Raw genomic sequence first — 60,605 nt, forward strand, 5'->3', positions numbered from 1 at the left:
TCTTTTTGGGCTAATGAAAAAAATGGAAACAGCAGGGAAAATCTCTTTCCTTGTATTTTCAGAACCAAGGGCATAGCTTTCTCCCTCAAAAAAAGAAAATGTTGGGAGAACGGCTCTAGGCTAAGTGTGGATCCTTGGTGAGAGGAAGATACTCCTGTAGTCTCCATTTCTAGGGAGTCTCAAATATTGTCATGGGAATGTTTTTCTCACAGCATTCTTCAGGTTTTTATGATAAAAGCCAAGTATAACTTTTTCAAGATCTGTCAGATGGAGGGGGAAGTAATCCTTTCAATTCAGCTTTAAAAACACTTAGCTCCTCCCACAGCTTCAGAAAAGTATTTATCCTGCTTCTTCCTCCTTTATATTTCCTGTTTCTTCTATAATGGAGAAAGCCAAGACATGCCTTTGTCAGTCTTGACCTGGGACACAGACCACACAAACACTAGTATTTATATTTTATTGATTGGTTTTTGTCTGTGAGTGTTCATGTACACATGCATCAGTGGTTATGCTGGTGCTTTTAGGGTGTCTAGGAAGTGTTCGTCCTCAGGTTGTCTCTACCTGTTTCATAATATGAGGTGTCTCAGCAGCCTGGAACTCTTCAATTCAGTCCTGATAGTTGAGATCCATCATTCTTTGTTTCCCCAGTTCTGAGATTACAGACATATGCTACCTCATCCACCTTTAAAAAAGATGTCTTTACAAGATGGATCCAGGGCATAACAATAGTGAGTAACTGGAAGAGCTATGAGGTACCTACTCTATTAAAAGAACTTCTGGAGAATTCTAACATGTATAGGAAGCATAGGCAGAGCAATGATTTCTGAAGAGAATCTTTATGTTCAGAGCTTTGTTTTGTGGGACAATTGCTTCAATATACAATAAAGATGAGACACATTCAGACCACTTCCTGTCAAATGTCACTAGCACTGGTCACCTGTAAGCCACTACCTAAGAACAGTGTGAAAGCAGAGAGCACTCAAAGTTGGCTGTTTATGACACAGGGCTCAAGAAGTACAGGGAAAAATGGCTAGAATAGTTTCTGACTCACTCAACTCAAGCACTTTGACATAAAGGAAATTTTTATTTTTATTGATATTTTTATAATTTGTTGATGATCCCATCTGTATAGACCTTTCCTAGGCTATTTGTGAACCTTAATGTTGAAGAAAACAAACCAACATTTTACTGTTTTTTCTCTCGTAGGCTCTATTTAATGTCCCATTTTTATTTGTTTTTTTTTCTTTTCTCTTACTTGCTTTTCTCTTTCCTTATAATTTCAATTATCTTCTTTTTCTTTCTTCTCCTCTTAACTTTCATTCTGATACTCATTTAAAATTTTGTCATTGTGTTGAAAATGGGGTAAAAAGACCCAAGACTCTTTCCCTGTACATTTATGGCAAGTTGTTTTTCTATAAAAGTTTGTTCAAGGTAGATTGCATTTTGCTAAAAGTTATGCCTCAAAGAAAATATTTGAGGAAGAATGTTTAAATAACATAAGATTTCGTGTGTCCCAACATGAAGGGTATATTTGGACAGTCAGTGAGGGCAATGCCTTCATGCATTCACAACATCCACTTCCATAAGCACCGTCCACACTTGAACCACAGTGTACCAGTAGGCACATCATTAGACACCATTTCCTAGCAACAGTGATTTGAACTGGGATGTACTGAATCCCAGAAGTTCCTTCTATAACTACTCTGCATGACTTCCTGAAAAAACGGAGCACAATAACACAATAGCACAGAGTGTTGACTACATTTTTGTTGTTCTCTGAGTCTTCAGGTTATACTCCCCAGGGAATATTTTGATGGAAGAACATCAGGGATGAGATGAGGGATTTGGTGTGGGTGTGTAGGTAAAACTTGCTCTTTCTGAGTGAATCATCATACTTGCTCACTTGTCCATGTGAGCTTCTGAGTATTTTCAAGTTGTTAAAATTAGAACTGCCTTAACCCTTGAATTTGCAGACATAGATAAATAGCATTTCACAATTATAATCTCTTCACTTTTGATAACTTGTGGAGAGACAAAAGGTAAAGGGAATGGGGCAGGTTAATCTGTGAACTCAAAGATGAACAACTCAATCTCTGCTCTGGACTTAGACATCTCTCCTCATGCTGATCATGGTTGCATCACCAAGGGAAGGATACACAGGGAACCATGATAGAAGATGGAAGATCTCAAGTCAACACTGTATTTCCCAGGTCTGAATCATGCCCACGAGGTCAAACTCAATGTGGGAAGATGAGTTTAGTCAGAGGTGACTCTTCCCTGTCTTTCCTGTGACCGGAGAAAAAGGCACACAATAACTACAGTCTGTAACAACAGAGGGGTTCTTCTTCCCATGATAATAGGTCAACACATCAGAGCTGCTCCACTTCCATCCACTTCCATTGGGTAGCGTACCCTCTAGAGCAGAAAGCAGTGGGTGATAAAGATTCATTAGTACTCTTTTTTTCCATGGTACTTTCACTGAAACACTTGATTGCCTGCTTAGCCTTCCCAAACTTGGTATGATCATACCCAGCTGCAAAGAGTCTTCTGGTGGAATAGTCTATGATTCCTCAGTCCTATTTTCAAACCCCAGAAACTATGGAATAAAATTGGGATTATAGAAATTTTTCTGCCCTTGATAAGTATACTGGTGGTACATTTGAGATTTCTTCAGAAGTAAATGAGCAAAGTTCAATTCTATAAAGGGAAAATATTTAATGCTTTTTTTTCCCAGCATTTCCCAACAATCATATAGTCAGACTCCCTGAGACTGATGAAAACATCTTCCAAGGTCTCACATGAGAAGTTAGAATAAGTCAGTAGCAGACATACAAACTTCATGTGAAACCTGAGACTTCTACAAAGCTCAGTTCTTCAACTGATATTTCTCTTGCTTTAATGCCACTCAGTGTTGGAGACCTATGATTCATTTCTTTTTTTCTGGGAAGGCATAAGAAGTCTTCCACCGAGATAAAAGTCACTAGGTAGAAAAAGCAAGGCAAAGATAGGATCACACTTGTATGGGATCATGGAGTCCACTCCAGATCTGTTGGTAGGTAGTCAAAATATTCTTCACCATGGAAGACATGAAGGTAGTTTCACCTGTACTGAGAAAAAATGTCAGGTGTCCTGAGAAATGCATCTTGCAGACTAGCTGTTTGAAGTACAGAATAGAAAAGATATTAAAATCCCACTGGGAAATGGTAGAAAAGAGCTGAGGGATTGGGTTCACCTCACTCAACTAAACTGTGGAGGTTGAAATCCAACACTCCTCTTGACCCAGAAATACTTTCCTCTATTGATCCCAGCCCGGTTTGGCATCACTCAATTCTGCATTATTCTAGGTCTGTATTATGAAAATCAGTGAATATCAATAGGAGCCATAGGCCTAAGAGTCTTGGTGGACAGCCAATACATGGACCAGGTGGTTTCTTTGGGGATTCTTCACTCGGTTTAGAGGGAGATTTAGACAGTGATGGAGTGAGTAAAATACTGGTGCTTAGAGAAAGGAGGTCAGCATAGAAATTGTTTTTAAAACCTCTTATGAAAGTTTCACTGTAATCCTGACTTTCTTACTATTTCCCTAGTTCTCAGGCTGTAAATTCTCTCTCTCTCTCTCTCTCTCTCTCTCTCTCTCTCTCTCTCTCTCTCTCCGTGTGTGTGTGTGTGTGTGTGTGTGTGTGTGTGTGTGTGTGTGTATGTGTATTGGGGAATTGTTGATGCAGGAGTATACATGAGCATGTAGACAAATGCCAGAGGTCAGTCTCAAGTTTCATTCATAGACCCTATTTAGACTGTATTTTTTAGACAGGGTTTCTACCTAACTTGTAGCCATAGATTTTGCTAGAGTGACAATCCAGTGATTCCCCTTGGATATTTCTATATCCTTTCCCCCAGCATTTGGATTAAAATCATGCACCACCCTATCAGGTTCAATTTACATGGGCTCCAAGTATTCAAATTGTGTTCTCATGTTTGTTTAACAAGCACTTCATTGACTGAGCAAACATATTCCCAACTTTAGGGTCTTAATTTAAAGAGACATCTTCCTGAGGAAATGCATGACTTTATTTCACCCTTCCTGCATTTAACAGTCTTTTATTTTTTTCCCATAACTGAGATGACAGCCTGTGGGGTTCATCCTCTGTCCTCTGTCTCCGTCCTTAGAGTTCATTCTTGACATTTACACTTTCCTTTTTAAAATCTGTCAACATAAATTAGAGTCTTCTGACAACATGGTGAAACTTTCTTTATATAACAATGAAGCACCTTGTTATATCCCACCTCCTCAGATGGTCCAGAGGGAGGCAGGATGAGGAAGATTTCCTGTGAAGATACTCCTCCTACTTAACACATGAGACTCTAGAGAGCCTTTTTTTCTTCTTCTTGCCTCTGAATACTCATGTGGAACCCCATGCTAGATGTAGAACAAGATTTCCTTGAACCCTAAAAGTAACATCAGGTGGGAAAGCAGCATCCAGAACATGCTACGTAGGGTCTTGGGAGACATCATGGTATCTTTGAGGTAGAAGGAATAAGTCACTGAAGGGAGTGCGGTCAGAAAGAATGTGAAAAGTGACCGTGACCTTTTTCATTCTTGTTTGTCTAGGTTTGCAAGGAAGCACTCATTTGGGTTTGATCCATCCCCCATTCCGGTGCAAAATGGAGAGCCTATATCTCCCAGCTCTGCAGAGTTTCAGAACATTGCCTTCTGGGGTCAGAGAACTTTCTACACCTTCTCCCGCAGTGTGAGAGTCAATCTCTCTCATCTTTCAACTCCCGTTCACCATCTTGCAGAGATCTGGGATGGCTTGTTAGGACAGAGATGACCATGCTTTTATTACAAGATTTGTGGGAGGGGCACCAAAGTGAATGAGTGAGGGCTTATGAGGGTAAACGTGCTTGGTAGTGCTTGGCATGGATTTAAGGTGGTTTCCAGTAACAATGCAGAACTTTTCACGGCAAAGACTGGGAACTGACACATATGTGGCTCCTTTCCTGTTAGGCCAGCTCTGTCCTCAAACGCAGGTCAAGTTTAAAATCTTGCCAGATGTCAAGTTCTGCAAAACTTAATCAAACACAGGCAGCCTTGTGCTGCGGAATATGCAGCTTTATAAAAAGAATCACAATTTATAAAAATTAAATTTAGTTTTTTTAAGGAAATGTTATATTTGTATATAATCAGGAATACATTTTTCAATTGTACTGAAGAACTGATTTCTTATATTTTAGGGTATTTAGAAGAGATAACATCTTTTGTCTGCTGCACAACAGGACTGTTGCCTGTTGTAGTTGGCACAGGGTGATGATTTGGACTTACTTAACATTAAAGAATTGCATTTTAGCCATCCTTTCCTTGCCTGGAAACAGCTAATAACATTTAGCATACATCAAAAGGGCAATATTTGGTGTGTTAAAACTTAATTTGTAAGCCAGGCTGTGGTGCACATTCCTTTAATGCCAGCACTCAGGAAGCATAGATAGGTGGATCTCAGTGAATTCAGGGCCAGCCTGGTCTACAAGAGCTTGTTCCAGGCCAGGCCCCAAAGCTAAAAAGAAACCAGTCTTGAGAAACAAAACAAAGCCAAATAAGCCAACTTGAATAGTTGAGTGTTGGAGAGCGAATATTTAAGAAAAAGTAAAATTTCTGGCTCAAATGGCTGCTTCAACTTTCTAGCAGGACCTAAAGTTTAATGCAACCACTGAGTCTACATTGTCACCAGGATTCTTTCCACAGCTGAATAGATTTGATTCCTAGCTGTGTGTGAATACTGAGAGGGAGTTTGCTGGAGAGTATGGATTTTCACCTCAGGATTATACCTCAGGATAGTATACTAACATTTATCCTATACTCACCGGGTTTTAAAGACTCTTTCAAAACGATTCCAGTTTTGTTTTATTTGAAAGATTTATTTTTTTTTTAACTATGTGCATGCATCTGTCCATGTGAGTGTATGTGAGTGTGAGTACCTTTGTGTGAGTATAATCATGGGCATGCAGGTGCCCAAGCTGACCAGAAGAGGGCATTATATTATCTGGTTACAGATAGTTATGAACTATATGTGCTGCTAACTCCTCAGCCATCTCTCCAGCCTTCTACTTTCTATATTACATATGCCAAAAATTATTAGCTGTTTCCAACGTGCTGATATTTTTATTCATAGAGGCAAAGAAAGGATGGCTAAAATGTAATTCTTTAATGTTAAGTCCAAATCATCACCCTGTGCCAACTACAGCTACACATTTGCAACAGACGAAAGACATTATCTCTTCTAAATGCCCTCAAGTTTGATGAGCCCATGGACTAACTAACCGAGATAAAGATCTGCCATTAAGGGCATACTTCCTCAGTCTGTGTGATGGTGTCAGGAGCTTGATGTTGAAACTCAGTAGTAGTGTTGTCTAAGACAAACTGCTATGCAGTTGCTTTGAAAGTCATGATTTTCATGCATTTATTTAAATCAACACAGAAAGTTCAGTGATTCATATATGGGAAATTTATTCAGATGTTTCAAAGCAATAATTAGCAAATATTTTAAAACTTGCCATTTTACAGTCTATTGCTTTTCATCTATCTATAAAGAATAGTAATTTCTTTAATTCCAGAAGTTCTACACATACAAATTCAGTCGATGGTGGGTAAAATACTTTTAAATTTTCATCTTTTCTAAGCATACAGAATATTTGTTGTAGTTATCTGTGGTGATATTTTGTTTGTGCTATAACAAATAAGTTGTCTGAGTATCAGAGTGTGGAGCGAGCCACTATTTATCCATAGATGATAGGCAGTGGTGGCACACACCTTTAATCCCACCACTCAGGAGGCAGAGGCAGACAGATCTTTGTGAGTTCAAGGCCACTCTGGGCTGCGCTAGACTGACATAGCTTCAAACTGAAACACAGCCAGGCGGTGAGGCTCACACTTTCAATCCCAGTACTTGGAAGTCACAGGCCTTTAATCCTAACACGAGGGAGGAAGATACAGGAAGAGATATGGCTGGACAAAGGAATTTAAGGCAGGGGGAAACAGAAGCTCAAGGCATTCAGTCTGAGGATTCCTAGAGACAGGATTACCCATTCAATCTGAAGATTCATAGGGATAGGATAACTCATTCAACCTGAGGATTTCATAGAGGTAAGAATTAGTGGCTGACTGCTTTGTTTCTCTGATTTTTCAGTTTTCACATTCTAATATCTTACTCAGGGATTTTATTATTAGAAGCAATTAGAATTCATGCTACAATTACCTTTAAATATTATAGCATAACAACTATTTATGTAGTATTTACATTTTTAGGTGTTCTAAGTAATCTAGAGATTGTTTAAAGCATGCACAGGAATGCATAAAAGTTATATGAACATACTATGCAATTTTATGTAAAGTACTTAAACATCTTTGGATTTTGGTGACTATAGGGTTCCTGGAATTAATATCCCAAGTATCCTGATGGACAATTCTATTATGTGTTAGTCCTTTTGTTCTGATCTATCTGTCTGTCTGTCTGTCTATATATGTATCTTTGTATCTATGTATCTATCTATCTATCATCTATCTACCATTCTACCTATCTATTTATCTATCTCTCTATCTATCTATTTCACAGGCAGCAAGAGTTTTTTTTGTTTTTTTTTTAAATCATTTTTTTTAACTTTTTTTTTTACTTATTTATTTAACTTTATTATGTTTGTTGGTGTGAAGGTGTCAGATCTCATGGAACTGCATTTTCAGACAGTTGTGAGCTGCCATGTGGGTGCTGGGAATCGAACCCGGGTCCTCTGGAAGAGCAGTCAGTGCTCTTAACCGCTGAGCCATCTCTCCAGCCCCCTACAGCAAGAGTTTTTGAATCTCTCTTTTGCTTTGAGATATTGACAAGTAAATCAGAGCCTTGTACATGCCAGAAAATACTGGATGAATAATTTACATTCCGAGCCTTAAGGATTTAGAGTTTTGTCCTATCTGTGATATGGGGTCTTTTACCCAGGATCTTGGGCATACTGGACTAGCTTAGTATCACTGAGTAAAGACCCAAACATTTCCTCAAGACTATAAGAGTCTTGAGATCAGACAGTTTAAGAACCCTGATCAACAAAGATTACTTATTTCACAAATGCATGAAATAAAATAGATTGTTAAAACTTGTGGGTATAATCATCAAAGTATAAAAGTAAGACACCCTTTGAGAGAAGAGTCTTCCATTTCCCATCAAACAAAAATAATGATACATAGAATGACCACTCACATATAACATTTAAAAAGGCATGGGGAGCCATGAATGTCATCCTAGCCCTTGGGTGCCTTAGGTAAGAAGAACTCCAGGACAGTGGGGCTACACAGAGACACTCTGAAAAAATAAGAATGGTATGTTTTTAGTTCAGTCCTAATTTAAAGAAATCAGGAAAAACAATTCTGAGATAGTTCATTCTATGTTCTGCCATCTGTGTGATAGTGTCCTCTTTAATTCACTGATTTTCTTTTCAGTAAATATTATCTTTAGGTTTTATTAAGATATAAAACCCACAGTATTTGGTTCTTTTTCCATGTCTTCATCACTTATCTTTAAACAGATGTGGATTGTGAGACCTCTATCATTTTCTTGCATCCTAAAGATTCTTTACTATTTCTGCTGTGGCTGAGTTTTCCAAGACTGTGTTGGAGAAAGTCTACACTGATTCTGCACTTTGAAGAAAATATTACAGACTACAAACTTCTAGTTTAATCTTTTATTTCTCTGATGAAATATTTAATTGTTTATTATATTTGATGAAAAGTTTGTTACTTACAGTAATGATTGTCTGAGAGCCTCTAAAACTAATCTTGTCAAAGGTAACCAACAATAACATAAGTGAAAATCTAGAAGAAAGAAGGACTTAGTCATGTACAAAACTGACTTCTCAGCAGGAATTAGAGGGTTCATAAGTGCATTAGGTCCTGAAAAAAGTAATCATCACTCAAGATAAATATATGAATGAGGGTCATGCTTCATGTTTAAAAGAAAAAAGATATAACGAGAAAAAACACTAAAGAAATTTATGTCTACTAAACTATCACTGATGAATAGAGGTATGAGAATAATACTCGCAGAAGAGGAAGAAAAACAAGCACATTTGTGACAACATGGGAAAGTATATTAATAGGCAAACCAATGAGAAATATGAAGAAACCAACCAATTTCAATATAGCGAATGATCAAGTGGTTATAAGTGGAATCAATGGGCACAGAACACTAAAACCAGCCAGAACTATCAACAAAGTGACAGGAATAATCACATACTTATAACGCTGGATGTAAATGATAATAAGTAAAAGAGAATGTAAGTGAAATATTTTTGATTACTAACTATATTAAAAAAGCAAGATTCTGTAACATATTACCTGCCTACAGGTATACCTCATAAACCTCATACAGGTTGAGAAACACAGAGTGGAAGGGGAGGTGTGGGAAAGATATTCTAAGAAAATAGAATGCAGAAGTGGGTAGAAATAGCTATAGCCATATTGGAAAATAAAGACTTTAAGCTAATATGGTAGAACAGAAAAAGCAAGTCACTATATGTAGTGAATAATTTCTTCTTGGTTGTATACTGCATGTATATATGTAAGTATATATGTATGTATATATTGCAAAATTACATAACTCTCTGTAGCATGTAATTATGAGGATATAAGTTAGCTTCACTAAAGTTTTAGAGAAGACATTATCTGGTATAGGATACATGGCAGAATTTCAAACATCACCTGCACCTGATAACAGAGCAGGTTTGCTAACGAGAAATAGCCCATTGTGTAGTCGATCCTGGTGTTTGCCAGGAAGAGACCTGTGCTTCTGCTGGGAACTTCTGAATGCATGCCAAGCACTACCCACTACCCTGACCCGCATAATCACTCACTCACTGCTCTCCCTCAAAATCCTGTTATAAAAGCACAGTCATCTCTTCCCTGACAAACCATCCCAGATCTCTACAAGGCAGATAAGTGGGAGCTGAAAGATGATGAGAGCCTTGCAGGGTTCACAACTCAGGAGAAGATATGGTAGAATAGCAAGCCTCGCAGAGCATAGGATTCTGAGAATCAGCAAAGGCTTCCTGAGGAGTTTTCAGAGGAAGAGGGAAATATGAATTCCTCATTTCATTACAGGTGATAGAAAAATAGGAATGGGGTCCAGTGCATCCTTGTAGATCTAGACAAAGCAGAAAGAGAGGACTGACCCTCTTTGCACGTTTTCTTTGATCACACTCTCTTTAGAACCCTGATTGCTGCTACCTCACGGACAAGATGCTGCATCACCTAGCTCTCACTGGTGTATCCTGGATGTTCTCCTGCCTGATGTTTTTATCTCAGGTGCAAGGTAAGGTTTCTTTGCCTCTAGAATATGCTGGGAGTGTTTTGAACCAAAAAGCAAAGGAAGGATCTAATGAGTTTCCTGTGGGAATCGTAAGTAGTATTCACACAGTAAAATTGCCTGCAACTCATCCATCATCTTGCCTTCTTCTAGGTCATTGGTGGTGAGAAATAGCACAATCGTCCATCAATAGGGAAGTCAGAGGGTTTCCATTTTGTCAGGAAGCTCTAACTTATGTTAGTGTGTTGGAAAAGTGATGTATGAGGGTCCATAATGAAGCTTACAAATAGACAGTACTGGGGAATGTGTAGGAAAGATAAAATGAAGAAAGAAGCTCTTCTACATTGAGCAATGTTATAAAAGCAAGGAACCTTGCTGAGTGTGTGGGCACAAGTCTTTTATCTCAGCATTCAGGAGGTAAAGGCAGGAAGATTTCTGCAAATTTGAGGCCAACTTGATCTATATTCTGAGTTCCGAGACAGCCTGGGCAACACTGAGACCTTGTCTCAAAAACAAACAAACAAAAAACAAGACAGCAGAAAGAATTTACAGAGGCTATCACTGTCATGACTACAGTCACGACTCCAAAAAAAAAATAGGATTAATAAACATCCTCTTAAGTTGATATTGCAATCCAACTCCCACTCTCCATTTCATTCTACCCTCTCTTTATCTCTCTAACTCCTAGGTGAAGACTCCCAGAAGGAATTGCCCTCTCCATGTATTAGCTGCCCCATGGGCTCCAAGTCCTATCACTCCCACTGCTATGCCCTGGTTATGACACCCAAATCTTGGTATCAAGCAAATGTGAGTGCAGAAATGTTGAAGATAACAGCATAATGTATGACTTGACAGAAGAGGCCTCAAGTTTCCATGATCCCGTAGAGATCAGAATGACGGTTCTTTCCTTTATGTAATCTTTCTACCCATAATATATACCTCATATACTGCACCACTTATCAATGAAGTCTCAGTCTCTCTCATTCTGCCCCTATATAGCTGACCTGCCAGAAGACACCTTGGGTCCATTCTTAGTGGAGCCGAGGCTTCCTTTGTGTCCTCCCTGGTGAATGGCAGAGTGAATAACTGCAAAGAAATCTGGATTGGACTCCATGATCCCACAATGGTGAGGTTTTATCTTTTCCACTGTTTCATCTGCAAAAAGTGATGTCTCCAAAGCCCAGTTCTTAGTCTCTGGTCCATGTATATGGAGGACCTAGCCCTCAGATGTTGGGTGACATTAGTAAAGGAATTTTTGGAATTTCAGAGTGAAGGGCTATGGAGGGTTCCAGTCTTCAGCTTAATTTCTCTGCCTGTCGTTAGCTTTTGCATTTTCCTTTAAGAAAGTCAAATGGTAAGTTCTTTGGTTTTCAAGCAGTCTTCACAAAGAGTTCTGAAAGCATTGTGAATTGAGATAAGATTTATAATTATGCTTTAAAAATTAGGATTATTTATTTTATTTGTATGTTTTCCCTGAGTATATGTGTGTGTGCCATCTGCATGTCTGGTGCTTCTGGAGGTCAGAAAATGGCTTCAGATTCCTTAAAACTGGAGTTCTAGATGTTTGTAAGCTACCATATGGGTGCTAGAAGCCAATCTTGGGTCCTCTGTAAGAGCAGGCACTGCTCTTAACTGCTGAGTAATCTCCCTACCTCTCACTTTTGTTGTTTATAGGGAAGATACTGTGAGATTCAGAGGCACTTCTGAAATGTATTCTAATCATTGTGGGCCAGGCACCTTGTTAATCTAGTTCAACAGTTATTGTTATTATTGTCAAAGAGACGCCTGTGGAAGATAGAAGTTAAATCAGAATCTCCAAGTGAAAAAGTACCTGGACAGCACGGTGGAATGGGCCAAATACATGAAGCACTAATGTACTTTATCTTCACACTTCTACTGTGCAGGGTAAAGAATCCAATGGACGTGGATGGGAGTGGAGTAACTCTGATGTGCTGAGTTACTTTAACTGGGAAGGAAATCCTTCTTCTGTTGTAAACCGTGGTCACTGTGGGAGTCTGACAGCAACCTCAGGTAAAAAACAGAAATACCACCTTTACATAATCTTATCCAAGCCTCTCCTCTCCAACTGAGTCTGACCTTCTGGCTTTCCTCCTAAACTAGGGAATTCAGTATGGATTTATGTTCCTCAAACGTTAATGTTTCTTGCCACTGCACTGGGGAATGGGTGAAGCTGAAATAAAGGCTTCTGAGACTAGTACTGCTTCTGCGTTTCCCCCACCATGGTAGACATAAGAGCCAACATGTTTCCTCTCGCTAGGGTTTCTGAAGTGGGGAGACCATCACTGTGATGGGGAATTCCCTTTTGTTTGCAAGTTCAAGCAGTAAGAAGGCAGCTTCCTGAGTTTATGATGAAGCTCATCATGACAACAGATCAAATACAACCATTCACCCAGCAAGCCAGTGCTCTCTTCACTATTCTGCATCAGAGTTATTATTCTGGTTTTCTAGCTTTTTCATTCATCTCCTTGCCCTTATTTCAGGTTTTTCTGTACAGTTCATGGTTCGAAATCTTGCAGATATATAATAAAAACCCTTGGTTGTACTTTTGCATTTTACTTTCATGGGAAGACTCTGTGGAGGTCAGAGAGTAGGCGGGGAAGGAAGATGCATGTTCAATGCAGTTCAGTGCTTTCCATCTGGTGTGCTATGATGAGTGTGGATTCAACTTGATTATTGTCTTGTAGAAAGGTGAAGATACTGCCATCACACACACTCACTACTGGGCAGAAGGAGGATAAAATTACTTTCCATGTCTATCCAGGCCAGTAACTGTAGGGTAACTTAGTTAAATCCAGTACTGTGATTTCTATAGCTGGTATTCTAATCCTAACCCTCACCCTCAGGACCACTCCTTATCACATGTCCCCTTCTTTCTCCCATGTTCCAGGATGCCCCCACATGCTTTGGCTCTACGCCAAACTTTATGGTCATCAAGGATCTCTTCAAGATAGTAGGATATGCTTATTGTTAGCTAAATCTCATTCATTTAATTCAGACTTTGTCAAGCCTCATAGTCTCAATCTTGAGTCACCTACTATGCCTTTAGGCTAGACTCCGCAGTCTGAGACTCTAAGACACAGCTGTGTAACTAGCCACCAGACCAGTACTCACAGATACAAACTTTAGGAATGCTGAGTGTCTGATCAATCTTTCCTCTGTCAATAGCCTTTTCTTATTTTATACTAGCCCTGAGTAAGTCCCATTAAAGCAGACCTCAGGATTTGATAATCTCTCATGGCCCTGCTGCTAGGCTATCCCTCATGACTACAGGAACCATTCTAAATCAGTGATGCGCACACATCTAACTCCCACAAAGCTGTGATTTAAATCAATCCCTATAGAATTAGATTTCTTGTTTATTACAGTGGTTAGGCTGCCTAATAGCAAGCAGTTGAAAATTGTAAAAGTACAAAACAATGATTATTACTAAATGGCAGGTGCAAATTTATCAAGAACTAATTGAACAAAAATTATGTATACATATACATATCACATATCAATACTCATTTGATAGCCACATGAAAAAATATGAGCAGCTAAAAATTATCTAAAAGACCAGAGAGATGGCTCAGTGGGTAAATGTTCCTGCTGTCAAGCCTAGCATGGGAGTTCAATTCAGGACCCAAATGATATAGAAAGAGAACTCTGACTTCCACACCCATGTAGCACACATGTACCTTCCTCATCACATACATGTACACAGAATAAATGAAAATTAATAATTTTTTAAAGTAAGTTCAATGAAAATTAATGTAAAATAGATAAATTACTTGATCGCACTATCAAAATCATGAAAAAATTATCCAATATTTTTGGATGAAAGTTCAAAAGTACAGGCAAAAAGAACAAAAGAGACAAGTGAGTCTACCAAAAATAAAAAAAAAAAGTCTACCTGAAAATGTTAATATAAGTAACACAATACAGACTGAACAGGTTCTATTTAGAAATACATATATATGTACACACACATATACATGTGTATGTGTACATGTATATGAAAAAAGAGGCCGATAACATGAAAAAAATGGGTAGGGGTCTATTGAAGGGTTTGGAGGGGAAGAGGAAAGGGAATGGAAAAATATTTTTATTATATTATCATTTCAAATATAAATATATTAAAATGAAAACAAGTGGGAAAGTATCTGTAGCACAATGCAGCAGTTATCAGAATGGAAAGAGAATCTACAGAACAGGAGAAAATACTTAGAGATTGTATGTGAGACCAATGGCTCATACATAAAACATAGAAGGAGCCCAAACAATTTAATCATGTGTGAAGAATTAACCTAATTTAAAAGCAACTGAATAACACCACTCAAAAGGAGTTAGGAACGGCTACAGGAGTGTTTGAAAGACGGGTTTAACATTCTTAAATATCAGGCATATGCAAATTAAAATCATCATGTGTCCTCTCCTTGCACCTGTTATCATGACTATTAGCAGCAGATAAAGGATAAATGTTGGGGCAGGTGCAGAGAAAAGGGGATGTTTGTACATGTTTAAAAGGAAGGAAATTTTACAGCCATTATGTAAAATATGGGGCTTGTTCAAAAAGCTAGAAATAGAAGTGTCATGTGATTCAGCAATTCCCTGATAAACACCAAAAGGAAACAGCATCAATATGAAATGGAATTTATTTGGCCTATTTCTTTCTTTCAGCATTACTCATAATTGAAAAGAGGTACATGAACAGACTTTCCTCTAAAAATATTCATGTTATTTTAATTTTGTGTGTGTGGGGGGCAGGGGGAATGCATGTTTGAGTCATGCTCCAGTGGATTCCAGAAAAGGGAGTTGAAGATCCTGGAGCGGAAATGAAAGGCATGTGAGCCAGGCGACACGGGTGCTGGGAACAGAACTTGTGTCTTCTGCAACAGCATTTCTCCTGGTCTTGATTTTTCTTAGATGTTATGTTTATGATAGAATACTTTAGGTACAAGAAAATTCTGTCGTCTGTTAGCACATTAGTGAACCTACAGGATATTACAGTAGTTGAAAAGTTCAAGCATTGTTTTAGTGTCCTGGAGAAGTTCCACAAAAGATCACTATCCACATATTCAATCAACAAGAACGTTTATTATTCCAGTATGCTGGGCTGACTATCCTACACAAAGGCAAGATGTCAAAGACCTGGACATGTGTTCCTAGGCTCCTTTTGAACATAGCCAAGGGGAGGTCCTATGGTAATTAACTCATCTCAGATATGATTGGATTAAATAAGTATCAATCATACTAGTACATTCTAATTGGCTAGGGCTAGTTAGGAGCTGGTCAGGGCTACAGTTTTCCATTTTTGGACCGTCTTGGATAAGTCTCAGGCTTTGTTCTTATTTGGTTATCACCTTGAGATTACTGACTGTGGAGGCTGGCTCAGTCCTGGCCTGACTTAGTACTGCATGAACCAGGTCTCCTTCTTTCTGTTTGCGGTGTTGGACAATGGATTGTCTTTTGTTTGTGGCTCTTCCTCAGAAACTGCTTGATCAGATTCAGGAAACAGAAATGGAGGCCTGATTTCTGAGAGAAGACTGAGAAGCCTGTTATGGTGTCTGCCTGATTCTTTCACACAGAACTTCAAATACATGGGACAGTCACTTATACATGGGACAGTCACTACACAAAGGGACCTTAAAAATTCAAAAAGAAAACTTTGGGATACTATCTATCTGGTAAACCAAACAGTAAAGTTTTCTTTGTACTTTGTTTTTTCAGATCTCAAATGCTGTTTCTCTGGGTGGGAAGTTGCTTGAGCACTCCTTAATCTACACCTTTTCCCTGTTTCTTGCTTGCTTTTACAGCTTAAGATAATGGCCAGAAGCAACTAAAACTATCCATGCCCCACCTGGGCAATAAGAGAGAATTCATTCTCTTGGCTGGAATTACAAAAGAACTCTGAGCTTCTCTTTATAAGCTGACTTAAGACATCCCCATGGCCAGGGACATGTCATTGACCCACGTTTCTCAGCATTGTTGTTACAACAAAGAGAGCATTCTCTATATAGAAATTGGATAAAATATAAAAATTCTAAACTGTCTGGATAATTAGAGTATGGTAATTATCAACACAACTTCTAGTAGACACAGTCTTGAAGATGAGTGGAAGTGTTTTTTCAGAGGCATGCATGGGTGCTGTTTTAGGATGTGGTGAAGGGAGCAGTGAGGTCAGGGATGGAGTCAAGGATTATCACTGCACACACTCAAAAAAAAAAACAACAGGAAGATGGATGACAAGATGTGATGCTGTGATCAAACATGATGAAAGGGGACATGTAATGATTTAAGCCCCTTTCATTTGGAAACCTTCAGTTTATTTTTGCCACCCAAAGAGACAAGGTACAGACAGCAGATAAATCAAGGTACCTACACGCTCATCACTTGAGAAGCTGAGGCAGAATGACTTCTGTGAGTTCAAGGCTATCCTAGTCTATACAGTTGACTGTCATCCTAAACTACAATAAAATAATCTTTTGAAAAATAAATAGAGGCTGGAGATCTGGCTGTCAGTAAAATGTCTAGTGCAAAACCATTAAGACCAGAGCTAGATATCAACACCTACTCAAAAAACTCAAGAGTGGAGGTGCACATCTGCTCCAGGGTGGTGGTGGGGGGGTTGACAGAGTCAAGTAGATTCTTTATGCTTATTTGTTAGCCACACTTGCAAAATCAATGAGCTTCAGGTTGAGCAAGAGACTCTCAAATTAGATGAACAATGATTGAGGAAGGCTGTAAACCTACCTTTGACCTCCATAAACATGGGTATACATGTGTGCACTCATACTGTACTCATCCACACTAACAAAGAAATTCAGCGGTGGGGGGAGAGAGAACATCATACAAGATTTAAAATGAATAATTAAATAAGTGAAATGAACCAACCAAATAAGGTACAGATATGTTTATAGGACATATTCTATCTCAGACATCCCCATTTTCTTATTGTCACTTAACTACTGACACTTGGCAGCTATAAAATATATAAATATTTGACAAGTGTGGTGACACATATCTTTAATGTCCCTATAATCCCACAACTCAGAGTGATGGGGCAAGGAACAGTGAGTTCATGGCAAGTGTGGGGCTACACAGAGATAAACTATCTTAATTTCCTCCTTTTATTCTTTTTCGATTCTTTTTTCAATTTGTGTTGCCAACATTCCATTATAATTTCTTTTAGCTCTGTTGATGGGGGAGGGTCATCTGTCTTATCTGTTGTTTTTATTTGTTAATTAATAAAGAAACTGCTTGGCCTTTGATAGGCCAGCCCTTAGGTGGGTGGAGTAGACAGAACAGAATTCTGGGAGAAAAAAGCTGAGTTAGGCAGTCGCCATGATTCTCCCACCCAACACAGATGCAGGTAAAGATCTTCCCTGGTAAGCCACCTCGTGGTGCTACACACATTATTAAAAATGGGTTAAAGCAAGATGTGAGAGTTAGCCAGTAAGAGGCTAAAACTAATGGGCCAAGCAGTGTTTAAAAGAACACAGTTTCTGTGTAATTATTTCAGGTAAAGCTAGCCGGGTGGCGGGAAGCAGCCCACCGCTCCTTACAACACTCTGTTATTTCTTCAGCTGCATTTGGCTATACCTTAACTCCTGAAAGTAACTAAACTCAATGATACTGAAATTTAGGTAATATGAGTTTCACATATAAATCTGCTGATGTACATGTTAGGCAAGTAGGGAGGGAGGAAACCATCTGTTAAAATGAAATGAAAATTGTACCCACTTTTCAGGGAGACTGAATGGTGTAGGAAGATTTCTAATAGCACAGCTTAATAATATTTTTGAAGATTAATCTCTCTAAGTCAGTGTTAAATTGGACATTGCTTCTTTTTGAATGATGGGATCAATATTAACATACTTAATTTATAACTCCAGTGAGGCTCCACAGAATTCTCAGTCTACAGACCAAATGACTATAAGTCATTCCTTAAGAATGTAGAAACAAAACCCAAGCAAGTCTACATTCCAAGGCATTGTTTTAGAAACAAATATTTTTTATGTTAATATAACAAAAACCTCACCTACTGTTATAAGCACATACATTTAAAACAATGTAGAGAATGTAGTTTTGCATATTTATCTTGCCCCTCAAATATATGACTTTCAAACTATTTTTTAATACAGGTGTATGGACTAGTGAGATTGCTCTGGAGGTTAAGAGTGTATATTTCTCTGTAAGAGTAATCTACTTTTTCTAAGCACCCATCTTGGGAATCTCACAACTATCTGTAGTAACTCTATCTCTAGGGGATCTGACACCCCCTGGACAACACATGCTTTTACAATGACATAAAAGTCCTTCCCCCATGACACACAAACATAATTAGAAGTGAAATAAATCTTTAAAAAGTGAAAAAGAAAGGCATTCAGCAAGAGAGATGTATTTAAGAAATTAGAGCTGCTAGCTACCACCTATAATTTATAACCTTTTAGTTATCAGAGAATAAAGCAAAAAAAAAAACAATTGTGAGTCTGAGAACAATCTCTTCTGTATAGTGAGTTTCAAACTGGTCTTGGATACAGAGGTAGAGAGCCTACCTCAAGGGGAAAATGTGGTAAAAGTATTGAATTGAATAGATTTTCAGCATTCTTAGTAGCAATAAATTTTTTCTGGTTTGTTAAATTTTAAAAAGGTGGATGCCAGAGAGAAGCTACTCAGGAACTCTTTTTATAGTCTTACTCGTGGTTCAGCTCTTACCAGGGTACCTAAGGAAGATAAGCAGCATAGCACCAAAAGTAGAAATCAGTGTGTAGCCAATGAATCAAACACAAGAAGACCTTTCAAGGAGAGTCACAGAGCAGCCAAGGACACTGAGAGTCATGCAGAGCAGCCCACAACACGACCAAGAACATACATACAAGGAGGTAGGTCAGATGTTTCTGGCATGTTGAGATGTTCTTCCAGGCAGAGGCAAGATAGCCTAATCAAAACAAACTATTAGTCAAGTAATATATGAATTTAACTTCTTCAGGTGTGTACTCAGATGCCCTGTTCCCACAGCCCTGGACTCAGAAGGGTCAAGAAAAGATTTTCTCGAAAAGTGTGCAAAAGATGGTTGTAGTAGCCAAAAACACAAACATTCTCGGGGAATAATAAAGACAAATCAGAAGAGAACAGATGAAGAAAAGAGTAGTAGGGAACAGGGGCCAAATTTGTTTTTATTATTCTTTATTTTTTACCCTTATAAATGAAAAAGATGTATTTATACCTACATAGAATCTGATGACTACAGACTTCATTGTATTCTGGCTCCTACACTTTTCTCTGCCCCTTCTTCCATGATATTCCTTCAGCCATAAAAGCAGGAGTCATTATATAAATGAAATTATATATATATATATGCATTGTATCTATACATATATAATATTTACAGATGCATGTATATCTAGTCATATATATGTATGTACCAATAAAAATCAAGGCATAAGTGGCTATCAACTTAAGGGATGCTTGGAGCAGCAAAAGGAAGTGTAGTTTGTAGATTCTTGAGGAAGAAACAAAATCACAAATCATATTAAGCTATATTAGTCAAATCAAGGATGATAGTTGTCATGTATATCTTCATATCTTCACTTGTGAAACTAACACATTATACACACACACACATTTGCACAAAAGTACACATATGCATGTGTATATAAAAATGGAAAAAAGACAACCAGAAAAGAGAAATGAGATTAGCAAGAAAGGTAATGAAATGTGAACATTGTCAAATTATGTTATGCTGTGATACACTAAAACAAACATATCACAGGAAAATCTTTGGACAATAAATCAACAGTTCATCATTTAATGGAGAAATAAACACTGAAGTTGGAGAATTTCATTTAAAAATGTTGAACAAAGATGCTTTTTGCAGGATCTGCCTTCATTTTAGTCATATGAATAAATGCATAGTAAGGATGACAGAGGTATTCCAGTTATATGATTATTGCTGTGGACTTTACTTCTATTCCCATGTCTTAACCATTTTCAAATGTTCTCATCTCTTCACTGCAACATCTCATAGAAGCTCCTCTCTATAACATTACACTCCTCAGAATAATCTTATCTAAAAACCCAAGTATAAGTAGCATATTTACCTAGCAAATATTACACAAATATATAAAAATATTCTGGGAAAAGCTACATGTTTGTTTAAGATTATGATAAAATATTTATAAATAATGGACACTCAGATGTAATCTCAAATAAAATATCTTCTTTGTTTTATCGAGATAGAAAAGGATGCTCTGAGAAGTTGGAACCACTTCTCCACATGCCTCTTATTATCTTTTACTTCTTTCAATCAATGTGGTAGGTACTTTGATTGAAATGTCTTTCAGAGTTTTTGAACATAGAGACGAAATTTCCCTCTAAAGCAAGTTCTCAACAGTTTCCCATAATTCTCAACCTGTGGGCTGTGACCCATCTTGGTGTCAAATGACTCTTTTACGGAGGTCACCTAAGACCATTGGAAGACACAGATATTTACATTACTACTCATAACAGTACAAAAATTATAGTACCAAAATTATTATAAAATATTAACAAAAATAAGTTTATGGTTGGGTTTCGCCACAACATGAGGAACAGTATTAAAGAGATAAAGAGTTAGGAAGGTTGAGAATCACTGGTCTAGATGGTCTTTCAAAAAATTTGAAGATAGAGGTATTGACATTTTCTTCAAGAGAGAAAGTTGGTACATAGTCTCCTAGAAAACAAAAGACCTTCTTTGTTCCCAGTATAGTATAAATTTTTCTGTTAAAAAAATGGTCACATTATTTATTGCCCACTATAAGTTGTCTGGTTTCTCACAGGGGTAAGTTATTTTCTGTAATGTAACTCCGTACATGTGGAGACATTTATCAATGTCTCTCTCTTGGGACAAAAGGGTAAAGAACTAAGTTTATGCTCACTGAAATAACAACATGTTTGTCTTTCAATATGGAAAAAAAAACCTGTGAAAGAGTAACCTAGTTTGAAAACTGAGTAAAATCTTAAGGCTTTTCATGTTTCCTGACATTCTAAAATTAGTATTTTTTTCTTACTTTATAAATAATACCAATCAAAATTCCTACTTCGTCCCCCACTTCCCAGTTCCCTCCTTCTCCCCCGCACAAGCTCGCTCCCACCCCTGTCCAGTCCTAAAAGAGAGCAAGGCATCCTTTCCTGTGGGAAGTCCAAAGCCCTCCCCTCTACATCCAGGCTTAGGAAGTTATGCATCCAAAGAGAATAGGATCCCAAAAAGCCAGTACATACAGTAGAGACAAATCCCAGTGCCATTATCATTGGACCCTCTGTCTGCCTCAACTGTCAAACACATTCAGAGAGTCCAGTTTGATCCCATGCTCACTCACTCATTCCCATTCCAGCTGGAGTTAGTGAGCTCCCATTACCTCAGGGACATTGTCTCAATAGGTGAAACAACCCCTGTGGTCCTTACTTTCTTGTTCATATTCTCCCTCCTTCTGCTCTTCAAATGGACCTTGGGAGCTCAGTCTAGTGCTCCAATGTGGGTCTCTGACTCTGTCTCCATCCATCACCAGATGAAGGTTTTATGATGATATTCAAGATAGTCATCAGTCTGACTACAGGGCAAGGCCAGTTCAGGCACCCTCTCCTCCACTGCCCAGTGTCTTAGCTGGGATCATCCCAGTGGACTCCTGGGAACCCCTCCAGAGCCAAGCCTCTGGCCAACTCTAAAATGGCTTCCTCAATTAAGATATCTTCTCCCCTGCTCTTATATTCAGCCTTTCTCCATTTCAACCATCCCACTCCTCAAGCTCTCCCCAAACCTCCCCTTCTCCTCTCTCTTCCCCTCTCTCCCCTTCCCTCTACCCCAACCTAGCTCCCATGCTTCCAACTTTTGTCTGGGGATTTGTCTGTTTCTAGTGATGTAGGAGGGTCTTCTTTCTATGTGTTGGTTTCATTGGCTCAATGAAGAAAACTGCCTTGGCCTTTTGATAGGACAGAACTTAGGTGGGTGGAGTAGACAGAACAGATTTCTAAGAAGAAGGGCAGTGTGGTGGTCACCATGCTTCTCCTGCCCAAGATGGACACTGGTTAGACTCATGCTGGTAAGCCACAGTCAAGTGGTGATACACATTAATGGAGATGGGTTAAACGAATATGTAGGAGTTAGCCAATAAGAGGTTAGAACTAATGGGCCAGGCAGTGATTTAATGAATACAGTTTCTGTGTAATTATTTTGGGTGTAAGCTAGCCAGAGGGGAGGGGGGGGAACGGAACAAAAAGGACCCACTCCTCTTACTACATTCTAGTTTCCAGGAGGATCTATTTATGTTTTTCTTTGGGTTCACCTTATTACTTAGCTTCTCTGGAATCATGAACTATAGGTTCAATGTCCTTTATTTATGGCTAGAATTCACTAATGAGTGTGTACATACCATATTCATATTTTTGGGTCCGGGTTATCTCACTCAGGATAGTGTTTTCTACTTTCATCCATTTTCATTAAAAATTCAAGATTATTTTTATTTGAAATTTCTATAACTTTAGAACATAAAGTACCACACAGTGGAATGCCTTCTTAACAACTCAAACTCTTTGTGGGCTGATAGAGTTCTGTCCTGTTCCTGGAGTCATCTTACCAGAGCTTTAAGTGCTTGACCCTGTTGACATCACAATCTTTGTTCATATTAAAACGCAGAATTCATGCCTAAAATTCATTGAGTAACTGCCCATTTAAGACAGGACTTAAAAGCTTATTTCTTCAACCTTATAATTCCACTTGGTCTGAGATTGCTGAATAGTGAACTAGAGCAAGAACTTTATATAAGGAGAAAAAGAGATGGTGAAGTCTTCATTACCAGGGAATACAAGGCAGTATAATATAAACTGAAACAGTATTAAGCATAGACCCAAATACCAAATAATATATGTGTACACATCTATCTATCTATCTATCTATCTATCTATCTATCTATCTATCTCTCTTTCTGTTTTTAATTGTGTGTGTATGTGTGTGTGTATGTGGTTGTGCAAACACAGTCACACAGATGCCCTCAGAAGCCAGAGATGTCATCTGTTCCCATAGAGGAAGAGTTATAAGCAACTATGAGACAGTTGATATGGGTGCTTGAAACTGAATTTGGATCCTCTCTTAGAGCAGAGGCAGGTACCTGCTGAACCATCTCTATCCCCCAAAACAATTTTTTTATTGAGACTGCTTGACACAAGAATATTGCACCTAAGATCATTGTAACTCAGAAGAAGAGGGTAATAATCTATATAACTTTAATATAGTAGCATGGGTTAAGGTTCACATATTGACAAGAATCAATAGTTTGGTTTTGTTGATTACTAGCTATAACTTGAGCAATCTTAATTTACTTCAAATAGGTTCAGAGAAGCATTTAGTGACTGAAACCATTATAGGCAATGCAGGTGTTACAATGGCAGAATTAGCCAAAGGGGCACAGGAAGAATTTCAGGTTGAAAGTTCCTTCTCATGTTTTTTATGTGAATTCTGACTAACTGCCAGGAAGTCTCAAATACAGAGTGCTCTTTGAGTGTGGCCAGAACCTTTGAAAGCCATGGAATGAGCACCTCTCAATGATACTATATTCTTCTTCAATAGAAGTTCTGAAAGATGAAACTGTTACCAGTATTCAATTGTCCTTACTAAATAAAAATGGAGAATTCAGATATCTTTGGGAAGAATGTAACATAGTCATTTGATCTATTTAGAAACAGAGGGTCTCTGCTGGTTGGCAGCAGGAGTGTACATGAATTCAAAGAAACAAAAGTGTTATGGAATCATTATTTTTGCAGAAGATGGAAATGATATTGTGCCAAGGAATCCAGTTAAGAATGCCCCCTATCAATCTTACCAAAAGTAATCTACAGATTCAATGCAATGTTCATCAAAATCCTAGCAAAATTCTTCACAGATCTCGAAAAAAATGGTACTCAACTTCATATGGAGAAGCAAAAAACCCAGGACAGCCAAAACAATCCTGTACGTTAAAAGAATTTCGGGAGGCATCACAATCACTGAATTCAAACTCTACTACAGAGCTACAGTACTGAAAATAGATTGGTATTGGCATAAAAACAGACACAGGACTAATGAAACTGAATGAAAACCTGGATATTAATCCACACACTTTCGGATGCCTGATTTTGACAAAGAAACAAAAAATATCAAATGGGAAAAAGAAAACATATTTACCAAATGGTGTTGGCATAATTGGATATTAACACGTACAAGAATGAAAATAGACCCATATCTATCACCATGCACAAAACTCAAGTTTAAATGGATCAAAGACCTCAACATAAACCATCCACACTGAACTTCATAGAAGAGAAAGTGTGAAGTACACGTGAACGCATTGGCACAAGTGACAACGTCCTAAATATAACCCCAGTAGCACAGGCACTGAGAGAAACAATTAATAAATGGGACCTCTTGAAACTGAAAAGCTTCTGTAAAGCAAAGGACACAGTCAATAAGACAAAATAACAGCCTACAGAATGAGCAAAAAAATCTTCACCAACCCAACATCCATGGTCTGATCTCCAAAATATACAAAGAACTCAAGAAATTCTTCTTCAAAAGAACAAATAATCCATTAAAAAAAAAGGTAGACCTAAACAGAGAACTCTCAACAGAGGAATCTAAAATGGCTGAAAGACACTTGAGGAAATGCTCAACATCCTTAATCATTAGAGAAATGAAAATCAAAACACCTCTGAGATTCTATCTTACACTTGTATGAATGGCTAAGATCAAAAACTCTGATGACAACTTATGCTGGAAAGGATGTGGGCTAAAAGTAACTTTCCTGCATTTCTGGTGGGAATGAAAGCTGGTACAGCCCCATTGGATATCAGTGTGGTGATTTCTAAGGAAATTAGGAAACAACCTTCTTCAAGACCCAGAAATACCACTTTTGGGTATATATCCAAATGATGCTCAACCATGTCACAAGGACATGTACTCAGTTATATTCATAGCAGCTTTGTTTGTCATATCCAGAATCTGGAAACAACCTGAATGCCCCTACTGAAGAGTTGATAAGGAAATTCAGTAATACACAGCAGAAAAAAATAATGAAATCTTGAAATTTGGAGACAAACAGACAGAAAATGTCATTTTGAATGAGGTAACCCAGGTCCAGAAAGACAATTATCATATGTACTCACTCATAAGTGGATTCTAAACATAAAGCAAAGAAAACCAGCTCACAAATCACAATCCTAGAGAACCTAGAGAACAATGAGGACTCTAGGAGATATATACATGGATCTAATATATATGGGAAGTAGAAAATTGGGAGCATGGGGACCTTCGGAGATGGTTGAAGGGGAAGGGAGAGTCATGAATGGGAGGAGAGAAAAATGTAGAGCTCAATAAAAACAAAAAGGAATATCACCTATGCTGACAGCCAGAGAGAAAATGGGGACCTCAGTGATATACCTACCTAAATCAGAAAGTGAGTTTACTCATCCAGCAGGATAAGAGTAGAAATTTACCACAAAACCATAATAAAACACTGCACACAGTTATTGGAGGAATAATATATGGGCATAGGCTACACTCTAGAGCAGTGGTTCTCAGTCTTCCAAAATCTTCAACCATTAAATGCAGTTCCTCATGTTGTGATGATCCCCAATCATAATATTAGTTTTGTTGCTCCTTCATACCTGTAGTTTTGCTGGTGCAATGAATTGAGGTATCAATATATGTGTTTTCATTGGCAGCCTCTAGGAAGGGTTCCTTAACCCCCCCCCCCCCAAGGATGAGTACCTATAGGTTGAGAACCATTGGTCTAGAGAGTCATAATTACTTTCTCCAAAGACCAAGATCTAAATCACTCCAAAATTTTTCATCCAAAGGTTTATTTTTAAATTTTTATTCATGTGTGTATGTGTCTGTGTGTTTGTGCATTTTGTGCAGGTTTGTGAAGACAAAAAAGTCATTGGATTCCCCTGTAGGTGGAGGGGACTGCCTGATATAGTCAGTAGCTGCTGAACTCAGGTCTTCTGAAAGGGCAGCAAAACATCATAATAGATAAGGCATCTTCCCAGCCCTTCTAAAATCTTAATTAATAAATCCTAAGCTAAGCCATGTTCTTCTGTATCCTGGGTGTACTTGCATAAATGGTTTAGAAAAAGAAGAGGAGGAGGAGAAGGAGGAGAAGAAGAAGGAGGAGCAGGAAGAGGAGGAGGAAAATTCTTTCTGATACATTCTTTAATTTAAAAAGAAAATATAATGTTACTTTGGGGGAAACATCAATACAAACTTTACCCACTAGCAGAATCCAAGGTTGGGCAACAGGTACAATGAGGAAGAGTCTAATAATCTGTGTGAAAGTTATATTGTATAAAGTGAAATGTAATCATTATTGATTTTAAAGCTCACTGAAGAGAAGAGAGGAAGAATGAACTTTCTGTTAGTGAGACAGGCAAAGTTCTCCTGTGCAGTTTAAGAAGAGGATGATCATGAAAGGAATAGGCATGCTTCATGGGCACCTGGCATCTAAGGAAGTAGATAAGACCACCTAGGCATGATACCATAAAGGGAAAGTTTAGAGAGAAAACAGTCAGCAGTACGAACTTAAAGAAAAAAGATAGAGGAGGAAAATACCAAGATAGAACAAACGGAGTTGAGCCTTCATTTCTATGTAGTGGCAAGCAAGAGAAGGCATCTAAGTTGTCTAAATCTTAAGCTGTTTTATTGCAGTCTCATGCAGATGTGCTACATGTCATATGTAGCTGCCTACCCTGCACCAGGCCCCACACACTATCCTGCTCTACTGTCACACATCTTCAGGTTGCTCATGCTAGCCCCCCTCACCCCCTTAGACATCTTGAGAACCTGGCAGGTTCTGTTCCTGCTCAGAGACATGGGAACTAAGAATCTGGATTCTGTTATAGAACAAAATACTTTTTTTTTTAACTTGAGAAGTTTTCCAACTGTGAACATGAAGAATTCATCACCTGTGATCATTCCCATGATATTCCAGAAAAGGTGACCAGTACTGCCAGGATTTCTGTATGCCATCTGTTCCGAAGGCAAGTCTTCTGAGACTCCTTGTCCCTCCCCTTCATCATTTGTGATGACTCTTCTACCCTACCCTGTTGCATATAAAAGACCTTGTTAGCACACAGCCTGACAAGATTTAGTCTTCCCAGGTGTCTGGTAAGTGTGTTTACAAGAGGAAGACTCCTCAGCAAAGGCTAGTCTACTTAGATCTGGGAAAAGAGACAATGCAATGTTATAAAATGTTCTAGAAGTGTTGGTAACTCAGTAGAGTCCCAAGCTGCCTTTCTATTCCTAGGACTGTATATTCCTAAAATCTAAAGAGAAGGAGTTGAGTATATGGGAATGCCAGACAGCTTTTTTGAACTAAAAAATCAAAAGACAAGAGACATTATGTAGGAGAAAGTTTGCTGTGTTCAACACTCCTAGAGTTTTCTTCTCTTTCTTCTTCAAGAGAACTGCTGATTTGGAATTTAAATACAACATTGCCCTCTGTTCAGCATGGCTCAGAACAATGCATGCTATATCCTCTTTGCATGCCTGATGCTCCTGGCATGCAGCCAAGGTAAGCTAGCTGCACCATGATCCCTACAGACCCGAGGGTTTATTCCATTCCAATAGATGTCTGTGTTCTTTGGAGAGGCACATGGTAAATATTGGAGATTATGACTTCACTAATCACAAACAAATAAATCCTCAACTACCAGAAAATTTGAATTGGGATATTAACCTATCCCTTGTTCATGATAACTAATGTTTTCTTATTTGTTATGGTTAAATCTAGACATCTTTATTAATTAATAAAGACTTTATGCAGAGACTCTTATGTAAGAAAAGGTATAAAATACAAAAGAAAGGTAACAGCTTCAGAAAAAAAAATAAAGATACAATTGTGGAGAAAAAAAATCCCAGAAACGAATAGTGAGCTATTGTCTCAAGAAAAGAGATCCTGGGAATGAAAAATAAGAAAGGAGGCTAGAAGTCACTCTAGTGCCTCTCTTACATCTTTTCATGCTGAGAGAGGGCTTGTTTCAAGGACAGGTATCTCAGAATCAAGGCTTTGTCCAATTGTCAACATCTCCTTCACTCTCCTCTCACTCTCTCTAGGCGAGAAGGCTGAAGAAGGCTTGCCCACATCTGAGAAAGATCTTCCTTCTGCCATGAACAACTGCCCAGAAGGCGCTAATGCCTATGGTTCCTACTGCTACTACTTTGTTGAAGATCGTTTGACCTGGGGAGAGGCAGATGTAAGTGAAAAGAGAAATATGAGAAGAGAAAGGTATCTGAAGTTAGAGAATGTTAACCTTTTCTAGTTGCTTCATAAGGTAGGGTTGATCACCTATTTGCCCCACCTACCTGAGCTTGTCCCTTGTTGGTGACTTTTACTCTGAATTTTCTGAATGTGTCACGGTATCATAAGGAATATTTCTGCACTGTCCTTTTTCTCAAACATTCTTTAGTGGGGCTAGTATATTGATCAAACAGCACTTCTCCGTTGAGCAATCTATTTTCTGTCTGCATGCTTACAGCTCTTTTGCCAGAATATGAATTCGGGGCACCTGGTGTCAGTACTCAGTCAGGCCGAGGGCAACTTTGTGGCTTCTCTGGTTAAGGAGAGTGGTACTACAAATGCCTATGTCTGGACTGGACTCCATGACCCCAAAAATGTGAGTATGTGGCCCCTTATCTCCTAATACACAGGTTAAGTAGAAGTGGGAGAACCAAGTCTAGATTGTAAAAAGCCAATTTTACAAAAAGTATAGAAAAGCAATGTATTTGTTGATTCTAGAATATATGCGCATGTTGAGGTTCACTGCAGGTTGTTATGGAGATAGCTACAGCTCAACTTGTTAAAAGCTCCATGTATTCATGGTCAATCATATTGCATTTACTGAGATGTGTGTTTTACATATTCATTACAATTTATTGATTTGTGTAGATTTGTGTTAGAAGAGAATCCTTTTGGGATGACAGAAGAAAATATGTTATTGCCTGATTTTGGTGAATCTGTCTTTACCAATCCAACCAGTCCTATTTAGTATTATGCTGAAAGAGGTTAGGTTTCACTTCAAGAAAGAGACTCTAGGAGCAGTTTCTGTGATACACATTTATGTTTTTTTGTAAAATTCAGAGTACTTCTCTGAGGGACAGTGGAAGAAAATGAATATTTCAGGAAGGCACAAAAGCAAAGAAACAATATGATTCTTAAAGGGAGTATGATCTTTATTTTTGTCCTAAATTTTGGTCCATTTCTTAAATTCACATGGTCCAAGAGTTTCTACAAAATTCTGAGTAACATTGGCTCGATTTGACTCCTTCACTGTAGAACCGCCGTTGGCACTGGAGCAGTGGATCTGTATTTCTCTATAAATCATGGGCCACTGGAGCTCCAAGCACGAACAATCGCGGTTATTGTGTGGCACTGACTTCAAACACAGGTAGGAGAAAAAGATGTTGTTTGCTTCTTCAACTCAGTTCTGGGGACAGACCTCACAGTGCAGAAAAAGAAAGGGTTACTTATGCAAGAAATAGAAGTCTTCTTTTTATTTCCTATCTTGAATCTTAGAGCTAGGTGAGACCACACTTCTCTTTCTGACCTTTTTTCATTAATTTGTAGCATACAAGAAATGGAAAGATGAAAACTGTGATTCATTGTACTCCTTCGTCTGCAAGTTCAAAAACTAATGTCATCTGAACAATAGACATCTCGAACTTCATTACTATGGATTAGAAAATCAAACAATACCATGTATCCACCACAAATTAGAAATTCTTTTCCGTAGAATTACAACAGACTTGCACTATTTTTATCTACCCCAATTTTTATACCCTGACTTAATGAAAATATAATTGTATCCTCCACTTGTGTTGTCATCTGTGTTCACTGTTTGTTGCTAATGGATGGGAGTTGTAGGAGGCTGTTTGTTTGTTCTCCACTCTCCAGAACTGAAACAATCACTCAGAATCTAAATTATTTGCAATACTGTTTGGCCAATAGCTTAAGCAAGCAATTCTAGCTTGCTCTTATATCCCAAATTTGCCCATTTCCATTAATCTGTGTATTGCCACATGTCTGTGGCTTCCTGGATAATATTCCATCCCTAGCATCTGTCTCTGTCAGGGCTACCTGACATCTCCCTGATTCTGCCTTCTTTATCCCAGTATTCAATTTACTTTTCCCCACCTAGTTCTATTCTGCCCTGCTATAAGCCCAAAGCAGTTTCTTTATTCATTGACTAATAAAAGCAACACATATACAGAAGGACTTCGCACATCAGCTGGGTACCTGAGCAAGAAAGGAGTCTAGCACTGTCAAGCTTATTCTGGCATAGACATTGTTAAAAATACAGCCTTCATCAACCATTAGTGCTTTTGTTTGTGATAAATTTCGATCACATGCACTCCTTGTGTTTGCTTAGGCTGTGTTTTGAAGAAATAGTGAATGGCATGGGTATTTTAGTACATAATACATGGAGATCTTACAAGCTTGAGTTCTAAGGAAGCCACATTTTTGTATACAAAAAATCAATTTGAAGCCATAATTTATTTGAGATTTTAAGGAAAATTGCTTCATGTAAAATATTGAATGAATTGGTGACCAACATATTGGTAACTAGATGTAGTAATATGAGTGGCGGGGCTGCATCCCCAACACCCCAGCCGCCTGCTAGTTTATGCCCGAAATAACAACACACAAACTGTATTCATTTAATCATTTAATTTAAGCATTCATTTAATGCTTAGCCCATTTCTATCTAGTCTCTTCTAGGCTAATTCTCACATATTAATTTAGCCCTTTTCTAATCATCTGTGTAGTGCCCCTAGCTGTGCTTACCGGCAAGATTCTAGCCTATGTCAATCCTGTGTCAGAGCTTCATCACGTGCGTCTGCCTGGGAGCTGGGAGCATGGCGTCTCCCTGAGGCATCTGCTCCCGAGAGGAGAGCTGTGGAGTCTGAGCTCACTTCCTCTTCCTCCCAGCGTTCTGTTCTGTTTACACCTCTCACCTATCTTCTAACCAATAAGGACCAAGCAGTTTCTTTTTATTTAACCAATGAATTTCCTCCATCATTTCCCCTTTTTCGGTTTAAACAAAAAAAGAAAAAAGGCTTTAACTTTAACATAGCAAAATTACATATAATGAAACAGTTATCAAGTAAAAGTTGCAATAATCTTTATCATAACTAAGGAAAACTATAACTATAACTAACTATTCTTAACTCCATCAAAGACTCCAGAAAGATACAATACTACCTAAGCAAACAAGAAAAAAACAATTTTTAAAACTCTAGAAATGACAGAGACATCTTGCTGCCTGGACAGTCACCCAAAGTTCCTCTGTACCGTTGGGGCATCCATCTTCAGCCTTCAGGCCCATGGTATCCAGCATACATTTCCTTAAAGCAGGAAAATTCAAAGTCATTTCAGTCACTATCTGTTGTGTCCTGCAGAATGTCTTTCAGACTCTTTCATGAATCAGGAACCCCGAAAGATCATATCACCTTAGGCAAGTTCAGCAGTCCTCTCTCTGTGGGTTCTCTGTGTCCAGTTTATGCAATAGTCCAGGCAAGAGCAGTTTCTTGCCCAAATGGCTATCAAACTCCATAACGAGCCTCTTCGATGCCCATCATCCCCTTGATTGGTACTGCCAGGAGCAGAGTGTCTCATTGTCATGAAAAGTCCTAAGTTATTAAAACACTTAAAATGCCATATTCTATAATCTTTGAAAAATATGAAGAATGCCTATATAAAATATATCTACGCACATCTAGAAAATATTTACTAACATGACTACAAACTTGACTATTATTTATGAGTAACCATCAACAACCTATATTTCCTAATTATACATTACATTTTAATAATGAACTACAAAATCACAATACCTTAATCAATATCAGAAATACATATACATATAACAAAATTGACCGTAAATCTCTATCAATAAAGCAAAATCTATACTAATGCAAATTATTCATACCTATATCATATCCCCCTTTAAATGTAAAAGAACATTAATAAACATTTTTTTGGGAATATGGGCGCAGTTATTTCTCTCCAAATTGCTTCCTGCTGAATGGGGGCGTCGTTAATTAGGTCTTTCATGGTATACCCTGTGTGCTAGTTTCATCTCAGCTGGCAGTTGAGCGAAGCAATTTTCTGAAGGTGTTCACACCAACCCTTCAGGAGGGCGTGGTTCATCATACCAAATCGGAATAGAAGAAATGAACAGGGTCTCATCCTCTGTGAAAACAAAATAATAAACTTCTTTCCAAAGCATCATGTCCTTAGATCCAAATTTCAATTTAAAGGCATTTTCAAAATATCTATGTTGGATTAGTTCAGCAGCATTTATAAACAAGTATCTTTTAGTAGTTTTTGCTCTTTCCTCAGCATTCAAGCAATTCAAAGAGAGCATAATAGCATACAGTATCAAAAGTCCCTGTTTATTTTCCATCTTTGTAGAGCTTTGTTTTAACCTCTATTTTGTTACATTTTACTTCTATTTTATATTCTCTGTATATCTTTGACCTGGAATAACTCTGTGGACCAGGCTGTCCTCGAACTTTCAGAGATCCGCCTCTCTCTGCCTCCCAGGCATTGGGATTAAAGGTGTCTGCTACTACACCTTGAACTCACAGGGATCTGTTTGTCCCTGCCTGCTAGTCACTGGGATTAAAGGCATGTGCTACCACACCTTGAAGTCACAGAGGTCAATCTCCCTCTGCCTCCCAAGTGTTGGGATAAAAGGTGTGTACTGCCACACACAACAACTCTCTTCCTTTTTTTTTTGTTTTTTACTTTAAGAATTTTAACTTTTAATCTGCATATATTTTTAACACGCTGTAAATCATTTAAAAATTTTCTTTGTCTTTGACGCTCTCTTTACTGTATCTCTCTCTGTTTTTCTGACCACATTAGTCTTTAATTTACCAAGCAATATCAGTAGGATTAAAGCTGTGGCTTTGACGGCTAGATGTAGCCCATTCCTTAGCTTTCCAGCCTCATGGCTGAGATACTGGCTGTAGCCATGTTTACTGCCACAACTCTATGGCATTTCAAGGTCCATGCCAGCAAGCGAGCTTCAGCAGCCTGTGCTTGCAAACAGCACAGAACCGCCTGCGTAAAAGAGTCAGAGTTTGCCCTGGCACGACAGCCCAGAATGCCGCCATTTTTAAACTGCGCAGCTTTTTTCCTGCTATGGCTGAAAACCGAAAAGCATGCGTTCAGCTTTTCGTCAACACCATTTATGTGTTTCGTGGCAGGACCTCTTAATGAGCTGCAGGGTTTTGCAGCTAAAGCTGAGTCAGGAAGCTTCTCTTAGATGAGAGCACTTGCTTGCCTCTAGCAAGCAGAGTGCCACAAATGCTTTAAAGCCAGAGTTCACGCTGGCAGCACAGCCCCAAGAAGCTGCACTTTAAAATGACACAGCGTTTTTTCTGCTGCTGTTGCTGAATCAGGAAATCTCTCTACAGCACACCACCAACAAACAGCAAAAATCTGTGTTAAACTCTCTCTCCCTTATTTTTAAGCCTTCTCAGGTTTTTAAGTGGGTTTAGTCCATCACGTCGGGCGCCATTTGTAGTAATATGAGCGGCGGGGCTGCGTCCCCAACACCCCAGCCGCCTGCTAGCTTATGCCCAAAATAACAACACACAAACTGTATTCATTTAAACACTGCTTGGCCCATTTCTATCTAGCCTCTTCTAGGCTAATTCTCACATATTAATTTAGCCCATTTCTAATCATCTGTGTAGCGCCCCTAGGTGCGCTTAAAGGGAAGATACTAGCCTATGTCCATCCTGTATCAGAGCTTCATCACGTGCGTCTGCCTGGGAGCTGGGAACATGGCATCTGCTCCCGAGAGGAGTGCTGTGGAGTCTGAGCTCACTTCCCCTTCCTCCCATCGTTCTTTTCTGTTTACTCCTCCCACCTATCTTCTAACCAATGAGGGCCAAGCAGTTTCTTTTTATTTAACCAATGACCTTCCTCCATCAACTAGAAGTATAAAGGTCAACATAGTTTTTTAAATGGCATTCTTTGGATGAACTAATAAATAAACATGTGATGATTTATGTAAAGAAAATGTATAAAAATAGTTATTTTCCCCTTTAAGAAATTTATTCTCCAAATGCAGCAAGAGTTAGAAATTTAGCAATGTAATTCTGCCTAAGTACCTAATACCAATAAGAGTATTAAATAAAATTTGATGTAACAATTCACTCTAATAAAAGAACACTCATTATCAGTCTGAATTATAACTATAACCAGACTATATGGAAAATGAATAGATTAAATGTGTAAATTCATATTTCTGTAGAAGATGTGATAGTTTCAAAGGAAAATATGTAAAAGATAAGATAAAAGTAAAAATAAAAACATTAAAATTTATTGATATAAGATTACCTAAGAATTTTTAACTGCGCCTCTATCATATGAGAGGCAAAATAATAAAGATTAGTTGAAGATAGAGTTCTAAATATAGTATGTAATAAAAAACAAAGTGTAAAGTAATATATAATTAAAATATTGCATAATGATTGTGAAAACAACTTGTGCTCACATGGTCCATATCTCAAGATCAAACAGATATCACACATTTACAGATCATTTGGTGAGATAAAGGCAGAACTGTAGGAGGAGGACAATTGTTCTTCCCAACAGCCCAGCTAGCTTAGACCCAAAATAATCTCACAGAAGCCATATTAATTAAATTATGGCCCATTAGCTCTAGCTTATTATTGGCTAATGCTTACATATTAATTTAACCCATCTTCATTAATCTGTTTATAGTCATGTGGCAGTGGGTTACTGGCAAAGTTTCAGCACAACTGTCCCTGGCAGCTCCTTGACTTCGCTCTGTCTCTGCCTTCATTTCTCCCAGAATTCAGCCTAGCTTTTCCTGCCTACCTACTCTCTGCCTTGCTATAGGTTCAAAGCAGTTTCTTTATTTATTAATAGTAATCACAGCAACAGAGGGGACTCCCACATTACCTCCACTTTTCTGTTTAAATAAAAAGAGAATTTTTAACTTTAACACAGTGAAATTACACATAACAAAACAGTTATCAAGCAAGAATTACAGTCACAATATTTATATTGACTATCTTTCATCATAACTAAGGAAAACTATAACTATAAATTATTCAACTCCATCAAAGACTCCAAAAGAATAAAATATTACCTAAGTAAACAGAAAGTACATTGTAAACAACTTCCAAAACTCTAGAATTGACAGAGACATCTCGCTGTCTGGACAATCACCCAAAGACTTTTCTATACCATTGGGGCTTCTGTCTTCAGGCTACTGTCCCATATTATCCAGCAGACTTTTCCATGAATCAGGAAAATTCAAAGACAGTTCCACCTATATTGACTGTTTTTCAGTCACTTTCTTTTGTGCCCTGTAGGACATCTGGCAGATTCTTTATTGTAGCAGGACCCCGAAGGAACATCTCAATTTTAGGCAAGTTTAACAGTTATTTCTCTGCAGGTCCTGCATGCCCAGTTTATCCAAAGCCCAGGGAAAAGCAGTTCCTTGCCCAAATGGCTAACAAACTCCATAAGGAGCCTCTTCAGTGCTCATTATCCACTTGAAGGAACTTAGTGCTACCAGGAGATGTGTCTCACTGTCATGAAAAGTCTTAAATTCTTAAACATTTAAAATGCCATATTCTGAAGGCTCCTTATCATTTATCCATGCAATGTGCTATGACCAAATGAAATGTAACTCTTAAAACATTTTCTTTTTGACTTATGACTCCTATAAAAATGTATTTAAGGTAGGTAAACAGAGAAGCAAGAGAAAATTCAAACAGTGAATTGAAACAAAGGAGAACTAGAAAGAATTAGAACTTTGAAGAAAATTAGAGGATAGAAAAATATAAGAATAAAGAACATTAACTGAGCAGCACATGTGTGAATTTATTCTATATTCCCTCAGAGAGAAAACTTTTAAGGTCAGTTTTGATTCTCTGTGGAACTCTTCCTAGAACTCTGGAGGTAGCCTTGAAGAACTGGACTAGGAAACCATTAAAAGTTAAAAAAATTAAAACATGCTACCTGAGTGCGAGGATATCTTTCCCAAAGGAAAAGGCCAAGACTTTTTCCATTCCTAGAATCTCTTTTGTTTCCTTGTCTTGTTTAAAGATTTGAAGGTGGAGCTAATCCCAGTTTAGCATCACCTAGGTAACAGGCAGGGCTACTTCCAAGCTCTACAAGATATGAGTTGTCTGCAAATTCATCGCCCATGTCCACACCGTCATTAACCAGACTCAAAAGGAAAACCTCAGGAAATTCTACAAGGGCAAAAAGTACAAGCCTCTGGACCTGAGATCCAAGAAAACTAGAGCCATGCTGCGGTGACTCACAAGGAGAAGCTGAAGACAAAGGAGCAGCAGCAGAAGGAGAGGCTGTACCTTCTACACACATATTTGGTCAAGGCCTAATGGAAAGGCAATAAAAAGGGCAATACCGGCAAAAAATGTGCTAATAAAGTCAGTAGACAATTCCTACATGAGGTACAAATAACCAATAAGTATGAGAAAATTTGTACCACACGAGCCATCACAGAAATACAAACGAAAACTGCATTGATATTAAACCTTACCTTAGTCAGAGTGGCAGTCATGAAGAAAAATATAAAAATAAATGCTAGTGAAGATATGAATAAAGGGATAACACTGAAATATCTGGTGAGTATGTAAATTTCAGATACTGTGGAAATTATCACAGAGGTTCCTCATAAAAATCAAAATAAAACTTCTTTGTGATCGATCTATGCCTTCACAAAAAGACTCCTTCTAAACATATCACAGAGATACTTGACAATCGACATTTTTTGCATTACCCATTAACAGTAACTAAACTATAGAACCAACCTAGGTGTATAACAATAAGTAAATAATCAAAACATATGTGATTTATGAGGGCAATGAATTTTTTCATCTACAAAGAGGGATAAAGTGCTACCATTCCATTGAAAATGGCTGCAAAAAGATATAACCATTATCTTAGTTTGGGTTCCATTGCTGCAATTAAGCACCATGATCAGAAAACAAGTTGGAGAGGAAAGTGTTTACTCAACTTACAGTTACAATTTAATGTTCAAGCAAGGAAGGAGTCTGGAGGCAGGAACTGTTGCAGAGACCATCAAGGAGTACTGTTTACTGACTTGCATTCTCTGGTATTTTGTGATATCTGTATAACACGTAAAGCTATATTGCTGTGATGAGTTTAATAATAACCTAAAGAGCCAATATCTAGGAAAGAGGTGTAGGTAGAATTTCTACGAGGAGAAAAGAAGAAGAGGGAGAATTGAGGGGCAGGAGAAGCCAGGAGATTTGGAGAGGAAACAGGAGGTACAAGATGTAAGAGCGGTAATGCCATGTAATTAACTGTTCCGTGTTGGCTGGAGTTGAAGGCGTAAGTCACAAACAATGACACACCAATTTGGGATTATGATTAATAGGGTGGTATTTATTTAAAGGGGAAAAAAACTTACAGATCACTGTCCCAGGCAACAGCCCTCTAAGCAACCAGGAAAGGAGTCTAGTGACTGGCAGAGCAGGAAGTGAAGAGAGAGAGGAGAGGGAAGTGGCCGCTTTTTTAAAGGGAGAGAGACCACACCCCAATGGGCTGGTATCTCAGCGGTGATAGGCTGGAGGAGTGGGAGGACCTCCCGCAACACCTCCCGCTTTTGTTTAAATAAGAGAGTTCTAAACCTACTATGAAATTATATACAATAATTACAAATATCCTATTCTAACTAGCTTAGGTCTTGTATAATAAATAACTTGGCCAAGTCATGAGAGAAAATAACTACATTTATATAGTCTTCAACCCCATCAAAGATCTGAGAAGGGAAATAATGTTACCTGGGTAATTAGGAAGTTCAGTAAAACAACTTCCAAAACATGCAACAAATCACAGAGACAACTGGCTACCTGGGCAATAACCCAAAATCACATTAGCAGCGTTGAAGCAACCAACTTTGGCTAAGGCCTAACATAACTGACATACCATTTTCAAAGGCAAGCAACTTTTCAAAACTATCTTACCCTGTCATGGCAGGATATGACAGCCCTGTTTTATCCATTGATGCATGCTCTGTATCTCTGTCAGTGGTTGAGGTATGGGCATTTCTTTGGCCAAAGGCCAGTTCTGCCAAAAAGAAATGTTCCAGGTGGAGTGTCTTTGGTGCTCAACATTCTCTCGGGAATAGAGCGGTGTTGCCAGGAGCAATTGTGTCTCACTACCACAAAACTCTGAGTTAGATTAAAGGCCATTTTCTACAGCTCCTTGAAGAAGCTGAAGATTATCTATCTATACTAAGTATAATCTCTATATATCTAAAGAACCTGATTAGTCTAATTATAAATGACAAACTTAGATGACTATTAATCTATATAATTCTCAATATCTATCTAACTTAAAGACTAAGAAAATAAACTACTGTGAAACAAATGAGGACACTCTAAAATAATGTCTTCCCTCTGCATTAGAATCCCTGTAGGAGAAATTCTGGAAGGCAATATGACTAGGATGCAGCTAAGATTTGGGTTCACCCTATCCACATGTGCCTCCTGTAATTTTTCCTCAATCATTGTCAGTTCCTTTTCTGCTTCAGCTGTCAGTTCTCTTGGACTATTCAAATCTTTATCACCATCTAAGGTTTTGTTTAAATGAACTATTAGATCAGGTGTTATCCCAATAGCTGGTCGTAGACTGGAAATGTCTCCCAACAATCTTTGGAAGTCATTAAGAGTCTTTAAGCAGTCTCTCCTAATTTGTGTCTTTTGCGTTTTAATTTTCTCTAATCCTAATCTGTAACCTAGGCAATTAATAGAATTTCCTCTTTGAATCTTTTCAGGGGCAATTTGTCATCCCCACCTAGGCAAGACTTTCTTTACTTCTTCAAACATCCTTTCTAAAGTATCTTTATTTGAATCAGATAACAAGATGTCATCCATGTAATGATAAATTATGGACTTGGGGAATTGTTTACGAATTATTTCCAATGGCTTACTTACAAAATATTGGCACAGTGTAGGACTATTGAGCATACCGTATGGGAGCACAGTCCATTGATATCTCCTATTAGGCTGAGAATTATTATAAGTAGGCACTGTGAAGGCAAATTTTTCTCTATCCTTTTCTTGTAACGGTATAGTGAAAAAACAATATTTCAAATCAATAACTATAAGAGGCCATCCTTTTGGTAACAGAGAAGGCAAAGGAATTCCAGACTGTAGTGGGCCCATATGTTGAATTACTTTGTTGACAGCTCTTAGATCTGTCACCATTCTCCATTTACCAGATTTCTTTTTTACAAAAAACACAGGAGAATTCCAAGGGCTGGTTGATTCTTCAATATGGTGAGCATCTAGTTGCTCTTGCACCAGCTGTTCCAATGCCTATAGTTTATCTTCAGCTAGAGGCCACTGTTTGATCCATATTGGCTTCTAAGATAGCCATTTTAAAGGTAGGGCTGTTGGTACCTCTAAAGGTTTGGTATTTGCTGTATGTTCTTGTACAGCCTGAATGGCTGGTGACCTTTTTCCATAATACCTCATCATATCCTTCCCAGAATAATGAGTTCCTGGAAATACAGGAATGTTAATCTGGGTATTCCATTGCTGTAGCAGGTCACGGCCCCATAAATTTATGGCAATATTGGCTATATATGGCCTTAGTCTTCCTATTTGCCCTTCGGGCCCTAAGCATTCAACCCATCTTGTGCTTTGTTTTACATGAGATAGGGTTCCAATTCCCAGGAACTGAACATCTACCTCTTGAAGAGGCCAATTCGGATGCCAAGATTCTGGGGTAATGATACTTACATCCGCACCTGTGTCTAATAAGCCTTCAATAAATGTGCCATTTATACAGACTCTTAGCTTTGGTCTTTGATCATTAATAGAAGTCTGCCAAAATATATGTTTACTCTGTCCTATTGGGTTTTTTGACTCATCCTCCACAAGTAATTCATCATTTAGACCAGTATTGCTTTTTACAGCAGAAATTGGAGCTTTTAATTTTTTTGGTGAGGCACGTTCTCCACTGTGACTGGGAATGACTGGGCCACTGTTGGCTTGGGGGCCTGCGAGAGGCACCCCAAGGAGTTTCCCGATGATATCGGATTAACCCGTCTGTCTGTTGTTGACCTACATTTGTTGGACCAATGCCTGCCTTTACCGCATCTCCTACATATACCTGAAGGCCGAGGTCTCCTATTTTTGTCATTCCCAGAAGAGATATTATTCCTAGAAATTCTTTGCCTGCAATCCCTTTGCAAATGTCCTATTTTACCACAATTAAAACACCTGGCAGTTTGATGTCTCCTCATTGCTTTGGAAATCACTTCTCCTACCCAAGATTAATCATTATTGCTAAACGTCTCAACATTCACTGTATGCTAAATCCATTCATCCATAGGTGCTGATCTAGACTTTAAAGGCTCAATTATCTTTTTGCATTCTATGTTTGCATTCTCAAAAGCTAGAGATTCAAGAAGTATTCGTCTAGCTTCTGGGTCTGTTACCCCTATGTCCAGAGCCTTAATTAATCTTTGTAAAAAGTCAATAAAGGGTTCTCTCTGTCCCTGCCTAATTCTGGTATATGATTCAATCCTTTTTGCTGGATCTTGTATCCTATTCCAAGCATTTAAAGCTGCTTGGTGACATAGACACAGTACTTCATCGTCATAAAGAGCTTGGACCTGTATATCAGCATATTCTCCTGCATCAAGAATTTGATCTTGGGAAACCTCAATACATTTTGCTCTTCCTTGCTGTTCCATATGTTTGGATTCTTCTCTGAAATAAATTCCAAACATCAAGGAAGGTCCATTATCTAAAATTGCACACACTAACTGATGGAAATCATGGGGGGTAGCTCTAGCATTAGAAGCCCAAGTCCTTATCATTTCCTTTACATATGCATTGTGCAAGCCAAAATTAACAACAGCTTGCTTAATTTCTTTCAGATCATTCATTGCTATTGGTGTCCATCTAGCTTCTCTGACTCCCTTTGAGCCTTTAGAAGTTGACGCTTTGTCAGAATTAAGTATTGGGTATGTCACTAGAACCCTGGGTAAGCCAGTTCTAATAGCTGGTGGAGGCATTGTATCCTGTCCTTGTGCCTCCTTACTCTGTTCACCAGCTGCAATAATTTCTCCAATCTTTTCAAATCTTTTTTTTTAAATATTTATTTATTTTGTATACAATATTCTGTCTGTGTGTATGACTGCAAGCCAGAAGAGGGCACCAGATCTCATTCCAGATGGTTGTGAGCCACCATGTGGTTTTCAAATCTTTTTATCATTGTCTCTCTTAAATCCTGAATCTCCTGACCTGTATATATTTCCAGTGATTTCACTGAGGTATCAGTTTTTTGGTCCCCATTCTGCACCTGTGATTCCAAAGCTTTAATTTTTTCCTTCAAAGATAACATGTCCTTCTTAAACTTTTCTTGTGTATCATGTAGATTCCCATCTTGGAGGTACATTCTGTCTGTTACCTTATCAAAACTTTGTGATAAAGTCTGAAGGTCAAATTCAACAGCCTGAACCCTTTCAGGTAACTTTCTAATACCCTTGGATATGGAATCAATTTTGTCTGTCATAGTATCCACTTGTTCAGATAACCTCTGATTTTCAATAATTTTAATCCTGTCAATTAGTTGTTCATTATTATTTCGTAAAGATTCTATCATTCTTAGGAGTGCCATATTCTTCTGTTCATTATTAGTTTGTAAAGATTCTATCATTTTTAGGAGTGCCATATTCTTCTGTTCATTATTAGTACGTAAAGATTCAATCGTTCTTAGGAGTGCCATATTCTTCTGTTCATTATTAGTACATAAAGATTCAATCGTTCTTAGGAGTGCCATATTCTTCTGTTCATTATTACTACGTAAAGATTCCATCGTTCTTAGGAGTGCCATATTCTTCCTTAATGATAGAATATGGAAAAGAAAACTGAAGCCTAGTGATAAGCATATTAAGGTATTCCCATAATGATATAAACCTTGTATGATGTAATTCATTGTATTAGTAAATATAAATTTACTAATCCATTGTATTAGTGAAAACAAAGCAGTAAAATTTGCGTTAGAAAAGAAAACTGCCATATTACCTATTATCCAGCAGGTGGCGCTGTTGCAGAGTCACGGTGAAAACATGGTCCTGTTTCAGTGCCTTAGTAGATGTTAAAAACTGGAAAATGCAAGTTTCTCAACAAAGTAAATGTAATTAAATCAATTCCATAGACGGAACCAGAAACCCAGAATCCAGGGGTAGAGAATAGCAATCTGGAAGCCGCTTATGCCCCCACGTGACAGAGTCACCCTGAGGGGTTGCAGCTTTCAGCAACCGCGTGCTCTGGTTCCTGCCACTTAAGAGCTGTGCTTGCAACGGAGATTTAAAAATGACTCAGAAAAGAGCAAACCACTCGGGCAGAGACTACGCAGGCCTGTGGAGTTTGAATCCACATGGGGAGTCCAAGGCCGCTGCTGCAAGGCACAGGTGGCGGCTGAGGAAGGCAGGGCTCCAGCCAAGCCGAACTCTCGGCCACCAAGCTGAACTTGTGGCCACCAAGCTGAACTCGCGGCTGCGAGCGGGGAAAGGAGAGGTTCTGAAACCAAACATTGGGTGCCAAAATGAAGGCGTAAGTCACAAACAATGCTACACCAATTTGGGATTATGATTAATAGGGTGGTATTTATTTAAAAGGGAAAAAACTTACAGATCACTGTCCCAGGCAACAGCCCTCTATGCAACCAGGAAAGGAGTCTAGTCGCCAGAGGAGCAGGAAATGAAAAGAGAGAGGAGAGGGAAGTGGCCGCTTTTTTAAAGGGAGAGAGACCATGCCCCAATGGGCTGGTATCTCAGCGGTGATAGGCTGGAGGAGTGGGAGGACTTCCCGCAACATGGAGTCAGCTGCCAACAACACTCACCAGCACCATGTGCTAAGCCCAGTCATGCAACAACAGATATATGCCGTTCATTTAAAAATATAATACAAAGTTTTAGTCCTTGAAAGCTACTTAGGATTTAAAAAGAGAGAGGTTAGTAGTTAGTCACCTATAATAATCAAATATATAACCAATATATATATATATATATATATATATATTTATATATATCCATGTTAGGTATGTTTACAAGGTCAAATAGAGATATATTATAAATAGATGGTCTTCAAATACTCAAAGACCTACATAATATAGCATTTACAATGTTTTAATAGCATATTTTTCATGACAATGAAATATGTCTGCTTCTGGCTTCATCAACTTATTAAAAAAAAAAACAAAGACAGTAAGAGAGACATCAAAGAAACTCCATACAGAGTTTGATTTCTTTTGTGACAAAGTTGGCCACTGGCTGAGGAAATTTTCTTTGCCTCAACTGCTGAGCGTATGCTGTCTAAACTGAGAAAACAGGGGACACACACATGCACAAAACAGTCCATCTTTGGTAGAACAAGACTTTTAAGGTAGGATCAAACAAGGTAGGACACTCCTTCAAAATTGCTACATCACAAAAAAGTTTATCAGATGGGATAGATAAAATAATATCTTCTCTAAATTTCCCAAATAAAAATGGACTGTAGATTGTGGATTTAATTGTTACCTGGTAATTGTTCTTTATATATATAGGATTTACTATGTTAGAGTTAAAACATGTTCTTTTTATTTAGACAAAATGGGAAAGTGTTATGGGATATTTTTACACTGTGTGGAGATATATTGCTGTAATTGGTTTAACAAAAATATAAATGACCAATATCTAGGCAGGAGGTATATGTGATATTTGGAGGAAGAGAAAGGAAGACAAGGGAGAATTGAAGGAAAGTAAAACCTAGGAAACGTGAAGAGGAAAAAAGAGGTAAAAGACAGTATTTACAGCATTCAGAGTAGAATTCCACATCACCTTCCCTTTTCTGTCTAAATAAAAAGGAAGGTTTTAACTTTAACATAGCAAGATTACATAAAAAAGCTATCAAGCAAGAAATATAGTTACAATATTTATATCTACTTTATCTTTTATCATAACTAAGGAAAATTATAACTATAATTATCTATTCTTCAACTCCATCACAGGCTCCAAAAGGATATAACATTATCTAAGTAAACGGGACGTACATTATAAGTAACTTCCAAAACTCTAAAATTGACAGAGATGTCTCACTGCCTGGACAGTCACTGAAAGTTCTTTTAAAACATCGGGGTACCCATCTTCAGCCTACAGGCCCATAGTATCTGGCAGACTTCTCCGTGAGGCAGAAAATTTCAAAGACATTTTCACCTATATTGGCAGTCTGTCAGTCACTTTCTTCTGTGTCCTGCAGAATGCCTGGCAGACTCGTTCATGAAGCAAGAACCCTGAAGGACTGTTTCACTTTCTTTATGTAACTTCAACAGTCGCTTTTCTGTGGGTTCTACATGTCCATTTCATACAGCATAATATCAAGCAATCCAAACAAATGCAGTTTCATGCCCAAATGCCTAACAAAGTCCATAAGGAGCCTCTTTGATTCCCATCATCCTCTTGGAGTAGACTGAAGCTGCCAGAAGTAGATATGTCTCATTGTCATAAAAGTCCTAAGTCATTAAAGCATTTTAAGCATCAGATTCTGTTAGTCTTTGAAAGGTTAAAAGAATACCCATCTGAAATATATCTCTGTATATCTAGAAAATCTAATTAACATTACTACAAGCTTGACTATTATAGATGACCATCTATTACCCTGTATTTCTTAATTATACATTTTTGAGTTACACAAACACAATACCTTAATCAAGAGTAGAAATATACATATAACAAAATAGACCTTACATTTGAATCAATAGAAAGCAAATACAAAAGCAAAGTATTCATTTCTATAGCATATTCTCCTTTAAATATAAACAAACATATATAAATAATCATTTAGGGAATTTTGGGGCATATTTTTCTCAAAACTCCTTCATGCTGTTTTATTTTTGTTTTTTTGGTTTTGTTTTTGTTTTTGCACCAAGTATTTTTAGGTGTTCACAGAGACCTTTCGAGTAGTCTTGGTCCTCCAAACCACATTAGTCTGGAAGGAATCCACAGGTTCTCATCTTCTGTAAAAACAAAAGCAGAACCTCTTTGCCAAGAAAAACATATCCTTAGACCCAAACTTTGAAGTCAAGATACGTTTAAAGTATATATGTTGGTTTAGCTTAGCAGCCTGTTCAATGAAATGTTTCTCTGTACTTCACTCATTCACAGTCAAAACTTCCAAAGTAAACACATTGATATACATTATCCAGACTCTCTGTGTCCATTCCATCTTTATGTGGCTTATTTTTCTTATTCTATTACTTTTTCTACAAGTTTACTCTGTTCCTTTAAATACTTTGTTTTAATTTTTTAACATTTCTTCTTTTTATAACTCACTTTTTTTTTCTTTTTCTTCTTGGTCCCAAGCCTATGTACATTTTAAAGCACACTGTGTCATATTTAGATGTATTTTATGTCTGAATCTGTCCTATTGTGTAGCTGTAATTTTTTTTATTATTTTGGTCTGGGATTGCTTCTTAAAATACTAAGGGGCATGGCTAGGACTAGAAATGTTTTGACATTTTGTTCCCCCAAGTCTCACATGGTGGAGGTCTGTTCAGTGTCAGCTCTGTGAGCCAGTCTCATAGCCCCATTTCAGGCACAAAGCAGATCTATATTGCCATTAAGCAAGTTGTATCACTTTGCTAACAAACCCCATTCAAAAGCTTGGTCTCCCAAAAGAGCCAGAGACATCCTCCTGCAACCTCAGTGGAACTCGAAAACACAGCTTGCTCCAATACTGAGGTGACTTAAGAGGTGAATGAACAACCACACAGCTGGATACCTCACTCTCTAGGACCTTCTCAGTGGGATAAAACCCTGGGCTCCTCCCCTAACTCCCTAGGTTTTTCTAGTCAGTCAGCAAGGAGTTTCCTGTGGGAAGGGCCCCCAAAACCCAACCCCATCTACCAACCCCTCCAAATTATTAGCCACATTTTGCCCCCAATCCCGCTTATCCTCCCACAACCTCAGTGGAACTCTGAAATACAGATGACTCCAAATTTGAGGGGACTCAAGAAGTGACTGAACAGCCATGCAGTGGGACACACCATTCTTTAGGACCTCTACAGTGGGAGAAAATCCTGGGCCCCTCCCCCAAATTCCTCAAATTTTCTAGCCAGCCCAAATGGAGTTTCCTGTGAGTAGGCTACCCCCAAACCCAACCCTATCACCTGGTCCCTTCAAACTACCAAGCACCCTGCACTCAAACCCATCTATCCTTCTGCAACCTCGGTGGAACTCTGAAACTCAGATCACTTCAGTACTGATGGCACTGAGTGAACAACTATGCTGTGGGTACCCCATTCTCTAGGACCTCCATAGTGGGATAAATCCATAGGCCCATCACCTAATTCTTTTGGCTATTTTAGCCAGTCAACAGGAGAGTTTCCCATAGATAGGATCCCCCCAAACCCAACCCCATCAATTATACCCTCCAATATACAAGCCCCATCCCACCTAAGAGCTGAGAGCTTGCTTCAGTGCTAAGAAGACCTAGAACTTGATACCAAGAGCTTGTTACAACACTGTGGGTACCAAGAGAGAAGATCAAGAGAGTGAACTAGGAGAAAAGACCCAAAGTTTGAAGAAAAGATTCATTTAAAGCATATATGTTGGTTTAGCTTAGCAATCCCCAGAATCAAATGTCTCTCTACACACAAAAAATTGAAAGAAAACAATTATACATAATCCAGACTCTCTTTGCATATTCCATCTTTACGTGGTTTATTTTTCTTTACTCCTTTTAATCTATGACTGTCTGTACTCTGTCTCTTTAAATACTTCACCTTTTTTAATGATTACCTTTTTTCCAACTCTCCATACTCTTTTTCTTCTTTCTCCAAAGCCTATGTACAATTACCCAATTTAGAGGTCTTTTCCAACTGAATTTGGCTTTATTGTGTATTTATACTTATTTTCTGACCAGAACTTTTTCTCCAAATGCTAAGTGCTTCTTAAAAACTTAACCTTTGGCATTACTAGCAAATATATGGCCCTGGCTGCTTCCTCTGCCCATCTGATATGGCTGAGCAGAGGTCTGTTTAGTAGGATTCATGCTCACAGGCCCATTTTCAGGCACGCAGCAGGTCTACATTGCCATTAAACAAATTCTAGCACTCTGTTCACAAACGCTATTTAAATGCTGGTTCTCCTGAAAGAGCCAGAGGTTGTACTGGCAGCATGGCCCAGAAATCTGGCATTTCAAAACTTCAGAGCATTTTTCTTCTTCCACTGAGTCAGGAAAGCCAAAGGAGTGGCAGCATGCCACAGGCAAACAGCAAGAAGCAGTGCTAAATTCTGCATTTTTGTGTCTATAATTCCTTTGAAGCTCTATCAGGTTTTAAGTGGATTTTAGTTGATCACACGTGGGCACCAATTTCTTGTAAGGAGGCCACTAGTTAGTTCCCAGCCACCTGGCATCTCATACCAGAAATAATAACACAGACACTATATTATTTAAAACACTGCTTGGCCCATTTGCTCTAGCTCCTTATTTGCTAACACTTATATTTTAATTTAATCCATTTATAGTAATCTGTGTATCGCTATATGGGTGAGGCTTAGAGGAGAAAGTTCCAGCATCTGTCTCTAGTGGGACTACATGGCTTCTCCTGATTTCAGTTTCTTTGTCCCAGCATTCAGTTTAGTTTTTTCCACCTACTTAAGTCCTTCCCTATCAAGAGGCCAAGGCAGCTTCTTTATTCACCAATGGTATTCACAGCATAGAGAGGGAAATCCCACATCAGGAAAACCCCAACCCAAGTAAACTCACTAGACACACAAAAACACAGGAAACTAATAACCCCCCCACAAGCATAACCCAAAGAAGGAAGACACACAAAAACTACTAATGCACAAAAACCAGAATTAACAACCACTGGTCATTAATATTGCTTAATATCAATAGACTCAGTTCACCTATAAAAAGATACAGGCTAAGAGAATGGATATGAAAACAATATGCATCATTCTGCTGTATATAAGAAACATACCTCAACCTCAAAAACAGATAATACCTCAGAGTAAAGGGTTGGAAAAAAAATGTTTTCCAATCAAATTGACTTAAGAAACAAGTGGGTGTAGCTATCCTAATATATAATAAAACAGACTTCAAACTAAAATCAATCAGAAGAGATAAAGAAGAACTTTTATGCTCATAAAAAGAAACAGTCAATCAAGATGTAGTCTCAATCCTGAACATATATATCCCTAATGCAAGAGCAACCACATATGTAAAAGAAACATTATTAAAAATTAAATCACACATCAATCACCAAACACTAATAGGACACTTCAACACTCCACTTTCACCAATTGACAGGTCAAACAGACAGAAATTTAACAGAGAAATAAGAGAACTAATGGATGTCATGACTCAAATGGACTTAAGGGACATCTATTGATGTGGGATTTCCCTCTGTATGCTGTGATTACCATTAAAGAATAAAGAAACTGCTTTGGACCTATAGCAGGGCAGAACTAAGCTAAGCACGGAAAACTAAACTGAATGCTGGGAGAAAAGGGCAGAGTGTGAGATATTCCATGTAGCTCCACCAGAGACAGATGCTGGAACTGTAGCTGGAAAGCCATAGCCACGTGGCCATATACAGATTAATAGAAATTGGTTAAATTAATATAAGAGTTAGCCAATAAGAAGCTAGAGCTAATGGCCAAAGTACTAATTTAATATTAATGCAATTTCTGTGTGATTATTTCAACTCTAATCTAGCTGGACAGCTAGTAATCAACAAGCTGCCTCCTTCCAACAATCTATAGAACATTTGACCCAAACACAAAAGAATATACCTTCTTCTTAACACCTCATGGAACCTTCCCTAAAGTTGATGACATAGCAAACCTCTACAGATAAAAAAAAGATAATTGGAGTAACCAATCCCCTGTGTTTTATTGGAACATCATGGATTAAAGTTAGAATTTAACAACAACACTACTTTCAGAAAGCATAAAACTCATGGAAATTGAACTGTCAACTACTGAACCAACTCTGGGTCAAGAAAAAAAAACCTTTCTTGAATTTAATGAAAATGAAGGCACAGTGTATTCAAACATATGGGACACAATGAAAGCAGTGTCTAGAGGAAATTTCATACCACTAAGTTCCCACATAAACAAAACAGAGAAACCTCACATTACTGACTTAACAACATACCTGAAAGCTCTAGAGTAAAAAGAAGCAGACTCACCCAGGAGGAATAGAAGATAGGAAATAATCAAATTGGGTGCTGAAATCAAAAAATAGAAACAAAGAAAACAATACAAAGAATCAATGAAACAAAGAGCTGGTACTTTGAGAATATCAACAAGATAGACAAACCCTTATTCAAACTAATCAAAAGGCAGAGAGAGAACATTCAAATTAACAAAATCAGAAATGAAAAGCGGGCATAATAACAGACACTGAAGAAATTCAGAGAATCATCAGGTCATAGTACAAAAACCTATACTCCACAAAATTGGCAAGCATAAAAACATTGGGGGAGGGAAGAGGGGGAGTATGAGGGAAAGGAGAGTATGGGAGGAGGTGGAAATTTTTAATAAATAAATAAAATAAAAAAATTCTAAAGAGATACCATATACCAAAATTAAATCAAGACCAGTTGAGCAATTTAAATAAACGTATAAACTTCAAGGAAATAGAATCTGTTACCAAAAATCCCCCCCCCCAAAAAAAAACAAAAAGCCCAGGACTGGATGGTTTCAGTACAGAATTCGAGCAGAACTTTCAAGAAAACCTAATATCTATACTCCTCAAAGTTTTCCACATAAGGAATATTACCAAACTCTTTTTATGAGGCTGCAGTTACCCTAATACCAGAACCACACAAAGACACAACCAAGCATGAGAATTACTGACCAATCTCACTCATAAACATCGATGCATATGGAAGGAATTAGAAAACACTATCTCAAGTGTGGTAACCCGGCCTCAAAAAAAAGAATATAGGATGTACTCACTCATAAATTGATATTAACTATAAACAAAAGAGATTGACTCTATAGTTTATGATCTTAGAGAAGCTAAGCATCAAGGTGAACCCATAGAGAAACATATATGGATCCACGTGGAAATTGGAAACAGACAAGATTGCCTGGCCAAATTGGGAGCATAGAGTTAGGGGAGAAGACAGGGTGGAAGGGGAAGAAAAAGGGAGAAGGGGAATGATGAGGAGAACTTGATGTAGTGAGATAGTCAAGATGGAGGAAGGACAGAGTTGAGAACAAGGAAAAAAATATCTTGATTGAGGGAGCCATTATAGGTTTAGCAAAAACCTGGCTCTAGAGAAATTCTCAGAAATCCAGTAGGATGACCCCAGCAATAGACGATAAGGGGCCTGATCTTGACTTACCCTGTAGTCAGACTAATGAATATCTTAAGTATCATCACAGAACCTTCTTCCAGCAACTTATCGAAATAGAGACTGAGGTCTGCATAGGAGCACTGGACTTAGTTCCCAAGGTCCAGTTGAAGACTGGGAGGGATGAGAATATGAGCAAAGAGGTCAAGACCATGATGGGTACACCCACTGAAACAGTCTGCCTTCGTTAATGGAAGCTCATAGATCCAGCTGGATAGAGAAGAAACAAGCACAGGACCAGACTAGTCCATCTGAAAGTGTCTGGCAGTTACATGGCTGGGGCAGACTGTGGGGTCACTGGCAGTGTCACCAGGATTTATTCCTACAGCATGTACTGGCTTTTGGGGAAACTATTCTCTTTGGATGGAACCTTGCTCAGCCTACACATAGTAGGCAGGGTCTTGGACCTTCCACAAAGCAATGTGTCTTACACTCTCTGAGGATTTGTTGGGGTGGGGTGGGAGGGTATGTGGAGGGAATGGGAAGAGGGAAGGAAGTGGGAATTTGGATTTGTATGTATAATGAAAACCAGATAGTTTGTTTTCTCTTTGTGTGTGTGTGTGTATATATATATATATATATATATATATTATATATTTTTAATATATATATACATATATACACACACACACACACACACACATATATATATATATATATATATATATATATATATATATATTTAAAAAAGAGACAGCTGTTCCTGAAACTAGCACAAACCAGAAACAGGAAGTCCTCCCCTAAAGAAGCTGTGCAGTCTTTGCTGGTTTTTGCTGCTAATGTTGAATCAGGAAGAACTTCTTTAAAGGAGCCATAGAACCCATGCTAGCAGCCAGCAGAACTTATCTGACAAAAATAATATGACTACCAAGAAGAAGCACCAAACTGTTTTTTCTGTATCTAGAATTCCTTTTTAAGCTCTCTTAGGTTTTATGTTGATGTAGTCAGCACACGTTGGTGAACGTTCCATTGGCAGAGACTGCTCATTAGTCTCCTGGCTGCTGAGAATCAAATTAATCACAGAAACTATATTACTTGCAATACTGTTTGGTCAAAAGTTTAAGCATATTTCTAGCTAGCTCTTACATATTAAATAAAAAAATTCTATCATTTTGTATTTTATCATGAGGCTTGTAATTTACTGGAAAGGTTCATACTGGAGGCTTGTGTCTTTCTCTTCAGGTACCTACATGGCATCTTCCTGGTCCTCCCTACTGCTTTGGACCTATAGCAAGGCAGAATTTAGGTAGGCATGGAAAGCTAAGCTGAGTGCTGGGAGAAAGAAGGGCTGAGTCAGAGAGAAGCCATGGTGCTGCCAGAGACAGATGTACTGAAATTTGCCAGTAAGCCACCACTACATGGCAATACACAGATTAATGGAGATGGGTTAAATTAATAAATAAGAGTAGCCAATAAGAAGCTAGAGCTAATGGGCAAAGCAGTGATTTAACTAACATGGTTTATGTGTGATTATTTTGGGTCTAAGCTAGCTGGGCAGCTGGAAAGAAGAAGCAGCCTCCTCTTACAAATTAGCATGCCAACATGGTGGACTAAAATTCACATAAAACCTGATAAAGCTTGAAAAGGAATTCTAGACACAAAAAAGACCAGCTTCTTGCTGATTGCTGGTGGTGTGTCATTTAACAAACTATGTTGGCCTTTATGCTTCTAGTCACCAATATGTTGGTTACCAATTCATTCAATATTTTATATCAAGCAATTTTCATTAAAATCTCAAATCAATTGTGGCTTCAAATTGATTTTTTGTGTACAAAAGTGTGGCTTCCTTAGAACTCAAGCTTGTAAAATCCCCATGTATTATGTACCAAAATACCCATGCCATTCACTACTTCTTCAAAACACAGCCTAAGCAAACACAAAGAGTGCATGTGTTTCAAATTTATCACAAACAAAAGCACTAATGGTTGATGAAGGCTGTATTTTTAACAATGGATATGCCAGAGTAAGCTTGTCAGTGCTAGACTTCGTCAGATACCCAGCTGATGTGCGAAGTCCTTTTGCAGAGGTGTTGGTTTTATAAGTTAATGAATAAAAAAAAAAACTGCTTTGGGCTTATATCAGGGCAGAATAGAACTAGGTGAGGAAAAGAGAATTGAATACTGGGATAAAGAAGGCAGAATCAGGGAGATGTCATGTAGTCCTGACAGAGACAGATGCTGGGGATGGAACATTATCCAGGAAGCCACAGACATGTGGCAATACACAGATTAATGAAGATGGGCAAGTTTAGGATATAAGAGCAAGCTAGAATTGCTTGCTTAAGCTATTGGCCAAACAGTATTGCAAATAATATAGATTCTGAGTGATTGTTTCAGTCCTGGAGAGTGGAGAACAAACAAACAGCCTCCTACAACTCCCATCCATTAGCATAAAACAGTGAACACAGATGACAACACAAGTGGAGGATACAATTTTATTTTCATTAGGTTAGGGTATAAAAATTGAAGTAGCTAAACATACTGCATGTCTATTTTAAGTTCAACAGAAAAGAGTACCTAATTTGTGGTGGATAGATGGTCTTGTTTGATTTTCTAATCCATACTAATGAAGTTCTGGATGTCTGTTGTTCAGGAGACTTTAGCTTTTGAACTTGCAGACAAAGGAGTACTGTGAATCAGTTTTCATCTTTCCATTTCTTGAATGCTACAGTCAATGAAAAAGGTCAGCTAGAGATAGTGTGGTCTCATCTGGTTCTAAGACTCAAGTTACGAAATAAGAAGAACCCTTCTATTTCTTGCATAAGTAACCTTTTCTCTTTCTGCACCCCAAGGTCTGTCCCCAGAACTGAGATAAAGAGGTAAATAGCAATATCTTTTCCTCCTACCTGTGTTTGAAGTCAGTGACACACAAAAACCATGATTGTTTGTGCTCGGAGCTCCAGTGGCCCATGATTTATAGAGAAACACAGATCCACTGCTCCAGTGCCAACGGCGGTTCTACAGTGAAGGAGTCAAATCGAGCCAATGTTACTCAGAATTTTGTAGAAACTCGTGGGCCATGTGCATTTTAAGAAATGGACCAAAATATAGGACAAAATAAAGATCATACTCCCGTTAAGAACCACAGTGTTTCTTCGCTTTTGTGCTTTCCTGAAATATTCATCTCCTCCACTGTCCCTCAGAGAAGTACTCTGAATTTTACAAAGAACCATAAATGTGTATCACAGAAACTGCTCCTAGAGTCTCTTTCTTTAAGTTAAACCTAACCTCTTTTAGCATAACACTAGATAGGCCTAGTTGGGTTGGTAAAGCAACAGATTCACAAAAACAGGCAATAAATTATTTTCTTCTGTCATTTCAAAAGGATTCTCTTCTAACACAGAAATCTACAAGACATGCTATAAATTGTAATGAATATGTAAAAAGACACATCTCAGTAAATACAATACAATTTTCCATGAATGAATGGAGCTTTTAACAAGTTGAGCCCCAGCTATCTCCATAACGTCGTGCAGTGAACCTCAACATGCTCATATATTCTAGAATCAACAAATACATTGCTTTTCTATACTTTTTGTAAAATTGGCTTTTTACAATCTAGACTTGGTTCTCCCACTTCTCCTTCACCTGTGTATTAGGAGATAAGGAAGCCATATACTCACATTTTTCGGATCATGGAGTCCAATCCAGACATAGGCAGCAGTAGTACCACTCTCTTTAACCAGAGAAGCCACAAAGTTGCCCTCGGCCTGGCTGAGCACTGACACCAGGTGCCCTGAATTCATATTCTGGCAAAAGAGCTGTAAGCATTCAGACAGAAAATAGATTGCTCAAAGGAGAAGTGCTGTTTGAACAATATACTAGCCCCACTAAAGAATGTTTGAGAAAAAGGACAGTGCAGAAATACTCCTGATGATACCATGACTCAGCATTAAGATTTCTGCCCAGAAAATTCAGAGTAAAAGTCACCAACAAGGGACAAGCTCAGGTAGGTGGGGTGTAATAATAGGGGCAGCTGGGGTGCCGGGGCCCCGCCGCCCCTATTATTACATAGGACGCAGCCCCGCCGCTGCCCTTATTACTTCATATGGCACCCAACGTGGGGTTCGAACCCACGACGCTGAGATTAAGAGTCTCATGCTCTACCGACTGAGCTAGCCGGGCAGGCGGATGGGGTGTTGGGGACGCAGCCCCGCCGCCTCCCTTATTACTTCAGTGGGGCAAATAGGTGACCAACCCTACCTTATGAAGCAACTAGAAAAGGTTAACACTCTCTACCTTCAGATACCTTTCTCTTCTCATATTTCTCTTTTCACTTACATCTGCCTCTCCCCAGGTCAAACGATCTTCAACAAAGTAGTAGCAGTAGGAACCATAGGCATTAGCGCCTTCTGGGCAGTTGATCCTGGCAGAAGGAAGATCTTTCTCAGGTGTGGGCAAGCCTTCTTCAGCCTTCTCCCTAGTGTGAGAGGAGAGTGAAGGAGATGCTGAGGATTGTACAAAGCCTGGATACTGAGACACCTGTCGTTGAAGTAAGCCCCTCTGTCGGCAGGCAAGGATATAAGAGAGGCAGTAGAGTGACTTCTAGCCTCCTTTCTTACTTTTCATTCCCAGGATCTCTTTCCTTTAGACAATAGCTCACTATTCGTTTCTGGGATTTTTTTCCCCCACAATTGTATCTTTATTTTTTCTGAAGCTGTTACCTTTCTTTTGTATTTTATACCTTTTCTTACATAAGAGTCTCTGGATAAAGTCTCCATTAATTAATAAAGATGTCTAGATTAAACCATAACAAATTAGGAAACATTAGTTGCCATGAAGAAAATATAGGTTAATAACCCAATTCAAATTTTCTTGTAGTTGAGGGTCTATTTAATTGTGATTAGTGAAGTTATAACCTCCAACATTTACTCTGCCCTTTCCCAAAAAACACAAGCATCTATAGGAATGGAGTAAAGCCTTCAGGTCTGTAGGGATCATGGTGCATCAAGCCTACCTTGGCTGCATGCCAGGAGAATCAGGCATGCTAACAGGATATGGTATGCATTGTTCTGAGCCATGCTCAGCAGAGGGGAGTCTTAGATTTAAATTTGAAATCAGCAGTACTATTGAAGAAAAAGAGAAGAAAACTTTAGGAGTAGTGAACACAGCTATCTTGATCCTATACAAAGTCTCTTGTCTCTTGATTTCTTAGTTCAAGAAGGCTGTCTGGCATCCCGATATACTCAACTACTTCTCCTGCGTTTTTGAAATATATAATAGCCTTAGGAATAGAAAGGCAGCTTGGCCCTCTACTGAGTTACCAATACTTCTAGAACATTTTATAACATTTCTTTGTCTCTTTTCCCAGATCTAATAAACTAGCCTGTGTTGAGGAGTCTTCCTCTTTAAACACACCAGACACCTGGGAAGAATAAATCTTGTCAGGCTGTGTGCTAACAAGGTCTTTTATTTGCAACAAGGTAGGGTAGAAGAGTCATCACAAATGATGAAGGGGAGGGATATGAGTCTCAGATCATTTGCCTTTGGCACAGATGGCATACAGAAATCCTGGCAGTACGGGTCACCTTTTCTGGAATATCATGGGAATGATCACAGGTGATGAATTCTTCATATTCACAGTTGGAAAACTTCTCAAGCTGAAAAATGTTTTGTTCTATAACAGAATCCAAATTCCTAGTTCCCATATCTCTGAATAAGAACAGAACCCTTCCAGGATCTCAAGATGTCTAAAGGGGTGAGGCGAGCTAGCGTGAGCAACCCAAAGATGTGTGACACTAGAACAGGACAGTCTGTGAGGCCTGGTGCAGGGTAGGCAGCCTCACATGACATGTCACACACCTGCTTGTGACAGCAATAAAACAATTTAAGATTTAGACAAATTAGAAGCCTTCTCTAGCATGCCACTACATAAAAAATGAAGGCTGAACTCTTTTTTTCCTTGTATTTTCCTCTTCTACCTTTTCCTTTTTTTTTTTTTAATTTCATACTGTGTACTCTTTTCTCCCTAAACTTTACCATTTATGGAATCATGATTTGGTAGTTTTATCCACTTCCCTAGATGGCAGGATCCTATGCAGCATGCCTACTCCTTTCTTGACCGTCCTCTTCCTAAACTGATCTGGAGAATTTTGCCTTTCTCACTAACAGAAAGTTTATTCTGACTTCCTTTTTAATACAGTTTCTGTGTGGTTATTTCAGTTTTGGGTGACTAGTATGAACAAGTGGCTCCTAACAACAAATTGGCACCCACATGGCCAACTAAAATCCTTGTAAAAACCCGAGAAAGCTTAAAAATTAATTCTAGTCTCCAAAGAACAGAGTAAAGCATGGTTTCCTAGTGCCATTTTCTTTGGTCGGCTCTGTTTGCTAGAAGCATGCAGAGGAATGACTCCTTTAAAAGAGATTTTCCTGACTCAGTAGCAGCAGCAGAAAAAAAAAGCCAGGCTCTTTTGAAATGCAGGCTTTCTGGGATATGATGTCAGCATGACCTTTGTCTCTTTAGGGAGATGGAGCATCTAATGGAGTTTGTGAACAGACTGTTGCAGCTTTTTTTAATGGTGACATGGACTGGCTGTGTGCCTGGAAATAGGGCAGTGTGAATGGCTCTCCTAGGCAGTGAGCAGCTCCGCCATGCTGGACTGGGTGGGGCAATCAGGCACTGCTGTTTTTCCCCTAGCAGAAGCACAGCTTAAAGTTTTAAGAAGATCCTAGTAGTTTAATAGTGCTCCTGGGCGGTAAAAAGTTACAGATACACAGATATACATAAAAGACCTCTAAATTGGTCACAATGTTAGAAAAAGGTATGTAGCCTTGGAAGAGAGAAGAAAATGAGTATAGAGAATTGGAAAAGAAGTAAATGATTTTTTAAAAAAAGGTAAACTCTTTAAACAGACAGAGTATAGATAGTCATAGATTAAAAGGAGTAAGAAAAACAAACCACATAAAAATAAAAAAAATTCACAGAGTCTCAATTATGTATATTATTGTCTTATCTTTGAAGTTATTGACTATGAATGAATGAGCTAAGAACAGAAAGACATTTTATTGTATGGGCTGCTAAGTTAAACCAGTATGTATATTATAAACGTAGCATGACTTCCAAATTTAGGTCTAAGGATATGTTGTTTTGGAAAAGAAGTTCTTCTCTTGGTTTTGCAAAGGATGAGAACCTATGGATTGCTTCCAGACTGGTGTGGTTTGATGGAATAAGAACCCCTGAAAGGTCACCTTGAACACCCTTAAAAAATTACTTTGCCCAAGTACTGACTGTGGTAAACCTAGCACACAGGATAAACCATGAAAGACCTGATTAACAGTTCTCCCAATCAGCAGGTAACAGAATGAACAAAATTACACTCATATTCCCAAATATTGTCTATAGATGCATGTTTACATTAAAGGGGGGATATGATATAGAAATGAATAATTTGCATTGGTATGAATCTTGGTTTACTGATACAAATTTAAGGTCAATTTTGTTATATGTATATCCTTTTCTGATCTTGATTAAGGTATTGTGTTTGTGTAACTCATTTAAAAATATAATGTATAATTAAGAAATACAAGTTAATAAATACTCATCTATAATAGTTAAGCTTGTAGTCATTTTAGTTAGATTTTCTAGATATGTAGAGTTATATTTCAGTTAGATAGGTGCTCTTCAAATCTCACAGAAACTTTTTGAATTGGCGCTTAAAATGTTTTAATAACTTAGGACTTTTCATGACAACGAGACATGTCTACTCCTGATAGCACCAATTGTTTCAAGAGGAAGATGGGCATTTAAGAGGCTCCTCATCCATTTGGGCAAGAAACTGCTCTTGCTCGACTGCTTAACTGGACATGCAAGACCCACAGAGAAATGACTACTGAACTTGCCTAAAGGTGAGACGGTTCTTTGGGTTTCCTGATTCATGAAAGAGTCTACCAGACATTCTGCAGGACACAGAAGAAAGTGACCAACAAACTGCCAAAATAGATGGAACTGTCTTTGAAATTTCCTGCTTCATGGAAAAAATTGCTGGATACTATGGACCTGTAGGCCGAAGATGAAGGCCCCAATACTGCCTTTGGGTAACTGTTTGGGCAGCATGATGTCTCTGTCAATTCTAGGGTATTTTTGTAGTTTCTATTTACTTAGGAAATACTATAGCCTTCTAAAGTCTTTAATGGAGTTGAAGAATTTATAGTTATAGTTTTGCTTAGTTATGATAAAAGACAAAGTAGATATAAATATTGTAACTGTAATTCTTGTTTGATACCTCTTTTGTTATATGTAATTTTACTATGTTAAAGTTAAAGCCTTCCTTTTTATATAAACAGAAAAGGGGAGGTGATGTGGTAGCCCCCTCTGTGTGCTGTGATTGCCATTAATGAATAAAGAAATGGCTTTTGAAGTATAACAAGGCAGAACTTAGGTAGTCAGGGAAAGCTAGGCTGAATGCTGGGAGGAAGACAGGCAGACAGAGAAGCAATGGAGCCACCACCAGAGTCACCCATGCCGAAACTTTGCCGATAAGCCACTGCCACATGGCAATACACAGATTAATAGAAATTGGTTAAATTAATATGTAAGAGTTAGCCAATATGAATCTAGAACTAATGGACCAAGTAGTGATTTAATTAGTACAGTTTCTGTGTGGTTATTTTGGCTCTGGGTGGCCAGGATGAACAAGCGGCTCATTACAACATCCCTACCTCTTCTCTTCTATTTGCTTGTAATTCCCACCTTGCCCTATTCTATGCAACAGGCCAAAAGCAGATTCCTTATTAGTCAGTGGTATTCACAGCATACAGAAGGGAATTCTATATAACAAAATATATAAGAATAGAAGAAAAAAATAGGAGGAGTTGTATCTCTGATTCTTGTGCCTGATCTTGGGACTATTTTCCTCTTATTGGGTTGTCTTGTTCAGTTTCAAGATGTGATCTTTTGCCTTGTCTTATTGTATTTTGCTTTGTCATGTTTGGTTGCTGTCTCTTAGAAGTCTGTTCTTTTCTAAGGGGAAAGGGATGGGGAGTAAATCTGGGGGAGAAAAGAGGAAAGTTAGGGGGAGGGGAGGGAGGTAAAATTGTGGTCAGGATGTATTATATAAGAGAGGAATCTATTATCAATTAAAATAGAAAGAAAGAAATGAAAATGTCTCATAAGTCAGGCTGTAGGTCAGTCTGTAGGGAATTTTTTTTTAAAATTAGTGATTGACCGGGAGATGGACTTTCTAATCCAATTTAGGTGGTACCATCGCTGGGCTGGTGGGCCTGGGGTCTGTAAGAAGGCAGACTGAACAAGCCATGAGGACAAGCCAGTGAGCAAGTACTCATTAATGGTCTCTGTATCATCTCCTGTCTCCAGGTTCCTGCCCTGTTGAGTTCCTGCCTTCACTTCACTCAGTCATGGATTGTAACCTGGATATGGAAGCTAAAATAAACCCTTTCCTCTCTGTCTAACCTTAAAGAGAAGGGAATCATGAAGAAAAGCCACTGACACTAATCTTTAAAAATTAACAATAATGAAGTTAAAAAGGTCACTGCAATGAAAATTAGAATGCACTGATGAAATTTGAAAAACAAAAAAACAACGACCCTGTATTGACTTGTCTCAGCATTAAAGATAAAAGATTTTGCAAATGATTACAACCACTTTAAATCGTTTACATTAAGAGAGAATACACTTTTTAAGTTTTATGTATTTGTTTTTTTGTTCATTTGTTTGTTCTTTAAGACAGACTCTCATGTAAGTGAAACTGGCTAATTAGCCAAAAATTACTTTGCATTTCTGAAATTCCTGCTTTCAAATCCCAGATGTTGGGTTTACAGTTAGA

At 38.3% G+C, this 60,605-nt stretch overlaps 3 protein-coding genes across 5 annotated transcripts; 2 read left to right on the forward strand and 1 right to left on the reverse strand.

The window, feature by feature from the left end:
* Nucleotides 1–10,273: 10,273 nt before the first annotated feature.
* LOC121440737 (regenerating islet-derived protein 3-alpha-like) lies at nucleotides 10,274–12,686 on the forward strand. The gene is made up of 5 exons (XM_041641586.1): nucleotides 10,274–10,346; nucleotides 11,029–11,161; nucleotides 11,352–11,466; nucleotides 12,245–12,371; nucleotides 12,619–12,686. The coding sequence occupies exons 1-5, from the start codon at nucleotides 10,274–10,276 to the stop codon at nucleotides 12,684–12,686; spliced, it is 516 nt and encodes a 171-aa protein (XP_041497520.1).
* Nucleotides 12,687–27,855: 15,169 nt separating this feature from the next.
* On the forward strand, nucleotides 27,856–30,039 carry LOC121440729 (lithostathine-2-like). Of its 2 annotated transcripts, none has more exons than XM_041641563.1 (5): nucleotides 27,856–27,919; nucleotides 28,462–28,601; nucleotides 28,884–29,021; nucleotides 29,681–29,792; nucleotides 29,972–30,039. In XM_041641563.1, exons 1-5 carry the CDS (start codon nucleotides 27,856–27,858, stop codon nucleotides 30,037–30,039), a joined length of 522 nt encoding a protein of 173 aa, XP_041497497.1. The 2 variants fall into 2 exon arrangements, with proteins under 2 accessions (XP_041497497.1, XP_041497506.1); XM_041641572.1 differs by having other exon boundaries at nucleotides 28,480–28,601.
* Nucleotides 30,040–53,456: 23,417 nt separating this feature from the next.
* LOC121440745 (lithostathine-2-like) lies at nucleotides 53,457–55,841 on the reverse strand. 2 transcript variants are annotated; one of them, XM_041641607.1, is made up of 5 exons: nucleotides 55,769–55,841; nucleotides 55,102–55,211; nucleotides 54,444–54,581; nucleotides 53,667–53,778; nucleotides 53,457–53,485 (listed from the first exon to the last, which is right to left on the reverse strand). In XM_041641607.1, the coding sequence occupies exons 1-5, from the start codon at nucleotides 55,839–55,841 to the stop codon at nucleotides 53,457–53,459; spliced, it is 462 nt and encodes a 153-aa protein (XP_041497541.1). The 2 variants fall into 2 exon arrangements, with proteins under 2 accessions (XP_041497541.1, XP_041497533.1); XM_041641599.1 differs by having other exon boundaries at nucleotides 55,102–55,233; nucleotides 55,767–55,841.
* Nucleotides 55,842–60,605: the final 4,764 nt, after the last annotated feature.

Source organism: Microtus oregoni, unplaced genomic scaffold (genome assembly GCF_018167655.1).
Source record: "Microtus oregoni isolate MIOR12 unplaced genomic scaffold, Mior012 000002F_ref0000024, whole genome shotgun sequence".
Classification (NCBI taxonomy): domain Eukaryota; kingdom Metazoa; phylum Chordata; class Mammalia; order Rodentia; family Cricetidae; genus Microtus; species Microtus oregoni.

Coding starts and splice junctions, on each gene's coding strand:
- LOC121440745 (XM_041641599.1), bottom strand. CDS start 55,841: ATGGCTCAGAACAATGCATACCATATCCTGTTAGCATGCCTGATTCTC. Junction 55,234..55,766: donor GCAGCCAAGGTAGGCTTGAT/GCACCATGATCC, acceptor ACTAGGGAGAAG/GCTGAAGAAGGCTTGCCCAC. Junction 53,486..53,666: donor GTCACTGACTTCAAACACAG/GTAGGAGGAAAA, acceptor CATTGACTGTAG/CATTCAAGAAATGGAAAGAT.
- LOC121440729 (XM_041641563.1), top strand. CDS start 27,856: ATGGCTCAGAACAATGCATGCTATATCCTCTTTGCATGCCTGATGCTC. Junction 27,920..28,461: donor GCTCCTGGCATGCAGCCAAG/GTAAGCTAGCTG, acceptor CACTCTCTCTAG/GCGAGAAGGCTGAAGAAGGC. Junction 28,602..28,883: donor TGACCTGGGGAGAGGCAGAT/GTAAGTGAAAAG, acceptor GCATGCTTACAG/CTCTTTTGCCAGAATATGAA.
- LOC121440737 (XM_041641586.1), top strand. CDS start 10,274: ATGCTGCATCACCTAGCTCTCACTGGTGTATCCTGGATGTTCTCCTGC. Junction 10,347..11,028: donor GTTTTTATCTCAGGTGCAAG/GTAAGGTTTCTT, acceptor TCTAACTCCTAG/GTGAAGACTCCCAGAAGGAA. Junction 11,467..12,244: donor GACTCCATGATCCCACAATG/GTGAGGTTTTAT, acceptor TCTACTGTGCAG/GGTAAAGAATCCAATGGACG.